We start from the raw sequence: 51,672 nt of genomic DNA, 5'->3' as shown, positions 1-51,672 counted from the left end.
CTATTAAATTAAAGATATCCAAATTCCTAAGAAAAATCTGTTATTTTAACATCAAATACTTAGAATTTAAAATCCAAAGTGTAGTTATATATCATGTACTCCTTAAACACACTTTTGGGAGGAAAAAGGGCCCTTCTAAGAACACTAATGTCAGTTAAATTTAAACTAATAGTGCTCTTCAAATTTGACAGCAGAACCTGTGATTTTGTATACCAGAAACACTACTCAGAATGTAACTAAGAAATGGTCATATTTTAACAGTTGTAGATATAAGGCACAACTGAGTATTGCATCTTAAGTACATGTAGATAAAGAGGGGGAAAAAAATCTATTGCCTTTGTTTAGTGTCAGAACAAAATACTGAATCAGAGGGTAGATAATGTGAAGCAAAATACAGGCATTTTATTGGACAGCAACAAATGAGTTTAGTGGCAAAATAAGACCCAAAATAACACTCTGAGATAAGTATTTCTTTTAAAACTGTATGGTTTGGCTAGGGTTTGGGGATATGGTGGTAAGAACCAAAACTTTAATCACACAAGTTGATTTCCTACCTGCTTCACCAGACTTGGCTCTGAATGAATTTCAGTTATTTCCAAAAACTAAATCTCCCCAAAGGATGAAGAGTTTCATCACTTGAGGATATTTAAACTACTACTGCAGCCTCTAAAGACAATTTAAACGAAGTATTTCCCAAAAATGTTCTGAGCAATGGCAACATTTGCTGGAGTAAGTAGACAGCTTCCCAAGGTGATTATTTTGAATGGGAACAACTTCTCATTTGGATGTAAACGTTCTGAAATGCTTGTTTAGAAAACAACAATAAAAACAATAGTGAATTATTTTGCTACCTCATAGCAAGAAATCAAAATAGGAAAATCAATCAAATGAAAATCATTTAACAGTTGTATTTGTTAATTAACAAAGAAACATGTAACACAATACAGCCCTATCTGACAAGCACTCCACACAGGGGTCAAAATTTGAAGCTCTTAGGAAAACCTGACACATACCAGTTGAGAAATAGTATTTCCCATTTTTGGATTCAGCAATACACTCATATCTAAAACTGCTATGAGGAGGTAAAAAATGATGTCATTTCCAACAAGTATTATAAAATCAGGTGCCCTCTTTGTACAAGTATGACATATTGTTACTCCTATCATATTCTATTAAGTAAAATCTGAAGAATGACTTTCTTCAAAAAATAAGCTGGCTTCATTACTAGAGACAACAACCTACTTGGAGTAAGATTTGCCTTGTAAATCTTATAATACATAAAACTTAGGCTAACCATGGATTCTTACAAGATCAAGTTCTATTATACATATATTTTTATAATATTCAAACAATGCAGCATGCAACATTAATGAAAAATGTTTCAACACACATGAACTTACTTTGAGCGCTGAAGACTTCGAGGAGAGACAGGTTCATGACCTTGCTGTTTGTCAGCAGTTACAGGCTGCTGTGTGGCCGATTGTGAAACCGGTCCTTGCTTAACTACTGGAGTACTAACCTGAAATGTCAAAATCTGGTGAGACAGGCTTCTATTATATACATAAATACCATGGAAAGTACATAAAACCAAAAGTACTATCAATGTGAAGTCTCTTATTTCTATTCTTTAGTAATTTTTAAGATAACATGAGCTGTCCCCTAATTGTTTCATAATTATTAGTGATATAGACATATTTAATTGTGTAAATCATGGTCATCCAGGTCCCCAAATCCACACACCCCTCCAAATCTAGTTGGATAGTCTTAAACTCTGAAAAATCTAGAGACTTCAAGAATTGCAGTCAGATTAAGTTCCCAAAGTTCACAGTATAGAAGAGCCACGTTCATTTTGAGACTAACATAGAATTTCTTCATAAAATGGCCCAGAAGACTTAAGATTACTTTTTGTAAAGCAGAAGAACACAAACTAGTTCTCTAATGTTGAGCCCAGTTTTTCTTTCTAATACACTAAGATAGCTCCTCTGATTCAGTTATTTTTATATCAGTAAAAATTAATGTTACTATATCATACAAATACAGCTGCTCAATTTAACCACATATGCAGAGCGTATAGATTGGTCTACCAGTGAATGAGTCAACACTGGAGTGGTCTTCAAAGACATGTTACCCTACAGAGGTGGAACAAGAGGACCATGATTGTCAGTGAGGATATGTACACTACACATACTTACATGCCACAGAAAAGAAAACAAGTACTTTTAAACACAAGCCCCGAATTAAGGCACGAAGGCAGACAGCCATTTGTGATTAAGTCACATCCTCCAATAATAGTTTTGTTTTTTTCTTCTTTCTTCCTTTTTTTTTTTTTTTTTTTAATATTCCCCCAAACAAATCTGGATAGCCTGGCTACATAAAAATCATTTTTATAAGCATTTTTATAAGGTCTACTTAATACTGAATTCCCACTTAAAAAAAAATTTGATGGGGATCCCCTGGGTGGCGCAGCGGTTTGGCGCCTGCCTTTGGCCCAGGGCGTGATCCTGGAGACCCGGGATCGAATCCCGCGTCAGGCTCCCGGTGCATGGAGCCTGCTTCTCCCTCTGCCTATGTCTCTGCCTCTCTCTCCTCTCTCTCTGTATGACTATCATAAATAAAATTAAAAAAAATTTTGATGCCCATATACATAAGGGATTTGAAATGCTAATCTTATAACTGATTGTAAAACTTTACAATCACTTTTAGTCATTATTATTGTACTCCTAAGATACTACACCCTGACGAGTTTTAAGCTCTAAGAAGATCTCCTTTGTTGAAACAATTTTTTCCTTCTCTCACAAAGTGCAAACAGTATGAAATTGCAGAATAGACTAATTTCTTTTTAAATTTTGAGTTAAATGTATCAATCCAGACTGACCCTAAAATGAGTTTAGATAAATGACTTAAATAGGGAAGGGATAAGCTAAGGAAGACCTAAAAGCTGTCCTAGCATCAATTTCAAGTTATCTTTCAATACGTTTTTATTTTTAGGCTTCTGTGAAAAAGCCTAAGCTTTAAGCCTTAACTTATTTCAATATAAATTTTGGCAAGACCCCTGGTTGGCTTAGTAGGTAGAGCATTCAACTCTTGGATCTCAGGGTTGTGAGTTCGAGCCCCACGATAAGCGTAGAGACTGCTTAAAATAAAATCTTAGGGATCCCTGGGTGGCGCAGTGGTTTTAGCGCCTGCCTTTGGCCCAGGGCGTGATCCTGGAGACCCCGGATCGAATCCCACGTCGGGCTCCTGGTGCATGGAGCCTGCTTCTCCCTCTGCCTACGTCTCTGCCTCTCTCTCTGTGTGACTATCATAAATAAATAAAAATTAAAATAAAATAAAATAAAATAAAAATCTTAAAAAAAAAAATCTTCAGGGGATTCCTGGGTGGCTCAGCAGTTTGGCACCTGCCTTTGGCCCAGGGCCTGGTTCTGGAGTCCCAGGATCGAGTCCCACGTCGGGCTCCCTACATGGATCCTGCTTGTCTCTCTGCCTGCCTCTCTCTCTCTCTCTCTCTGTGTCTCTCATGAATAAATAAATAAATTCTTAAAAAAAAAAAGTTCCTTCTTAAAAAAAAAAATCTCAGCATAAAGGATTGAAATAGCCTACTTTTTAACTAAAAGAATTTCTTAAATTTACCATTAAGAAAAAAAACTGCAATTTGTGCATATACCAACTTCCAAATCTTTTAATGTTTTGCTGGTAATAGGACTACAAAGCAAAGAATGAGTATGACTAAGATTTGCTTAAGAAATTTTGGGTAAGGGATACCTGGGTAGCTCAGCAGGTAAGCGTCCTGCCTTCCACCTAGGGTGTGATCCCAGAGTACTGGGATCAAGTCCCACATCGGGCTCCCTGCATGGAGCCTGCTTGTCCCTCTGCCTGTGTTTCTGCCTTTCTCTGTGTCTCTCACGAATAAATAAAATCTTAAAAAAAAAAATTTGGGCAAGACTCAAATGATATAGTATAAAATCTGAAGGCAGTGTTGTTAAGGTCTGGTTTATATTCCAATAAGAAGAGACCAGCAATTTTCTAACTGTCTCTGAGGAGCCATTCATGCAAACTTTTGCTTGGAGAAACACAGGTAGTATAAGCTTAGTAAAATGGATTCTGTGTTCAGAAAGACCTAGGCCTTAAATTCTGATTCCACCACAAAAACTGGATTTAACTGAAGGCTTAATTCTCTTATCTATTAAATGAAGCAAATAGTAGTTGATTCTCATGATGTGAAGTTAAATATAATACTATTAAGCTCTTAGCACAGAAATGGATTCATTCTAAAATAAAAGTATGGGAGGAAAGCCACTGGAAAACAGGTTATATCTTTTAAAAAGTTAAAAAACTCTACAAATATTAAGACAATTATTTTATCCTTCTTTATCCCACTCTTCCTCCAGGTCACAAATCTCAGCCAGTAAGAGAAAACAATCAGCGTATAAAAGTAACACATATGATGGGGGTGCCTAGGTGGCTCAGTCAGTTATGTGTCTGACTTCCCGGTACTAGGATCAAGCCGCCAGTGAGCTCCCAGCTCAGCAAGGGGTCTGCTTCTCCCTCTGCCCTCCCCACCCCATGCCCTCTCTGTAAATAAATAAATATAATTTTTAATTAAAAAATGTTTAAAAGTAGCATAGATGCAACTCCCTCTAGAGTCCTCAATTTACTGAGACTAACCTGCATCTAAGCTGACCCATCATTCACTCCACCACTACTACACGTTCTCAAAGAGGGCTTTTCCTACAATAGAGAGTCTAAAACATTAAACTTGTTTTTCCAGAAGTGAGTGCTTTCGTGCTTTCTTTTCCAAATTCCCTCAAAAGCAACATACCTTTGGCTGTGATGAAACAGGAGGAGTACTAATCAAGGTTTGATAGGGACTGTGTTAGTCTGAGGTGTGCTTATTCTTGGAGACACATACGATCTTGGGGATGATGCATCAGAAGTTAAAGACATTGGAGACTGATTAGATGGCTGAGCTGTGAAAAAGTAAAGCAATTAATTAATTCCAAATAAACCAAAACTTCCGTAATATATATGTAGAGGTCTTTCCATCCCTCTACATGCCCCCTGAACACCAGACAGAACACTTAACTGTTTAAAGTCAGAATCTGAAATACTCACTGGAGTCACGGACTAAAACGAGCTGTGAATTAGAGAAGCACATCCAATGTATGCCTCCTCCAACCTGTTTTTTTTAGGCTGAAGCAAGAAGGTAAGCCTGAACTATTCTCACATGGAAGGCATCCTCACCATTCTTATTTGTTCTTTCTTATTCTATATTTAGGCCTGGTTATACCCCTTTATCTCCTGCCTCATGAGGATAACCAGAGAGTTAAGTCTTTGCACTATTATATTTCAATTTCAGAATAAGTGTTTCTGCTCAGTTTATTAGTTTTCAGAATTGGGGCAGGGGGACAAGTCAAAGTGACCAATTCATTTCTTCTTTGTTCCTATATATGCCTCTTTCCATTGGATGTTTCATGGAGAAGAGAAATAGGTAATTTAAGACAGGACTTGAGCATTTCTGTATCCTGTGGTCAGTCAAAAATCATTAAACATCAAATGTGAACCAAACCAACACTTAAAATATATTCAATGTTTCATAAAAATTGAGGACCTATCAGTTTACACTCAGCTTTATATCAGTTTACACTCAGCTTTAGAGTACATTGACAACTTAAAGTCTGAATTAAATATGTATTACAGATTTAATGGCAATACTGGAAGATAAATGTCAATGTTTGCCTCATCTGGAAAAAAAATACTGTATATACTAGTGTTAGAAAAAAAAATCATCAAACATCAGGGGTGTTTGAGTGGCTCAATAGATTGGGCATCTGCCTTCTGCTCAGGTCATGGTCTCAGGGTCCCAGGATTGAGCCCCACATTGGGCTCCCTGCTCAGCAGAAAGTCTGTTTCTCCCCGCCCTCATGTACATTCTCTCAAATAAATAAATAAATAAAATTAAAAACAAATTACAGGATCCTGTAAAACAAACATCAAATTGTTATAGCTAGTCTCTTCAGAAACCAAAAAGTTTTACCATGAACCCCCTGCTCCAAATTAATATACAATTCTCACAATACCTAAGAAAATGAATACCTTGTGTAGAGAGCTGAGCAGCTTGAGAAATCAAAGAAGTTATGTTGAAAGCAGATGGTCCAGCAGTAAGAAACTTATGAATTATAGACTGCAATGAGGCTTGTGTCACAGCTGCTGTAAGAACTAAACACATATCTTAAATTAAAATAAAAACATAGTGGCACAGTATGGTATTAGTAACAACTTGAAAACTAAAAAAACCCCAAAGAAACTGCAGTGTTTCAAACTAGAACTCTCAAAATAAAAATCTGTAAGATGGTAATAAAATGGGTCCAGAGATAGGAAATGATCAGAGGTAGAAGAAATTTAATGGTTTTTTTTTTTGTAAAGGAAACAGTAGTTTTCCTTTGCATTAAAATTTGTGTTCAATTTAAGAAACTCCGGAGACTTTTTAAAAACAGTAAAGAGTGTTCCCTGGAAATTCTGATTATACCAGAAATCTATTCATTAATAGCTAAAGGGCTTTTGTAGGTTACCTGAAATTAAAAGATAAAGGGTAGTTATTTCATGTGAATGCTTTACTAAACAAGGTGACCATTAAAACCCTACATTAGGGCAGCCCAGGTGGCTCAGCTGGTTTAGTGCCTGCCTTCAGCCCAGGGCATGATCCTGGAGACCCGGGATCGAGTCCCATGTCAGGCTCCCTGCATGGAGCCTGCTTCTTCCATCTGCCTGTGTCTTTGCCTCTCTTTCTCTCTGTGCCTCTCATGAGTAAATAAATAAAATCTTTAAAAATAAAATAAAATAAAACCCTACATTAATACCCACTCCAACAATCTTTTAAAGAACAGACATTAAATAAAAGAAGCTAGGTAATTTAGGAACATCATTTATTTTCAAAGCACAAGATCCTTTATTATTGACATTTTCTTATGCTATCATCTCTTCAAACTGCTTAAAGTCCTACTTTCCCTAGTAAAACATGTACCTATCAAATAGAATGGCACAGTTATCTTAAGAGAATAAAATCAAAATGCAAGAAAGTACAGTAAGAACAAAATTATTGACCAACTAGCGTGAAATAGCTCCATTTTTAAGATAAAGGAAGAACTTAACCATTTAGCACTACTGTTAAATATATTATGTAACAATGTACACATACTGAAATGGACTATTCTAAACAGAAAATTTTAAAATGCTCTTAAGACTGTTTGAATTTGAATAGCTTGTCAATTAAAACTATATCCACTTTTATTCAGACTTCTTTGATGTTGCTAGCTAAACAGCATACTGAAAAGCAAAGTTGGAATTAACAATATGCTAGAATTTAAGTGTTTTTATATCAGTTTTTAGAAATTCAAAAAATTTAATTTTAATTAAAAAAAAAGAGATTTATTATACACATTAAGCAGACAGAATAGCTTTATCTCCGGTAAATACCGTACACAGCAAGTCTTGAAAAATATACAGAGAGAAAAAAAAAAGAAAAATATACAGGAAAAATCCAAGTACTACTAACTCAATTACAATACCAAAGGCTTTCAACAACCATGAGGTTACGATATGAATTTCAAAGAATGACGCTCAAATGTGAATTTCAAAATGAAACAAAAGACCACTCCTAAATTGGGGAATTTACTAACGACACGAAGCAAATAATAATAATAAAACTGTTACCAATTTACCTTCATTTATTTTGGATATGTCCACATTAGAATTATTAAGTTGCAGTGTGGCTTGCAAAGCAGGAAGCAGCTGTCTGAGAAGGTTGGGGTCCTGAAGTAATGGAGGTATCGGTGACTGTGGAACAGGAGAAACAGGGATTGCTGACGCAGATGTTGGAGGTGCAGATGTGGGATTCAGTCCAGAGGCAGAGGATGTGGAAGGAGTTGTGCAAGAATGTGATACAGATTTGTCTCCTGGTGTAGACTCTAAGTAAAAAGGAGATAACAAGGCTGAAAAAAAACTACTTGGAGAAAACTAGAACCAACATCGAAAGAGCAACTTTCATGTGCCAAACACCAAAAAAAACTACTTGGAGAAGAAAACTAGAACCAACATCGAAAGAGCAACTTTCATGTGCCAAACACCCAACTCAAGTAATTTCATTCCATCTTCCCAAGGTGACACAGGGAGGGGGCTCAGTAAAGATCTACCTACTTAGAATAATAGGGTTAAGTATTTTTATATCCCGATTTCACAGGTGAGAAAACTAAACAAGAAAGATTATGTAACTTGCTTGAAATCACAAAACTTGGTAAAGCAGTGATTCTGCTATATTCATGTCTGATTCTAAAAGTCTCATGTTCTGTTTACTGGTAATGCTGTTTCAAACACAGTTATGTATTAACTACACGTTCAAATAAGCTTCTATTAAGATAAAGGTACAATACAATTCTCCTGGACTTAATTTAAGGTGAAAATGTTTATGACCACAGTAAGAGCCCTCCAAAACATGACAATGACCAGAAAACAAATCAGGATTTAACACCATGGCGAGCACCTCCAATATAGGCTACAGATCAGAAGAATGAAACTCCAACTTTGAACTTTCATACTTAACAATTGAGTTTCCAGATTACATACTTTCCTTCTATAAATATATCTATTTGTCACATTTAAAACTTATTAGCACTAGAAATGATGCTTTTTTAATAGCAACCCATCCACAATACATATATTCAGTATTTTAAATAGACCAAAAATAAATAAATAAATAAAACATGCACGGAAAATGGTCATTATCTGAAAGCTATAATTGCAAATTACATATATAGAGTCAATGCAATCGCAATCAAAACTCCAAAAGCATTTTTGGCAGTATTTGAGAAGTTGATTCTATTAACTTATTTGAAAAAGGTAAGGGCTAGTACGGCCATGAAGTTCATGAAAAAAAAAAGAACACAGCTAGTGAAATGTGTCTTGCCAGTATAAAAACTCACAATTGAAAGAAAACCAATATAAGGTCGATTAAACTTCTGTTATGTGTCTTTAGAACTAGAAGATGAAAACAAGAAGGTATCTTTGACATCTAGATGCAGAAAACTACAAAAAGCAAACCAATTACATTCAAAGCACAGATAAGTATTCTAAGGAACTCCTATAATCAGAAAAGACAAACTACACGAAAGAAAAATGAACAAAAGATGAAATAAAGACATTTCCCAGAAGAAACTGGAATGGCTTTACAATTTTTATAATAATACAATGCTTGTTTCTATTTTAGCACAAAACTAGAAACAAACTAAATGTTCACCAACAGAAAGATGAACACTGTACTTTCATACCATGGAATATTACTAATATAATAACTTTAAAGAAAGAAAAAAAGAGGAACAGAGGACCTCTGGATAAAAATATTAAAACAACTAATCAAGATGTTCATGCATATGCTTACAATACTGGCCTAAATATGAAGATTTGCTAAAAATCTTTAATTTTCCATACACACCTATTTCTTGAAGATTTTCAAGTTTGTGTGTATATATATATATATATCTCCCAAATTAAGACTATTATATGACGTATAAAAGTTGCAGGAATACTGCATCTGAATATTACACTGCTACCTAGTAACTGCAAATCCTCATTTCCAATTCTAAGAACTAAACATTTATTAATCTTCATGTCCCCACAGAAGCTGGGAATTACTAGTAAACCTGTCAGTTCTTACATTTATGATGACAGTTTTCTCCAGATCATACTCCTTAAGGGTCAGCTTAGGGGCATTCCTGATTAATGTTTAAAATGAAAACAAGTTCTGCATTTTTACTTTCTGCATGAACCATCAAATTAGTGCTTACATACCTCTGAAATGATCCTTACTCTTTTGTTACTTTTATTGTGGCTTTCTTCTGTTTTTTAACGTATTCTGATGCTGCTCAATCTATCCACACATTTTTAAAATAAGCACAGCCTTAAAAAACTCTTGAGTGCTGCCCTTTAATCCAAAAAAGGAAACACCCCAGAAAAGAAAACTATACATATTACCATAAAGAAATAAAGTAACAAAAACTAAATATCCTTAACTCTTAGTTTTAGTAAGTTTGTTACTCTAAGATAAATTTCTTTTGAAGTTCTGTCAAAGAAGATCACTGAAGAGTAGTATGGAAACCAGGTGATCCTGCTTAATATCTAGGAGACCCTTGAACAGGCAACATCTTTAAAGGCCAGAATTTTTCTATTAAAAGGTTTTGAGTATCAGTTTTCAGCAGAAAGCTTATCAGAATTATCTATAAAGCTAAAAAACAAACCAAAACAAAACAGATACCTGGGCTCCACTCTAATGAACCTGGGGAGGCCCAGGCATATGTTGAAGTTGTAAGAATTCTATAGGTGATTCTGACACCCTAGTTGATTCTGAAAAAACAGGTTAGAGCTTTCAAGGTTGCTTTTCACCTTAAAAACCAAAGGAAACAAAACCAAAACAAAGCAGCATAGCACAAAGGTACAGGAGTGAGTGGAATTAAGGATAAGATGCAAGACAGAAAAGCTAAATCATTTTTCCCAGGTAGGTCTCCTATTTTTTCCATTGAGGTATAACAGACATACAACATTCTAGTAGTGTCAGGTGTTCAACATTCTTATCTATATATACTGCAAAATGATCTCCAAACAGTTACAAAATTATTTTTCTTGCTATGAGAACTTTCAAGACTTAGTTGAAAATATGCAACAGTATTATTATGCACATTATGTCCCCATTGCTTTATAACTGGAAGTTTGTATCTTCTGACTTCCTTCACTTATTTCGTCCCAGCAACCACCAAGCTGTGTGCTCTGTATCTATACACTTGGCTTTTGGTTTTTTAGACTCTTCACATATATAAGTATTTCCACACTATTTTAATAATAGCTCCACTCACCTTGTCTCCCTATAAAGACACATCCATACAAATGCTCTTCCAAAACATGTTACATGTTAAACATTTTACATATTACTTTCCTCAATCTATATATATAACTGAGAACAATGTACTGAGTTTAATAATATAAATATGGGATCCCTGGGTGGCGCAGCGGTTTGGCGCCTGCCTTTGGCCCAGGGTGCGATCCTGGAGACCCAGGATCGAATCCCACATCAGGCTCCCGGTGCATGGAGCCTGCTTCTCCCTCTGCCTGTGTCTCTGCCTCTCTCTCTCTCTCTCTCTGTGACTATCATACATAAATAAAAATTAAAAAAAAATTTAATAATATAAATATAAAATGCTACTCTGTAAGGTAGTCTTAAAATATTACTAAAGAAAGGTATTGGTTGGGTACCTCTCCTGTGTTTTGAATGCCCTAAAAGAGATCTATTAACGTTACCCAGTATCTTCTATTATATAGTTTATTGTCTTCCTTTCTTGCAGAACTTTAACAACTTCAGTAGGGGGATTTTGTTGTATTTATCTCTATAGCCCTGGTACGAGAGGACATGACACCAAGATGGCATCAACATGTACTTGTTGAATGGGTACCTGATCCTGCAGTAAAGGCCCAGGTCCACGTACATGCATTCTCCCTCTAATCTCTAAGTATAGAATTTATGATAATACGGAGGAAAGTCTAAGATCTCCATCCTAAATAACTGACAATTACAGCTTTATGCTACTTTCATAAAAGTAAGGAACTATATGTAGTCTTAGAGATAAATTTAACTTATTAAGCTTATTTTAAATAACCCTATAAAATACTCAACCTTTCTTTTTAAAAACACAGAGAGGAATGGAACTATTTGGAATAAACAGTAATGTCATCAAATATATATTTTTATCAAACTAAACAAATAAAAACTTGGGTCTTTCAAAATAAAGACCAAGAAGTAAATGTAGGTAAAAGAACAGTTTTTGCATTACAAAGCCATTCTATAGGCTCTTCCACTTTTAAAGAATATCATCCTCCAGTCTCATTCCTTAAATGTAAACCTCTCCCAAGCAAATCTAGGTTCCTTTGAGCATTTTTTTCAATCTCTTACACACCTATTTTAAACTTAAACTAAGTCACTTTCCCTTCTGATTATTTCTAAGACTTACAGATCTCTAACCAACTCTTTACTATAAACTTTAAATTTTATCCTCTCATTTTTGGTATATATGCTTTGACAAAATTTTTCTTTCCCCTTATACTTGTATGAATTATTCACTTACATTTCCAATGCTTACCAGTAGGGGGCATAATCTACTAAAGACTAAACTTCAGAGTCACCTAAAAATCTGTTACTATACCCTAATTCTTTTATGGTTTAAAGTTAATATTCACCTCTTCTAAATCTAGGCCCCCATCCCAAAATATCCAAGAGCATAAACCAAAGTCAAAATCTATTTTTGACCTACATTTTTCTGGCACGCCAAATAATTCCTTCTAGATCTACAATAAGATCTAAAGACACTGCACTTAAAAAGGGTAAAAGGTACCATACTACATTTCTAATCATTAATTTCCTCTGATGCTTGGAGAGTTGCTGTAATAATATTCAGGGGAACATGTGAACAAAGCTCAAACTACTGTTGCAAGAAGGGCAGTTTGTTTTGTTCTGTTTTGTAGTAATGGTGTTACACTGAAGATTACAACATGGGGAAGTTACAAAGGAAACAAAGTATTCAAAAGTAGTAGGAAAAAAATGTAATAATAAGGTACCTAGGTGGCAGTAACCTGGTATATAATCTGTGATTTTTCACTTATTTTTAATTTGATAATTCATGAATATGTTAAATCACATATCCACCCAGAACCTTTTCTATGCATTTTACAAACGTACAGAAATATGGTGATGTAAAATATGTTAAGATATATTTTTGCACCTTGCTTTTTTATTCAACTGAGGAAATCTTTATGCTATACATGTAAAGGATAAACATACTCTGAAATTTATTCATGAGAGACACAGAAAGAGAGGCAGAGACACAGGCAGAGGGAGAAGCAGGCTCCTCGCAGGGAGCCTGATGTGGGACTTGATCCCAGATCCCGGGGTCACGATCTGAGCCGAAGCAGGTGCCCAACCATGAGCCACCCAGCATCCCCGTATTGAAACTTTTAACAGATTTTATTAAAGGGATTCCTCTAATAACTGACATACACATTCCCACCAATTGTGCTTCCCCACATCCAGCTGTTAACTGTCACTAATCTTAAACGGTGAAAAATCTTATTTTAATCTTAATTTCCAATATGCACTGATAATCTTTCTCTTGAAATTTTTTAGCCTGCTAAAATATATATAACATAAAACTTACTACTTTAACTACTTTCTAGGTTTACAACTCAGGGCCATTAAGTATTTACAAACTGTTGTGCAAACATCACATAGCACTATCCATCTCCAAACCTTTTCATCTCTCCAAACAGAAATTCTGTCACCAATTAAACAAGGGCTCATCATCCCACTCCTTAGTAGCCACTATACTACCTCCTTTCAGCATAAGGTCTTCAATTTCATCTATGTCACAGCAGCATGCGTCAGAATTTCCTTCCTTTTTAAGGCTGTATGTCTAGCTAATATATATTTTTTAAAACCTGTAACAGCTGATGGACACCTGAACCATTTTCCATCTTTTGGCTATTTAAATAACAATGGTACAAATATCAGTGTATAACCACCGGTTTGATTCCCTGGCTTTCAATTCTTCTGGTTATATATCCAAGCACAGAATGGTTTGATCCTATGGTAATTCTAGGTTTCATTTTTTGAGGAACTGCTAAACTGTATTCCACAGGAGCTGCATCATTTTGCATTCCTAGAAGCAATGTACAAGAGGTCTTAAAAAATAAAATAAAAAAAAGAGGTCTAATTTTTCCCCACATCCTCAAAAACATTTATTTTCATTGCTGTTTGTTTTCATAATAATCATCCTATGGGTGTGAAATGTTTTTTTTACTGTAGTTTTGATTGCTTTCCCTGATGCTGAATGCCTTATGTGCTTACTGGCTGGCCTTGGAGAACACGTCTATTCAAGTCCTTTGCCCATTTTTGAGCTAGCTTGTTTCATTTAATTGCTCAGTTATAGGATTTCATATATTCTAGATATTAATCCTTTACTGGATATAGGATTTACAATTTATTTCCTCCTACTGTATGGGTTGCCTTTTGACTCTAGAGTGCCCTCTGATGCACAAAAGCTTTTAATACTGATGAAGTCCGTTTTATCTTTTCCTTCGTTGCCTGTGCTTTTTGTGTCACATCTAAGAAATCACTACCAAATCCAACGTCACACAAATTTTCACCCGTTTCCTTCTTAGAGTTTTTATAGTTTCAGCTCCTAACTTTAGGTATTTGATCCATTTTGAGTTAACTTTTATAGCTGTAAGCAAGGCTGGCAATTTTAATTTCCTCTTCTATAACTGCTTGTTCATATCTACTGCTTATTTTTTCTATTAGATTGTCTTTTTTCCTACTGTTTTGACGTATTTCTTAATGAATCCTTAACATATTGCTATACGTGTTGCAAGTATTTCTACCAATTTGAGATATGTCTTGTGTTTAAATTATCAACATTTTTTTTAAAAGGCAAAGGCATACTGGATCTGATTTAAAAAGCCCTTCCCCACCCCTCAAATTATAAATAGTATATTCTTTCAATCACAGCTATTCCCCCTGTCCCATTGTTAAAAGTGCCATCTTAGATTAACTAGCATAATTTTAAAGTTATAGACTAATACAGACTAAATTCTTCTACTAACGTATTCAGTTATTCAACAAAATTTGAATCATGGGGGGCCTGCATGGCTCAGTTAGTTGAATGCCTGCCTTTGGCTTAGGTCATGATCCCAGAGCCCTGGGATCCAGCCCTGCATCCCTGCATCAGGCTCCCTGCTTGGTGGGGGGGTGTTTCTCCCCTGCTTGTGCTCTTTTACTCCGTCAAATAAATTTTTTAAAATCTTAAAAAAAATTTGAGTCACTAACACATCTGTAACCAGTTTTCCTAATTTCATGAAGAGTTTAGTAATCCTAAAAATTATTATAAAGTAAAGCAAAGGAGTGAGGGCTGAACATGGCCCACTCAAGTTAGTTAATGACCTACTACACTAGCTTATAAAAGGCTAGTACTGCCTTAATGCATACTGAAATCTTCAGGTTCATTTAAATTTCACTCAGTCTACATACCATCAAGACACAAAAGCAAAGTTTATTCCAAGTGACTCACACCTCACATTAATGACTAATCCCCCCTCCCGTTAGATTGAGTGCGGAATTAAGTAACCACATTAAGGATTTAGATGCAACTAGCCCTCAGTAGATTAGCATTACTCAATGAATAGGTCTGCTTCTTTGGTTATTTTGCCTTACTTTTCAAGTTTGTTTATGCTAATAAATCATAACTCTAAAATTACTAAGTAAGAAACTTATTAATTAAGGTCATTAAACTCCTCTCACTCTGGCAGTTATTTGGCCAAAGCAATGGTTTCCTGCCTATTTTGTCATTTCATGAATCTGGAAGAAAGGGTAGAGTTAGATACAATTTAGAACAGTCTATGGGCGACTGAAGAGGCTCCTGGATGACTTCTCATCCAGGTTCCAGTTTCCAACTCCTGGTTTTGGCTCAAGCTCCTTGTCAGGCTCTGCACTATGCTCTGTAGGAAGTCTGCTAGAGATTCTTTCTCCCTCTCCCCGTTAGTCCCCCCAGTTCATATTCTCTCTCTTGCACTGTATAATAAATAATAATATATATATACATATATATATATGAGGAATGGTTAATGGGATACCAACTGATAAAAACCAAGTTTTAGGTGTTTAAGTATATCATTGTCTCTATCACTCTGTTAATGGTTGTCCAATAAAGTAATATGCCAAGAGATGTTCAAATGTTATCCTAACAACAAATACAGATCTAAAAGAAGATGCCTGACCTTGTTTCTACCCTACCTAACACCAGGATTGTTTCCTACAAAACCAGAGCTTCAGATTTTCCACACTCTGTCTCTCAAGCAAGCACAGACTTTGAATTTATCCTTTAAATTAATTAATTTAGTTGCTTCTTCTCAAAAGGCACACTGGCATTAAACAGATCTAAATCTTTAGGTTTACAACAATTATAATACTCTTCTTTTTCTCCAAATACATTTCTTAAACCATGAACTACTGTAAGTGCTTTCCAAGCCCTTAACACACACACCATTACCATTCTCTGTTACTTATCCATCTACAAGTATTGATGGTCTATTATTTTTTTCCAGAACTAGGGATAGAGCAGTGGGTCATAATGACAAAGATCTTGCTATTATTTAACACAGCATCTTACCATGGACACCCCCAGATAGAGCCTAGCCATACTATTAGCACTTACAACCAAGAGTCCAAAAGTCTGATATACCCAATCATCAGCCTTTTAATATAAATTATTTGTTAAGGAAAACTCAAACAAGGAAATCAGTATATTGATAACAGTCAATAAAAAGGCTTAACTTAAAGAACATGGATGTGCCTGAGAGAAAATAAATATTTCAAATTAATGGACACTTCACAAATTTAGACCAACTAATGAACAGTTTGAAAATAGTAGTCTTCATTATACACAAGGAATACTTGGGAAAATTATACAATTTTTCCTATTTCAATAGTCAACTGCAAGGTAACCAAGTTTCTTCCTGTAAGTTTAAAATTACCATATGTAAAGTTTTAGAAAAAGTTTGTGATTAGCAAATATACTTTGTAGTATTAAATGGAATCATCTAGGATTTGTTACCAATTTTTAATTACTGGGGTTCAAATTAATATAGATTTGTGTCTTTCGTTACCCTAGGGTTTTATGGAAATAACATGAATTTTGGAGAAGCTGCCTCTAACATCATGTACTTAAACAGTGGCAATGTTCAGGTTCTTCTTATCTAAAAGATACACCATCTTTGCAATACTGTCTTAAAAATAAACTAAAATATGTAGTAAACACTTAGCACCAAGCCTGGTACACAGTTAATTTTTAATGGTATTTGGACAGCCCTGGTGGCTCAGTGGTTTAGCGCAGAATTCAGCCCAGAGCGTGGTCCTGGAGACCCCGGATTGAGTCCCACGTCGGGCTCCCTGCATGGAGCTGCTTCTCCTCTGCCTGTGTCTGTGCACCCCCCACCCTCTCTCGCTCTCTCATGAATAAATAAATATTTAGAAGAAATTTTTTAATGATATTTTAAAAATTTGTCAGGAATGGTGAAAGCATGGAGGGAGAAGGTAGTATAGGTTGAACCAAGTTCAACATGTAATTAATACCTAACTCTAAACAGTTTAATTAAGTCAAACTAAAATTACAATATGATAGGTGCTATAATAATAAATAAATATAACAGGGAGAGGTTTGGGAAACACAGACTGAGAGAGCATAACTGACGCTGAGAACCCAAGGGCATTGGAGCTGCCTCTTAAAGAGCTCGACAGGATGGAATGTTAGAGCATGTCCTTTTTCAGCGAAAGCTCACAACAAGAATGGATATAACATGCCCAGGATATAACAGGCTGCAAGCAGACTGTCAGGCACTAAGAAAGTATGGACGTATCCTGTGGAATAATGGAAAAGTATTAGAAGTAACACAATCCAATCTAAATTTTATAATGAAACAACTGTCAGTGAATAGTGTGGATGGAAGGATGCAGAACAGTTATTAGAAAGGCTTTTTCAATGAGAGATGCCTGGAGTTTTCCATAGTAGTGGCGACAACCAGAGAAAGGATAGAGAGGCGGATCCAAGATCTGCTGACAGGTCAGTAGACAGAGATGAGGACAATTCTAAAGAACAAGAAACAGTTGGGAGGACAGTGTAGTTACTTACCAAGAATCTGAGAATAAGCTGTTGGGGAAAGGGAGGCATTTGGGACACAACAAGTCCTTAGTGAAATAAAGCAGATAAAGGTAGGAGTCAGAAATAAAGATTTGGGAGTCACTTTTGTAGATAAGACTGCCTGGCAAAAGAGAACATACTGAGCAAGAGAAAAAAAGAAAACAGTAAAAGGATGAACAATACTGGTTATTTAGGGGGCAAGAAGAGAACTAGATATTGAAAAATAGCATTATTCCAGAAGCCAGTGATGGAAAGAATTTCAAAAAAGGAGGTAAGAGCTAGAATTAAATTAACAAGAGAGAAATGACATAAAGATATTTTTTTTAAAAAAAGATTCTATTTATTTGAGATTTAAAAAGTTGTGAGAGAAAAAAAAAAAAGGTGTGAGAGACAGAGGGAGAGCACAAGTAGGGAGGGAGGGGCAGAGGGACAGGGACATGCAGGCTCCCTGCTGAGCAGGGAGATGGTTGCAGGGCTCAATCCCAAAACCCTGGGATCATGACCTGAACCAAAGGCATTTAACTGAGTCACTCAGGCACCCCAAGATAAAGACTTTTAAAAGGCCACAGGATTTAATGATTTTTAAAAGAATTTCTGTGACTAAATAATCAAAATTATAAAAATTGAAAAACCGTTAACATCCTTTAGAAAGTACTACCACATTAACAATTACTGCATTAATTCAGATTTCATCCCTCAAGAATTCTCTTACAAATTTAATTCTGCATCAGGGTAAATATGACTTCAACATATGGATTTTGGTACAAATTATCTTAGGGGAATCTGACAACATTTGGGACGATCTGTTTATGATGCATTAAGCACCAGATGATAAAAGTACGTGGCTTATTTATTTTATTATTTAAAGATTTTATTTATTCATCAGAGAGAGAGAGATAGAGAGAGAGGCAGAGACACAGCAGAGGGAGAAACAGGCTCCATGCTGGGAGTCTGACGTGGGACTCGATCCCGGGTCTCCAGGATCACACCCTGGCCGAAGGCAGCGCTAAACCGCTGAGCCACCCGGGCGGCCCAAAGTACGTGGTTTAAATATGGAATGAGTACTTACAGAAGAAATTCAAATAACATGCATAAAAGAAAACAAGCAGCAAAGAAATCTATGAGAACCCTTTGTAAGCAAATTAAATCAATGTGAAATAATGAATCAAACATAGATTAAAAGCTTAAAGACTCATTAGCTCCCTGTAACATCTCTTAAACCCACAGGACGTTTAAAAGGTTCTCAGAATTTACTCATGCTAATCTGCTAATTAGGCTGCTAATGGGTCTGCCTATAATTTATTTGCCTATTGTCTTTAATTTCCTTCATTTCTTAAAACACATTATAATGTGTTAAGGTTAGAATGGTGAGTGGTCTGTGCAAATAAACTTATTATCTCATCACTCTGCTTCTGTTGTATGTTATCTCCTGAGTAGTTGTAGCCACAATTTTTCTCCTTTAACATGCTACGGTTATCAGCACTGAGCTGGATAAACACAATTGGAGTTCTGAAGTTAACTTCTACCCTTCAGATTTAAGTTCTAATTCAGACTTTAAGACTCTTTGTCTTCTGGCCCAGGACACAGTTTTCTTATTCACAAACTGAAACCAATAGTTGCATGTTGTGCAGAAATAACAGGTTTTAAAGGTCTCTATTCATATCAAATTTTAATTAACAGAAAATTGAGACAATATCTCAACTAAACCATCATGACAATTATCACAAAAAACAAAAATTACTTTTACACAAATATGATGGGACAGTCCTTTTGACTTTAAACCATTACTAACTTATAAATTAATAAGCACTTGACTTCGAAGTGTCAAAGGCAAAACAGCTAAGGCTTAGTAATTAAAAGTAAAAGAAAAGCTAAATATGGCTACTCTAGACCTAAATCTACGCAGTAACATTTAAAAGACTTTAAAAAGAATTTATAATTAAGAGTCTTATTCAAGCTAATGGAGATACTGTAATATAATACAAAAAAACTCAATCTTACAGTTCAACGTGCAGCATCTAGTAATAATGGCATACCTTTTCTTTCTTGTTTCTGTGCAGGGGACAGAAGATGTGGGTTGTAGGCAGTTTTGATAAAGTAGATGCTCCATTAGCATCAAATGATTCTTTCTTTGCTGGTGATCAGACTGTAGCTCGTAAATGGACTAGAAGGAAGAGTGCTTGGGGTAGCAGTGGATGAACCACTGGTTTGATGGGGTGCTGTACTGGCGTAGAACTACTGTGAGTCTCTGCTCTTGGCAGTCTGTAGTCTCTGTCATTGTGTCTGCTTGTTTGAGACAAAATATTCTGTGGGAGCAAACTACTGGCATCACTGGAATGCTTGTCTTCCACTTTAGTTCACCGTTCGAAAAAGAGATGTGTGGAATGACAGAAGGGGGAAGAAAAAGATTACGTTAGAATCCTTGTCTATAACATCAGCTAATTTAGGCGAACATACTTATATCTTGTTATAAAACTGCAAGCCCAGTTAGTATCTGCAGTTTTACCACCAGCAAATATGAAAGAGGATATTTAGCCTCAACTCTAAGTAATCTATAGTCAGATTCAAATGAGCTATGAGGCTTTTTGGGGATTCTTTAGAACCACACCACAATTCAAAACAAAACACTGGAAAAAAAAAAAAAAAAAAACAAACAGTCCATATATGGAGTTTTATAAAAACGTTTCACTCAAATGAAAAATTTTAAAGTATTTAAAAATATAAAAAGCAAATGGTCCATTCTTTTAAATATGGGGCCATGGGTTCTAATATTGAATTATCCACAGTGGTTCAACTGCAAAGGAATATTAGCTTTATTAGCCTGATTTTTCTGAATACTGAAGTAGCTAATTAGTGGTCTCTAAAGTAGTTTGTGCTAGGGCTTTAAATGGGACGGCTGAATTTATGATGAACTGTGCAATCAGTAATTAAATCAGTTCATATTTTTGAAAATGTTAACAATACAAGTTAGTAATAAGCTCAAGTTATAGATAATGCTATCTGAAAACAGAGAAGGCCTACATCCAGCAGCATAGTCAGAAAAATCTACTTGCTATTACCAGTTATATTAAAAACATCCTCTTCCAATTTGGTCACAAAACATTTAAACCTCAGAAATACTTCTGCTTCCACAAAAAAAATAAGGAAAATTCCAATCTTGATAAAATTTATCAAAAAATCTCTAACCAAAATTATAAGTCTAATCAATAACTGAAACTTAAAAACAACTTTCAAGTAGAGAAATATCTTAAGATTCAAGCACATATGTAATAATAATATTACCAAAAGATGCCCTCCCCATTGAGTATTTTAGGTTTTTTTTTTCCCAATTCATGGTTCCTCTGAATCTAGAAACCAAGACAGCACAAAGAAGGAAGTATGCTTAAACTACAAGTCAGTTTCCAAACCTTCATCGTACAACTCCTACATGTTATACTAAACAGAATGTACTGGCTACTGCCAAAAAGCTTTAGTTATATCAAAACACAAAGTCTTTGGACTTAATAAATGAAATTCAGTGTTGTAAGTTACCATATATTAACCTTAACAGAAAAAGGTGAACAGATTGAGCTAATCACAAGCAAAATACAAACATCTGTTGCATGATATTAACTCATCAGTAAACTATCCATTTGCATGCACAAGGAACTTAAATTTTATTCTACAATTTCTTCCTGAAAAGAATACTGCTACAACAGAAACGTTTAGGAATAAAACAGAAATAATACCATACCCAATTCCCACCAATCCTGTCACTTGATTACCAATAACTTTTATTCCTGGACACCAAGAAAAAAATCTCACTTCTGTAAGACTAGAGTCAAAGAGTATCAAGCAAAATGTATTCAGATGAAAATTAAAGTTGATACTTCTTCAGACACTTGTAAGCTTTACAGTGGCAGCAGCATTATAGGAACTAAGGAAGCTGTAGCTACAACAGCTTTCTATGATTTCACAACTCTAGACGAAACAGTTAACATGGTGACTTTACTTGCACACCGCCTCCACAACAAAGACATTTGGCAAATGTAAGGAGAACATTCTTGGTTATCACAACTTGGAAGAGAGGAGGTGTGCTACTGGCATCTAGCATGTAGAGGCCAGGTACAGTACTCTATGTCCTAAGACACAGGACAGCAACCCACAACAAGAATCACCTAACCCAAATGTCATTGGTGCTACAGTTGAGAAACACCAAGTTAAGGTTTCTCTAAGTATAGAGCATAATTCTGTAAGGCACAGATTAAAGACAATGAAAAATAATCTAGTAGCAGTAAAACCAAATAAAAATTTTATCCATAAAGTTTTCAAGGTCAAGTTCTAGATAACATTATTTGCTGTAGTACATAAAATAAATTGATTTTCTACCTTTTTCTCCTTTCATATAAAATCTTTCAATCTGCCCACCCCCACCAACACGCATACCTTGTATTGGCAGTTCAAACTGCAAAGCTTTAGGTCTTACCCAACATGAACACCAATGTGCTGGACACATGGGAAAATTCTGCCAATACTTTTTGGACAGAAAAAGTTAAGCACTTAAATGACTCAATGACTTCATTACTACCACACTTAGGTATAACTCAGTTGACCAATTAAGGAAAAAATAAAAAGAAATATAGCTAAGGTTTTTTTTTTTTTCTAATTATCACTTAAAACTGAAAAAGTGAGACACATGACTGTACTTCACACACACAGAGACCTACTGACTCCTCATTTGCACTTTTAGGAATGTGACTAAGGAAGTAATGGGCAAAGATAGACATCACAGCACTGCTGACAGTAGGAAAAGGATAAAAACCACCCAAGTATCCACAGATGATTACCTATAAATGAGGGCACATCAAAAAAAAAAAAAAAAAAAAAAAAAAGGAAAACCATGTAATTTTAACACACAGGGATTTCTAAAACTGACACAGAAATATTTCCTCAAAATATTAATGAACAAAAAAAGGTTAAAAATAGTAACATATAATGCCATTATGTAAAACACACACATATGTAGTTTTAATACACATTTATATACACGCAGAAAAAAGTGTATGTCCCCAAATGTTCTTGGCTCATGAAATTAAAAAAATCCCCTTTTTATTTTTTAGTAACAAACATGCTTCACTTTTGAAATTACAAAGAAAAAAGAGAAGGAACTCCTTCATTTGTGAAAGAAAAAGATGCACAACAATTTAAAAACACAATTCTGATTTTATTTCCTTAAAGATGGTTTATTAGAAAGACAAAAAAAACACTACTTTCACTTTCATCAATACTTCCATCAGATCTTTATTTACTTCCATTTACTTCAAGAGAGGAGAAGAGACTTAAAATGATAGGGTATTTTGGAAAGAATAAAGCTGACGCACTAGGCTATTTTTTTTTCCCTCTCTGGGAACTATCACCCACTAAGTGAGAGGCCTGGCCCAAAATCTTAAAAAAAAAAAAAAAAAAAAAGTGACTATTTTTTTACAACCATTTGCCACTCCTCCACCATATCTTCTCAATATCCTTCTGCAGTTTGTTCAGACAGAACTACTACAAGCTGGGTGCGGTTTTTTTTTTTTTTTTTTTTTTAAACCTGGAGAGGAAAACCTTTACCTTATTTCTGATTGTTTGCAAGAAGTAACAGTTATTCAAGATATTAAGTAAAATGGAACCAGGACCCAAGTCTTCTGTCTCAAAAATAGTTTAATTTCCTTACTTCAGTACACTAAATCATTGTTTTGTAAGAATTAAATACAATTTCACTAGTACAAAAAAATTAAATGTTCAAAGGAACATATCTTAAAAATTCAGTGAAGAATTATGTTACTTTACTATCTGCTTCATCTTAAAACTTTTCCCATCAAAAAAGCAGTACTGTCTTGCTAAGACCAAATACAACCTTCTATGTAAGTTACAGGAAGAAGATGTCCAAGAATTCCCTGAACACATCTTAAAAAATTCTTCCAAATTTCAAAATCTAATAAAAAAGCCTAAGAAGTCTATGGTGGCATTTAAATTCTATTCTGGGCAAAAGGAAGCCACTGGGAATAGAGGACCTTTACTAAAAGCTTCAAATTCAAATTTAATTTGAATTAAGAAATAAATGCATATTACTCATATTGTCCCACTTAGACAAAATGTGACCCTCAAAAAACCTTTAAGGTATGCTCACAGTATAGAGATGCTATTCACATCTATGATGATGTAATCAGTTCCCAGATAAAAGGTAAAAAAGTTTCTCACTGATAAACACAAAACACCAAGAGACACTTTAATGTTACCATCTGTGTGTGGCTACAATTCAATTGTTAGATTCAAACATTCAATGAGTTTTGGAAGAAGTTTCACTGTCCAGTTTAACAGGACACAATTCAGCAAAGGGGGGAAAAAAAACCCAAACAACTCCTGTTTTAAGAGTCAATCCACAATATGAGATTTTGTTTTCCACCAATTCAACTGCATCATAGCCAGTATGAGTAGTGAAGAATAACATACGTGTACTAATCCTCCATGAACTCTTTTCCTTTTCAGGAACAAAATGGTGGAGGTTAGGAAGACGATCTAACATAAAAGAAACTATACATTTACATTATTTTAGTTTACATATGTAAACAGCTATGCATATGGATATAAACATACAAACTATAGGAGTGAATTAAACATCATGTTGTTTCAAAGAAAAAAAAATTAATACTTACTTCCACTGGCAAACCACTAGTGGCTGTTGCTTGCATCACCTCCCTTCTGTAATCCCTATCTTTTGGGAAGCTGTTAACTGCCATCTTGTTGCTTCTTTTTGTCTCTGTTCTCTAAAATAAAACATAGATAAACTCATAAAAATTACATCAGGTACAATGAGTTTACATATGACACTTCTGACCAAATGCTCAACAGAATGTTATATGGAAAATAAAAGAACTGAACATAGCCATAATATCAACTGGTATGGGAGATGAAACATAGCTAACAGAACATTAATGTTTCTCAGTGATAGCATTATAGCAATTGTTTATAACACCATTAAACCCTACAACCAAAACTCCCCAATATTAATTCTCCACATATGAAGGAAACATTAATATACTTTAAATTATGAAAATGTTCATTATAAATGATAATATAGGTTGATATAAAATCTTAAATATACTGATGGTTTACAAGGTCCTTGTGGACAGTGACTTATCCAAGTTTTTTCTTTCTTTCTTTTTTTTTTTTAAGCAAAGAGAAATTATAGAAAACATAATGGGCCAACTATTGCAATTGAAGGGGGGAATGAGGAGTTTCACTAAGAAACCTAAGCTGAGAAAGTTCTAAGATGTTAAGCCTGTAGTCAAGAATAATAAGTATTTTTAATGAGTAAGAGCAAATACCTTTCAAGCCACTCTTTTGGGAACCATTGTGAAACTTCGGTTCGACAATTGTAGTAGTATTTTTTCCCAGAAGAGCTAATATGCTCAGACCAGTCATCTGCAGAATCATAAAGGCTTAAAAATACATTTTTAAAAAATTAGAAAATATTAATACTATTTAACCACTTATTATGAAACTTCAACAGTCAATGGTTTTCTTTTTTTTTTTTTTTTAATTTATTTATGATAGTCACAGGAGAGAGAGAGAGAGAGAGAGAGAGAGAGAGAGAGGCAGAGACACAGGCAGAGGGAGAAGCAGGCTCCATGCACCGGGAGCCTGACGTGGGATTCGATCCCGGGTCTCCAGGATCGCGCCCTGGGCCAAAGGCAGGCGCTAAACCACTGCGCCACCCAGGGATCCCAGTCAATGGTTTTCAAAGCACATATAAGGGAAAAGACCATAAAAAAAATGTACCCTGATATAAAATGTAATTGTGTGTGTGTGTGTGTGTGTGTGTAGATATCTATCTATGTGTGTGTGTGTGTAGATATCTATCTATATCTCTTAGGAGACTTTAGTCTATGAAAACCTTCAAAAATAACAATGAAAAATCCGGTAAAATACGAAATTAAAACAGATTCATATACATTAGTTTATTAAGCACAGAATGAGAAATGCAAAATTAACATCTTGACTTTGGAAAAGCATTACCAAAGTTCCCCATTACATAATTTTAATTGCTGAAATCCTGTCACATGGGGGGGGGGTGGAGATTAGAAAACCCATACTTAACTGATTTCATGACATGATGGCGTATCAATTTTAAAACTCATGCACAATAATACTCATATATATTAGTAACCAAGAACAATTGGTCTGTATTCACTGTTACTTAGTGAAGAAAAAAAAAACCCACAGAATTTAAAAATAAAACTATAACACAGAGCTAATTAAAAGCCATATATTTGCTTCACCTTCAAAATCCATGAGATTGGGCAAGCTAAACCTTGTCTCACATAATATATGAGGTCAGCAGCATCACTCATATCCCTGTAACAAAACTAGCCTTTCAAAAACTCTCAGATACATTCTCTTTAGGTATTTTACAGGTATAGTAAAATTATAAGAAATTAGAGAAATCTGAAAGGAGGGGCCAATTTCCATGCTACTGATCTAAAAAGTGTAAAATTTAAAGAAGTGCACTGGCCCCAGGAATCTGGAAGAATCCCAAGTTACTTCTAGATGAATTTCTGGACTATTTCCTCAAAGGAGCTTTGAGATTAATGAAATGTTATACGTTGGTAGTCTACAATTCTGGTTCACCAGTGGACAGTGACACAATCTTAAGCTTGAGGAAAAGAATGAACCTTCATGCCCTGCTGACTCAGCTTTAATTTTGCCAAGTAGGCAACAAGCCTAGAGATAGTCGTAAGAGTTATCCATACGCCATAAAACTAATTGGTGACAGAAAAAAGGATAAAAACTTAAGTTTCAGGATGCCCATTATTGCCACCAAATCAATACCAATTCTCAAAATGCTGCAATAATTTTAAGAGATGAAAAAATATTGCAGATTCTGTCACACTTATGCTCTTGGGATTATGCCTCAAAATAATGAAGCTATTGGCAATCAGCCCTGTGCCTCCAAACCTCTCATACAGAAAGTTAATTCTCAATCCTTCTAGTTTCCAAAGGTAGGCTACAACCAAGTTGCAGAAACCCAATCACAGAAGGCCAAGTTCTAAAAGCTTTTTCACCACTTACTACTCCCTGTACCTAAATTATTATACAAACTGAATACTTTTTTTAAAGATTTTATTTACTTATGAGAGAGAGAGAGAGAGAGAGAGGCAGAGACATAGGCAGAAGGAGAAGCAGGCTCCATGCAGGGAGCCAACGTGGAACTCGATCCCGGGTCTCCAGGATCAGGCCCTGGACTGAAAGTGGCGCTAAACCGCTGAGCCACCTGGGCTGCCCCAAACTGAATACTTCTATGCATGTATCTGGAAGATTTGGGTTGCTGGAAGGTGGTTACATGAGATTGATTATGATAACTAGTCTGGTTGGAGAGGTAGATAAGATTTGAGACAGGTGGATGAGAGGACATCAGAGCAGGGCAGAGTGATCTACACCACTGCTCTTCAAAGCGATGGCTTTGTGAATTGTTACCTGTTCTGCAGGGGATAAGGAGCATGCATCAAAAAAAAAAAATTATATCAACATACTTTTTTCCTTGTCAAGTCTCACTTTAAGAAAAAAGGGTATTTTTTTTTCCAGCTCAAGTAAATGGTATATTATTTAATGACAGTTAATTTACACCCAGGTTAACTCCAGGACAGTTAAAAGTTTACAGGCCAGAACCTTGAAGAATAGGAGTCTATGACACTGTGTGGATTCTGCCCACCAAATCTTAGCTCAGTATAACTTAATGTCTTACTTAACAAAATGTGTTCAGCGTACAGCATTACAACAACATACTAATAACTCTAGTTTATCTTCTCCACCCCACTTCCATACTCAAAAAAAAAAAAAGGTTGTGGGGGGGAAACCTTTTAGTAATGGGAAATATTTAAATACTGTTGTGCAATAGGTGTTACAATGCTTTTCTTCATTGTGTATTTTCAACCTTATTGAAGTATGATTGACAAAACTGGAAGATATTTAGTGTATGCTGTGATGATTTGACACTGTGAAAGGATTCCACCCATCTGGTTCATTAACACATCATCACCTAACAGATTTTATGAAAACATTTAAGTCTTCATCTCAGCAAATTTCAATTACACAATATAGTGTTACCAGTTACCATCACCATATTAAACATTAGATCTTAAAGTTGTTAAATTTGATTAAAAAAAAAAAAAGAGTATCTAAAACCAAGAACTAGGGATCCCCTGGGTGGCTCAGCGGTTTAACACCTGCCTTCGGTCCAGGGCGTGATCTTACTTCTCCCTCTGCCTGTGTCTTTGCCCCTCCCCCCCGTGTGTCTCATGAATAAATAAATAAAATTAAAAAATTAAAAAAAAAAACCAACAAGCGAAGAACTAAACTTCAAAAAGGTCTGCAAACACTTCAAATTTGCTGGCTTAGGCTTGATATACTAAGGCAGGAGTTTTCCTTGTGTTGTCCAGGAACCCTTGAGGGACCCCAAAATCATTTCAAAAGATCAAAACTATTTTCATAATAACACTAATATGATGGTCTTTTTCTTCCTCATTCTACCACAAAAACAGTGGAGTTTTCCCAGATGCTGTAGAAAAGTATGTTATCATGGAAGATTGAATGCAGAGCACATCTGAAGTTTCCCTCTTAAGAGAGGCATTAAAGAGATACTCAAGATCTATTTTTTTAATTTATAATTATTTTTCATAAAAACATTACATAAGCTAACATTAAAGGGTTTACAATCAACTGATTTTAGAATTATTTTTCATAGTTATCAAGTTTTTTAAATAAAGATTTTGAGTTGGGGGACATGGCAGGCACTCTTAGGCAAGGGTGAGGAGCGGCGGGAGAAGCAGGCTCCCCACTGAATAGTATGACATTGAGCTCTATGCCAGGACCCTAGGATCCTGACCTGAGCCTACGGCAGATGTTTGATTGAGTCACCCAAGTGACTCATTTATCAAGCTTTAATTTTTAATATGGTAAATATTGGTAGAAGATAAACAACAGCTCTCAGTTTTCATGACTGTAGAGACAGAGGTCTTGAGACCAAAAGGGATGAAAAGGACTGCTCTGAAAGAATGTACTAAACAAATAAAGAGGCACCCATCTGCTCTCCTTCAATTCAAAATGTCTTTTAACCATGTTTTTCTCCTCTTAAAAAAGTGTATATCCCTTTCTGCACTCTCCCTTAAAATACAGAATCCTACTACTTCTTCCCCAAGTGAAAAGATGGAAAAAAAAAATAGTTAATCCTAGAAATTAACTGATGAATTGTTAATAAGGAATGGTTCACTGAATAACATCTACAACATCAAGGAAAGGCATTTACTATAACAAAGAAATTCATGGGGCCTAAGAGTTTTCTGATAAATTTATATATTTTAAAAAATTAAGTAGAATATCTTCAGGCAAAGACTGGTTACAGAAAGTAGATCTTGAGAGCCTCAATTTGAAAAGCTCCAAAAAATGCAGAAGATATTTAAGGGATAACAAGTGGTGCTGGAATATAAATGCAAAGTCATCTGTGATTGAATTTAAAGAACTTCCCAGCAAATCAAAATTGGTAGATATGTAGAAGGGAAGATATCAATTAACTCTTTAAATGTGAATAATTTTTTTTCTAAATGAAGCAATTCGGAGGCGTCTTAAAAATCACAAATATGCATAACTAATCTATAACAAGCTACATGTGATCTGTAAGTCTTATTATGATTTATATTAGGAAGGAAGAGACATTCAAAAAGTTTTTCCTAAATAGTTTATCATAGGCTAGGTTCTATGTTAAATCACAATAAATGTTCATCACAGGACTTAGGGAACTACATGTGAGTATCTTAATCTAATACTGAAAAAATAAGGTTAACTTCTACTAGACCATCATCAACGTTTGATACATATAAATCATTCATACAACCAAATGTCTATGTAGATAACTAGATAATATTGTTACTGATTTTCAAAGTTGGATTTAAAGTCTGAAAACTTCAAAGAGAAAAAAGAACTATTTTTAAAAAAAAGTTATTCCATAACTTCTTAAACCTAGGTTAAAATAATGTCTTGACCTACGTTATTCATCTGTTATTTTATTCTTTCATTATGAAAATATTAGATAAAAACTAATTTTATGTTTTAAAATTTTTACTCAAAAACTTCCATTAAAAGTGATTTAAAGACAAAGTGAGTTTACAGTAACCTGCAGAAAGATTCAAAAGCTAACATCTCAGATAAGATTAAATTTGTAATTTATAAATAATTTAGGTGTTATGCTCACAGCACTGGGTGCATTATAATGAAAAAGACCATTACTCGGAGATTATATACCTATACTTGAAATTTATAGAAAGGGAAATCCTGATTCTGAAAACACGTAACACTTAATCCATTCAGGTAACAGTCTTCAGCTTCCACCCATAAAATGAAATCCCCTGACACCGTTTATGATTTGGGTCCATCAAGCTTACATGCCCATTATTTATTCTTTCTGATTTCACTACATTTAGCCCATGTCTTAGAAATCAAAACAAGCAGAATTAGTTTTCTCTGAATTATGATTTTTTAAAAAGCCAAAACAATGTCCAAGTGGCCTGCCACTGTAACTATCAGCAAAGAACTACCAAATTGAAATTGTAATGATAAATGGCACTTTAGAGTTTGTTACTTTGCAAATTAACAAGGCCACTTTCCACGAAATTAGATTCATTCTAAAATCCTGAATATATACTTTATTGGAAATAACTCATTACAAGTAGTTTGATGACAACAACTATTAAGGTTTACTAAGCTGCTGTCTCAGCCTCAACACCACCCCCTTCTCTACTGTGATGCTACTAGGACTGGGATACTGCAAATAATGCTGTTTAGTCAGCTAGCTTCCTGTTAGATTCTGCCCATAGGAGGCACTGGAATTCACACTGAGAGGCAGGACAAGGAGACACCTAGCAGCCACAGCTCCAGTTTCCAGTTCTCTGTTATCTGACCCAAGCCAGAACCAGCTTCATCACACCGCTTGCAGGTACTATATCACCAGTTCTGCAGGGCCCCTCCTTTAAGCCATTAGGTTCTAATAACTACATCCTCTTCCTACCATACTTCAGCTCTCAGGGTAAATATATATATACTGTATGTGTGTTACCTCAGTGTTCCTTTTTGGTTTCTCCACTCCTCAATAACAGGCAGTATGTGCTTAACCAATCCTGCATGTAAAATTTTCTGTGTTGTCAAATTTTCTGTGCTAAAATAACTAACATGTTTTGTTTTCCTACCTAGACTCTGTTACAGTATTTAAAATTATTCTAAATTTATCTTCATGAAAATGCTATCTATCATTTATGTTTTGAATTTCTTTGGAAATGTACTACCCACAATGTTTCAAGAAGGGGTAAGAAATAATCAGTCTCAAAGACCTTTCAAATCTGATTAAGGTAGGATGATCACCCAAATATCCAAGGCAAAATCTGTTGGATTCAACCTACACTTTTATAGCCTTCTAGTTGTTCTTTCCTTTCTGTATTTTCCACGCTACCATCTGATAGAATTTTTTAAATTCCAAGTACGAGGTTACTTCACCATTTATATTATTCAATAGCTCTAATTAATTAATGTTATTAATTCTTTCAAAGAACCAACTCCTGGTTTTGTTTGATCTGTTCCACAGTTCTTCTGGTCTCGATTTCGTTGAGTTCTGCTCGAATCTTTATTAACTCTCTTCTGCTGGGTGTAGGATCTATTTGCTGTTTTTTTTTTTTTTCTCTAGGTCCTTTAGGTGTAAGGTTAGCTTTTGTATTTGAGTTCTTTCCAGCTTTTGGATGGCTGCTAGTATTGTGATGTATTTCCCCCTCAGGACTGCTTTTGGTGTATCCCAAAGGTTTTAAATGGTAGTATATTCATTCTCATTAGTTTCCATGAATCTTTTTAATTTCTCCTTAATTTCCTGGTTGACCCTTTCATCTTTTAGCAGGATGGTCCTTAACCTCCACGTGTTTGAAGTCTTTCCAAACTTCTTGTTGTGATTTAGTTCTAATTTCAAGGCATCATGGTCTGAGAATATGCAGGGGACGATCCCAATCTTTGGGTATCGGCTCAGATCCAATTTGTGACCCAGTATGTGGTCTATTCTGGAGAAAGTTCCATGTGCACTTGAGAAGAATGTATTTTCAGTTGAGTTTGGATGTAAAGTTCTGTAGATATCTGTGAAATCCATCTGGTCCAGTGTATCATTTAAAGCTCTCGTTTCTTTGGAGATGTTGTGTTTAGGAAACTATCAAGTGTAGAAAGCGCTAGATTGAAGTCACAAAGTATAAGTGTATTATTATCTAAGTACGTCTTCACTTTGGTTATTAATTGATTGATATATTTGGCAGCCTCCACATTCGCGGCATATATATTGAGGATTGTTAAGTCCTCTTGTTGGATAGATCCTTTAATTATGATATAGTGTCCCTCTTCATCTCTCACTGCGGTCTTCGGGGTACGTTTTAGTTTATCGGATATAAGGATGGCTACCCCTGCTTTCTTTTGAGGACCATTCGAATGGTAAATGGTTCTCCAACCTTTTATTTTCAGGCTGTAGGTGTCCTTCTGTCTAAAATGAGTCTCTTGTAGACAGCAAATAGACGGGTCCTGCTTTTTTATCCAGTCTGAAACCCTGCGCCTTTTGATGGGGTCATTAAGCCCGTTCACGTTCAGAGTTACTATTGAAAGATATGAGTTTAGTGTCATCATGATACTTATTCAGTCCCTGTTTTTGTGGATTGTTCCAGTGGACTTCTTCTTAAAGGGGAATTTTGAGAGTCCCCCTTAAAATTTCTTGCAGAGCTGGTTTGGAGGTCACATATTCTTTCAGTTCCTGCCTGTCTTGTAAGCTCTTTCTTTCTCCTTCCATTCTGATTGAGATCCTTGCTGGATAAAGTATTCTCGGTTGCATGTGTTTCTCATTTAGGACCCTGACTATATCCTGCCAGCCCTTTCTGGCTTGCCAGGTCTCTGTGGAGAGGTCTGCAGTTACTCTAATACTCCTCCCCATAAAAGTCAGGGATTTCTTGTCTCTTGCTGCTTTAAGGATCTTCTCTTTATCTTTGGAATTTGCAAGCTTCACCATTAAATGTCGAGGTGTTGAACAGTTTTTATTCATTTCAGGGGGTGGAATCTCTCTATTTCCTGGATATGAATGCCTGTTTCCCTTCCCAGATTAGCAAAGTTTTCAGATATGATTTGTTCAAATACATATTCTGGGCCTCTGTCACATTTGGCGCCCTCTGGAACCCCAATGAAACGTAGGTTTTTCTTCCTCAGGCTGTCATTTATTTCCCTTAATCTATCCTCATGGTCCTTTACTTGTTTGTCTCTTTTTTCCTCATTTCCCTCTTTGCCATCAACTTGTCTTCTATGTCACTCACTCGTTCTTCTACCTTGTTAACCCTCATCATTAGAACTTCTAGTTTGGATTGTGTCTCATTCAATTGATTTTTAATTTCTGCCTGATTAGCTCTAAATTCTGCAGTCATGAAGTCTCTTGAGTCCTTTTTGCTTTTTTCTAGAGCCACCAGTAGCTTTATAATAATGCTTCTGAATTGGCTTTCTGACATTGAATTGTAATCCAGATTTTGTAACTCTATGGGAGAGAGGATGTTTCTGATTCTTTCTTTTGAGGTGAGGTTTTCCTTCTAGTCATTTTGCTCAGTGCAGAGTGCCCAAAAACATGTTGTATTGGGAAAAGGAGAAAAAGAGAGGAGAGAAAGACAGAAAGAAAGAAAAAAGAAGAAAGAAAAAAAGGAAGAAAAAGAGAAGAAAAAGAAAAAAAGAAAGGAAAAAAGGGGTGGGGGAAGCAAACAGAAATAAAAAATAACAACAACAACAACAACAACAAAACAAGGGGGAATATCGTCTGATTCTGTATCCTGCAAGTCGCTTGTCTTACCCTGGAACTTTCCAGTGCTGCTTGGTCAATAACTTGTTTTTCCCCTGTCCTTCTCGCTGGTCTTCTGGGGGAGGGTCTATTGTGCTGATTTTCAGTTGTTAGCACTTGGGGGAGCTGCTCAACCCCCTGCCTGGTGCAGGGCTCAGTGGGGGTTGTTTACCCCGTGAGGCCCCAGTGCGCAGGCGCCAGCGAGGGGCTCCCAGCGTGCACTGGGCTCGAGCGCGGTCCCCCGGACTGACGGCCAGCCGACCCTGCGGACAGACGGGCCACAAAGCATGTCGCCCTGCGCCTGCTGAACCGCGAGCGCCCGAGGATGTCAGCGCTGAGGAAGGTGCGAGCCGCGGGGGCCGAGCTGCCGGGGCGACCGGTCGCGGGCTGCGCGGCGGCCTCGTCCCTCGCGGCGCCTGGGTGCCTCGCCGGCGGTGCTTCCCGGACCCTGCACTCCCGGGGCGTGGGTGCGGCGCGGACTGTTCCGGGCAGACGGGCGGGCTGGAGGAGCTGCGGGGCCTGAGGAGGGGGCGGCGTCCGGCTCCCGCGGGGCAGCGGCGAGGGCCCAGGGGCCCAGGCGGAAGCGGCTCGTGTTTAGGGCAGCGCGAGCGGCGGACAGACGGTCCCTGGACAGCTCGAGAGCCTCCGTCCACGTCGCACGAGGCAGCAAGTGCCGGGTCTGTCCTCCGGATGCGGGGCACCGCCCCTGGGGGGACGCGCGCTACCTTCCGTGTCGCCCTGGCACCAGGCCGCGCAGGCGCGCTGGGACCGTGGGGCTGCGGGCGAGCTGCACTTGCTGCAGGCTACCGCCGCCTCCAGCGCCAGGGGACCCGCGCCACAGGTGGCATCCGGGGCGGGGCCTGCGCGCCGGCAGGGGCGGGGGAGCGGTGGGGCGGAAGGATCCCCGGACGCCATGCTCGGCGCTGCCTGGGCTCCCCCGCGCTTGCCTGGCCCTTCCCCAGGTGCCTCCTCGCGCGCCGGCCGGCCCCAGCGCGCCAGGCCTCCTGGGCGCCCAGTGCGCAGCGCCGGCGGCGGGCTCCGAGCGTGTGCGGGCTGGAGCGCGGTGGGGCGCGTGGCGGCGGCGGCGGCGGCGGGGGAGCGGTGGGGCGGAAGGACCCCCGGACGGCAGGCGCGGTGCTGCCTGGGCTCCCCGGTGCGGGTGTGGCCCCTCCCCAGGTGCCTCCGCACTCAGGCCGGCCCCCAGGTGCGGGGCCTCCCGGTCGACCAGTGCGCAGGCGCCGGCGGGGGCTCCCAGCGTGCACTGCGCTCGAGCGCGGTCCCCCGGACTGACGGCCAGCCCTGCGGATGGACGGGCCGTGTGCCCTGTCGCCCTGCGCCTGCTGAACTCCGAGCACCCGAGGATGTCTGCGCTGAGGAAGGTACGGGCCGCGGGCGGGGCGGGGCAGGGACCCCGAGCTGCAGGGGTGATCGGTCGTGGGCTGCGCGCGGCGGTCTGGTGCCTCGCCGGCGGTGCTTCCGGACCCTGCACTCCCGCGGCGTGGGTGCGGCGCGGACTGTTCCGGGCAGACGGGCGGGCTGGAGGAGCTGCGGGGCCTGAGGAGGGGGCGGCGTCCGGCTCCCGCGGGGCAGCGGCGAGGGCCCAGGGGCCCAGGCGGAAGCGGCTCGTGTTTAGGGCAGCGCGAGCGGCGGACAGACGGTCCCTGGACAGCTCGAGAGCCTCCGGCCACGCCGCCCGAGGCAGCTAGTGTCCGGTCCGTCCTCCGGGGCGGGGCACCGCCCCTGGGTGGACGCGCGCTACCTTCGCTTCGCCCTGGCACCGGCTGCTCAGCGGCGCTGGGACCTTGTTGCGGCCAGCGAGCAGCACGCGCCCCAGGTGGCATTCGGGGCGGGGACTGCCCGCCGTCTGCGGTGTGGCGGAGGCGCGGCGCTTGCCTGGCTCTCCCGCGCTTGCCTGGCCCTTCCCAGGTGCCTCCGCGCGCCGGCTGGCCCCCAGCGCGCCAGGCCTCCGGGGCGCCCAGTGCGCAGGCGCCGGCGGGGGGCTCCGAGCGTGTGCCAGGCTGGAGCGCGGTGGGACGCGTGGCGGTGGCGGCGGCGGCGGCCCCGCGGATTGTCGGCTGGCGGTGCGGATGGACGGACGGGCCACAAAGCATGTCGCCCTTCGCCTGCTGAACTCAGAGCGCTCGAGGATGTCGGCGCTGAGGAAGGTGCGAGCCGCCGGGGCCGCGGGCGGGGCGCGGGCTGCACGCGGCGCCCTCCTCCCTCGCCCGGGCTGGCTGTCTCGCTGGCGGGGCCTCCCGGACCACGCGCTGCCGGGGCGTGGGTGCGGCGCAGGGTGCGATGGGCTGGTTTTCATGATCTCCTAGTACTTATCTGTTGCTTTTTAAAATTTTTCCTTGTTGATGGTTTTGAAAAGCCATAGTTTAAATATCGGGGCCGTATAATTAAAAAGAAATCGATTATCTTCAGAAGTTGATTTTTTAGATGTGGTTTCTGTTTCATTTGTAAAAGGTTTTACTTATTGATTTGTGAGAGAGACAGAGAGAGGCAGAGACACAGGCAGAGGGAGAAGCAGGCTCCCCATAGGAAGCCCAATGTGGGGCTGGGTCCTGGGCCAGAATCAGCCCTGAGCCAAAGTTAGACACTCAGCTTCTTAATCACCCAGATGTCCCTGTGTTTCCTATTTTAACTTAGATAATAAGGCATATGTCATCAATCTCAAAGTGATTTGCTATTTGGTTACTCCCCCAGACGCCTTTCAGGTTTCATCCAAAGATTAGAAATTATAGGGATCTTTCACTTTATGTGTTTTATGCGGACAGCTTATTCCTCTGCTCCTCTTGGTGGTTCATTCGAGATCCAAACTTTTTGAAGTGGAGTAAAGGTATAGACAGAATTCTAGTAAGGGGCAGTTGCCACTTGAGGAAGTCTTAAGAAATCACTTTATTATTCTTTAAAACTCTTTTTTTTAAGATTTTATTCATTCCTAAGAGAGCCACACAGAGACAGAGAGAGAGTTAGAGACACAGGCAGAGGGAGAAGCAGGCTCCATGCAGGGAGTCCATCAAGCCCTGGCCCAAAGGCAGTGCTAAACTGCTGAGCCACCCGGGCTGCCCAATTTTTAAAATGTTTTTATCAGGGACGCCTGGGTGGCTCAGTGCTGAAGCGTCAGCCTTCAGCCCAGGGTGTGATCCTGGAGTCCCGGGATCGAGTCCCACTTTGGGCTGCCTGCATGGAGCCTGCTTCTCTTTCTGCCTATGTCTCTGCCTCTCTCTCTCTCTCTCTCTCTGTCCGTCTCATGAATAAATAAAATCTTTTAAAAATTCATCAAATGCCTCTTTTGTGCCAACCACAGGACTACGTGCCTTGTTCCCTTGCATTCTTATAACAATGTTAACCACCACTTCTCCTCTTGCTTTAACTGTACTTTGAGATAACTGTGGATTCATGTGTTGGAAGACATAATACAGATCCCGTGTACCCTTGACCCTGCTTCCTCCAGTGGTGACATCTCGCATAGTTATGGTAACCACGTGGGTACATCGTCACTGATGCAGTCCCTTAGGCTTTTTCAGATTTTACCTGTGTTATATGCACACACTTGTGTATCTGCATACGTATGTATATTTTTTCCTGTCCAGTTTACTATAGGTGTAGATTCCGTTTCTTTTGAACATATGGAAAGAAGGCTGAGGTAAGTTGTGGGGGGTAAATGAAGTATAGACCTGGTTTGAATCTAGGTCTGTTTGACTCAGAGTTTTGATTTTTCAATAACAGTAGTGATGGACACTCCTGGGTGGTGCAGTGGGTTTTGTGTCTGACTTTTGGTCTCAGCTCCAGCCATGATCAGGGTCATGATTTGGAGCTTCGTGTCAAGCTCCATGCTGAGCGTGGAGTCTGCTTAAGATTCTGTCTCCCTCTGCCCCTGTCCCCTGCCTCTCTGTAAAATAAATTAATCCTAAAAAAAATAATAGTCCTGATGAATAACAGGAATAACAACAATAGCTGAAGCTCACTAAGTTACATATGAAATAGACTATTTACCATATGCCGGGGCTGTTCTCTAATACATTACCTCAGTTATTGCCCCCCCCCCCCAGAACTATACCTCATAAATTATGTTATAGTTGAACTAGTATTATTAATTAAACTAACCATATTTCCAAGGAACAAGGAATTCCTTTTGTTGCTCCTAAATCAATAATAAAATAGCGAAATTCTACCTCCTTTTTACCTAATTTTCAATTTGAACCTCTGACCTTAATCGCTGATCTTGGCAATTGTCATGTTTTTAAGTTGTGTGTATCTGTGTACGTGTAAAGTGAGACCTGCATTATTATACATCGAATTATGTTGGGACACCTTACAAATAGTTTTATGAAATCATCAATAAGAGCTAGCTTAGGCATGATGCCAGGTTTTTAAGGGAATAAGTGTATATCATCAAGAATACTTAAGAATGTAATAGGGAGACATTTTCTTCCCCCTAAAGTAGAATAGATCTTTTTGGCCACATGCAGTCCCAGGAATGTTTGAGTTTAACGTCTCATGTTACAGATCCAGCTTTCCAAGGCAAAGCGAATACATTTGGTGAATGATCACTGATTATTAGAATATGATAATACTTTAGGAAGATAATAGATAGACTAATCAGCAGGCCATAATTTATGATTCTTTGCTAGTTACATATCTTGTAAAGCTGTCCCTGTGATGAACAGCAGCACTTCAGAGCAGGAATAACAGCACGCTCCTGTGTCGTAGATCCCAGGAGGTTTCGGTGCTCTTGTAGACAGCAGACAGAAATAAAAGGAAGTTTCTCCTTTTTACCTCGTATAATCCCACTGGAAAGTGAAACGTGTGCTGAGAGTTGATACTTCTTCTAGGTCACCTCCCTGAAGAGGCCCCGGGCAGGCACTGTCGTAACAGTTCTTGGACAGGAGTCTGATGGGCCCCAAAGGAGGTGGGAGGGTTTCTGCAACAGGCTACTGGTGGAACAGGGTGCTACTGTCTAGCCCCAGGAAGCTTCTAGTGAGGAGGGCCCCGAGGAACCTGCATCCTTTTCCTTAACTCTTTCAGAGGGTACGGCATACGCCCAGATTGGAGTTAAAGGTAAACTCAGTTCTGTGTAGCTTGTGGTTGTTGCTTTTTGAAAAATGAGCAGCTACAAGAAAGCAACACCACGTATGGCTTAATAGGCCTTAGCTTTTTGGAACTTGAATTTGGATGTAGATAACGCAGATGGTTTTGAAGCTATATATCATTAGGAACTCTTTGGAAACCACAAAACCTTTTTAATGGGCCACTCTATCAATTTTCTGCTCTTCTAAGGAGTTTTTCCTATTCATGACTCCTTTTGATCTTTGGCTAACACTGAGGCAAATGTAGTGACGATTTAGTTTTCTTCTTCCTCTGAAAGCTTGTACACGTTTTCTGCCTCGGGTTGTGTCCGCTTGGATGCCTGGAGAATGTTGACAAAGGAAAGGTTAGGCTAGCCTGTTGATGCTACATATTTGGGCTTTAAAAATCAAAAAGGTTCCTTGGCTTCCGCGGAGAAGCATTCTGCTTGATGGCCCAGATTACTGATCCAGTAAAAACGACATGTTCCAGCCATCCTTCACACACACCTTAAGTGAAATTAATGAGATCACTCTATGGTTACGCTTTGTGTTTTATTTTCACTTTCTAGGTCTGTATGAGCTGTTGGCTGTTGTGCAGGCTGGCTGGGGCCACGTGTGGACAGCCAGGAAGACCTGACCTTCCTCTGGGATATGTTTGGTGAGAAAAGCCTGCATTCACCGGTAAAGGTAAAACCATGCTGATGTCAGATTCTCTTGGTGGGAAAACATATGGAAAAATATTTTGTCATCTCATGCTTTGTTCTGTCCTCCCCTACTCTCTATGCAGAAGTTACTCGTCGAGCACCATTTTCCTTTAGGTTAGTGATTTCTGAATTGTATTCATGAAACATTTCCTTAATGTGTGACCAAAAAGCTATTCCCTTTTTCATTTTCACTTGATTTCGCTACTCTAGATTTTGTTTATTATGTGTGAATCTGGATCTCAAAAGAAATTCTCTCAACATTTCTTCTTTGTCATATTTGCTCTAGATTATTTTTTTCATATTTGCCGTTTACTACTCAATTTAAGAAGTTTCCGTTTATTCTGTGTAAAATGACCTTTTTAAATGACTAGCCATTGGACTTTGTCAAGTGCTTTTTATTTATTTATTGTAATGATCATATGATTTGTTTCCTGTGAGTCTCAACATAGGAAAAGTTTATTGGTTTTTGACATTTTTTTTTTTTTACTGATTTTTGACTGTTCAACTGGCTATCATTGGACTATTATTTGAGATAACCTAATTTGTTCATGATTTGTTCTCCTTTACATATAATCTGCTGGAGTTAGTTGACTCCTAGTTATTTAGAACTTAATGTCTCCTTTATGAGACTTCAGCCCATAATTTTGCTTTCTTATCTCTCTCATCAGATCTTCACAATATCCTGGGTAGCCTTAGGTTGTGAGGTGGAAGTCTCTACTCTTCTGTGGGTAAGTTTATGAAAGACTGAAGTTCGTTTGTCCTTTAGCAGAACTGACTTGTTGGGTTCCTTGGGCCTGGATGTTTTCTTTTTGATAAGGATATTGGTAACTATTTTAAAGATGACAAGAACGTTTAGGCTTTCTATTTCTTCTTGATTAGTTTTAATGATTCATATTTTTCTAAGATTTGGTCCATTTCAACTACATTGTCAAATTTCTGAAAAGGTTGCTTATAATATTTCACATGTGCAGTTTCTATGCTAATTGTTTTTCTTCTTGGTCCTGATATTGGTACTTATTGCCTTTCTTCTCTTTCCTCAATATTGCCAGAGTTTTGGCATTAGTCTTTTTAGATATAAACCTTTGGCCTTATTAATTTTCCTCATTGTATATTAGTTTTTATTTCATTGACTTTTTTAAAAAAATTCTTTTTCTAGTTATGAACGTTTGTTCATAAATTTTCAACCTTCTTCTTTTCCTAACGTTAGCATTTAAGGCCATTTCTCCCAAGGTACTGGTTTTCTTAACTTAGAATCATTTTGTAGTTGCTTACTTAGACTTTTCTTGAATTTACAAATAAGGATTTTTTTAATCTATCTTGTTCCTGATTTCTACCTTAATTGCTTTGAGGTCAGAAAACCTAATTTGCATTATTTCAGTCCTTTGAAATGTGTTTACACTTTAACGGCCAGCTACATATTCAATATCTGTAATGTATCCTGTCTGTGTCTAAAAAGAAGGTATATTCTGCAGTCATTAAGTATAGTTTTCTGTATGTGTCTGTAGATCAAGTTTGTAAACCTATTCAAATATTCTGTGTTTTCACTGATTTTTGTTCGTTTATTCTCTGTTACCAAGAGAAGTATGGTAAAAAAGTTTCCCATTATGACCATGGTTTTCTTCTTGCAGTTCTGTTCAGTTTTTTTTTGTGTTTTTTTTTTTTAATTTAATTCATTTATCGGACACTGAAGAAGCAGGAGGAGTGACAGGCAGAGAGAGAGAGAGAGGGAGAAGCAGGCTCCCCCCTGGAGCAAGGACCCTGATGTGGGCCTTGATTCCAGGACCCTGGAATCTTGTCGGGAGTTGAAGGCAGGTGCTTAACCGGCTGAGCCACCCAGGCTCCCTCTGTTCATTTTTTGTTGTATATAGTTAAATTTGTTATTAAATATAAATTTGTTATTTTGCTGGTGAATTACTACACTTTATACTTTTTAATAGAGTTTATTTTAAAGTAGATATGTTTTTGTTGCCATTTGCAGGATATCTTTTCCTATCCTTTTATTGTCAACTCTTCCATATTCTGCTTTATTACAGCTTTGTGAATTACAGTTGGGAGCTTTCTGAGGTAACAAGTCAGAAGTCTTTACTTTCAGCTAGAATATCTCACTACAGTTCATTATGACGTATGATCTTTATAATTTAAAATCTGACGTATTTTGTGTTTTCTTGTCCTGATTTTTCTTTGTTTCTTTGGATTGGTTAGGGTTTCCCTGCATACAGTTGAGAAGTTAAAACATTCTCTTTCTGTTATTTGAGTGGCTACCTTAGAAATTATGACATGAATCCTTTATTATAAAATCCTATCTTAATCTGTCTATTGTTCATCTGGAAAAGATCCAGAAATCTTAGCGCACTTTTGCCCCATATACTTTCCTGCCAACTTCAGTGCTATGGTGTCCTGTATTTTAATTCTCTCTAGAAAACAAACAGAAAAACAAAAACCCCTCACAACCTTGAAGACATCCTTATTTTGCTTTACATCAACGTCATTATTCATTTAGTATAACCACCATTTTGTTTGTTCTAGTCCAATCTTACAGCTCAGCCTTGTCATCCAGGCTGATTTTTCACCTGTTTAATGTAAAAAGCTCTAGAATCTCCTGTATTGAGGGTTTGTGGCTATCAAACTATGTCTTTCAGTGAATCAGTACATGTTTTTATTTCCTTCCATTTTTTTTTCGTTTTATTAAATTATAATCGATATATGACACACTAGTTTCAGGCGTGCAAACATAAAATTTGGCATTTGTATATCTTGCACAATGAACACCATAAGTAAGTCTAGTTACATCTCTCTGCATGCACAGTCACACCATTTGTTTTCTTGTGCCTAGACTTTTCAGACGTATTTTCTGAAACAACTTTCAAATTTGCAATACGTTATTATTGGACTATAGTCACCATGCTGTGCGTGAATTCATTTTGTAAGAGGATGATGGGACTCTTGATCCCCTTTATCCGTTTTACCCACACAGCCTCACCCCCCTTCCCTTTTGGGCAACCACCCATGTATTCTCTGTATTTCTGACTTTATTTGTTGTTAGTTTCAAGGTATAAGTTAAATCATACCATATCTGTCTTTCTCTTTTCTGACTTTTTTCACTAGCATAATACCCTTCAGATTCATGCCAGTTGCCAAATGGCTAAGTTTATTTTATGGCTGAATAGTATCCTTTTTTTTTTTTTTTTTTTTTGCTGAATAGTATTCGTGTGTGTGTGTGCGTGTGTGTGTAAATCTTTTCCCATTCATCCCTCAAAGGAAGGACACTTTGGTTATTTCCATATCTTGGCTATTGTAAATAATGCTGCAGTGAACATAGAGGTACATGTATCCTTTTGAATCTTCAGATAAATACCCAAAAGTGGAATTGCAGGATCATGTGGGAGTTGTATTTTTAAGTTTTTGACTGTTCTCCAGATTATTTTCTGTGGTGGCCGCACCAATTTACAACCTCACCAACGGTGCACTAGGGTCCCCCTTTGCCCACAGCCTCATCAGTACTTATTTTTTCTTGTCTTTCTGATATTGGCCTTTCTCAGAGGTGTGAAGCGATATCTCACTGTGATTTTGATTTGCATTACTCTGATGATTTGTGATGTTGAGCATCTTCCCGTGTGCCTGTTGGTGATCTGTATGTCGTCTTTGGGAAAACGTCTATTCAGATCCTCTGTCCATTTTTTAATATTGAATTGTTTGTTTCTTGTTGATATTGAGCTATATGAATTTCTGTATATATTTTGGCTGTTAACCCCTTATTGGATAGAATTGGCAGTTCTTCCTTCTATTCGGTAGATTGCCTTTTTTGTTGTTGATGATTTCCTTTGCTGTGCAGAAGCTTTTTAGTTTTATGTTATCTCATTTTTTTTTTGTTTTGTTTTGTTTTATGCCACTGCCTTTGGAATCATAAGATCCAAAAAGGAAAAAAAAAAATCTCCAAGAGCGATGTCAGAGAGCTTACGACCCATGTTTTCTTCTAGGAGTTTAATGATTTCAGGATTTTCATTCCAGTCTTTAATCCATTTTGAGTTAATTTCTTTGTATGGTGTGAGATGATGGCCCAGTTTCAGTCTTTTATATGTAGGTGTCTAGGTTTCCCAGCACCATTTATTGAAGAGATTGTCTTTCTCCATTGTATATTCTTGCCTCTTTTCTTGTAAAGTAATTGGCCTTATATGCTGGGTTTATTTCGGGGCTCTCTTTTCTGTCCCACGAATCTGTGTGTGTGTTTTTATGCCAATACCATACATTTTGATTACTTTAGTTGTTAGATACTACAGCTTGAATTCAAGGAGTGTAATGTCTCAGACTTGTCCTTTCTCAAGATTTGCTTTGGCTGCTTGGGATCTTTTGTGGTTCTATACAAATCTTACGATTGTTGTATTTCTGTGAAAAATGCCACTAGAATTTCAATAGAGATTGCCTTGACTCTGTAGATTGCTCTGGTCAGTATGGACATTTTTGCAATATTCTTCATGAGCATGGAATATCTTTCCACTTATTAGTGTCATTGTCTCTCCTCAGTGTCCTATAGTTTTCAGAGTATAGATCATTCACCTCCTTGGTTAAATTTATTCTTGGGTATTTTTTCATGCAATTTTAAATGGGATTTGTTTTCTTAGTCTCTCTTCCTGATAGTTTGTGTTGGTGTACACAAGTGTGACAGAATTGTGTATATCAGTTTTGTACCTGCAACTTTACTGAATTTATTTAGAAATAAGGTTAGAACTAATGTTCTAACAGTCTTTTTTTTCCACAGAGTCGTTAGGGTTTTCTGTGTATAAAATTGTATCATCTACAAATAGTGATGGTTTTACTTCTTCCTTTACAATTTGGTTCCAATTTCTTTCTTTTTCCTTCCTAGCTGCTGTGGCCAAGACTTCCAATACTGTGTTAGCATCCTCGCCTTGTTCCTGATGTTAAGCAGGAAGCTTTTCCCTGTTGAGCATGATGCTAGCTGTGCACTGGTCATACGTGGCCTTACATTTTGAGGTACATTTGGTCTATACCCACTTTGTTGAGTTTTTCTGGGGTTTAATCCTGGTCTTTCATTGGGAACATGTTTATCTGTTTCCTCATGTTGCCTGACTTTGTATGTATGTATGTCTTTGTGTTAGGTGAAACAGCTATCTCTTCTAGTCCTGAAGGTGTGGCTGTGTGTGGGTGAACATTTTTGTTTATAGTAGCCTTGCTTCAGTGTTTGGTTGTCTCTCATACTGTTTCCCCAATTATTCTAGACCTGTGGGGCTCACAAACACAATCCACCCTGGCCCCAGAGTCTCATATTCAGTAGGCATCCCCTGTGTGGGTTGCATGTACCTGCTGGCTTGGAGGCCTCTGGCAGTGGGAGTGTAACTAGAGGTCAGGGCACTGGCCTCCTGCTTCTGGCAGGGCCGTGGCAGCAGTATGGAGGGGGAAGGAGGTACTAGAAGGTTATGGGAATGCAAAAATAGCTCCTGCCAGCATTGGCAGTAGCAAGGTAGAGAAAGCGTAAATATGGCACCCTCCGGTATCTTTTGTCTTTGGAGGGAATCTGAGTGGGCTTTTGCCCTTCTGGTAGATGCTTTAAGATTAGCAAATGGAACCCCTTCACATCTGGTCTAGGCTCCTTTCAAACTGGTGCTTTTGTACTGGGTCCTGAGGCAAATGAGTCTGATTGTGAGCCCTGTAAAAGCAGAGCCTGCACTCAGTACAGCCCTAGGAGTCTCCTGGACGGAAGCTCCACTGGTTTCCAAAGCCAGGTGCTTTGGGGGCTGTCTGTCTGGTGCATCTCCCATGGGTCATGGTGCCTGATGAGTAGTACAGATTCCCTCCCTCAGGGAGGGGTTCTGTATTTGTGCAACCCCTCCTCCATAGGTCGTTGCATGGGGGGAGGTGAGGTTTTCGGCAAAAATACAACTACATCTGTCTCTCCTCCCTGTCTGTTTAATTCTTCGTTGTGGAGTAGCTGTCCTGCTCAGAGATAATTGTTTTATATGTAGCTGTAGATATATTGTGTCTGTTGAGGGAAAGGATTTCAGAAGTTTTTATGTGACTATCTTGAATGATCTCCCTGTTTGCCTGTGTTCTTTTTTTTTTTTTTTTAGATTTTATTTATTTAGTCGTGAGAGAGGCAGACACACAGGCAGAGGGAGAAGCAGGCTCCAAGCAGGGAGCCCAACAAGGGACTTGATCCCAGGACCTCGACCCAGGCCACCTGCGTCTTCTTGAATGGCATTTTTAGTAAGCAAAGAATGCTAGGTAGGCTCTTGTTATATCTGTGTATCTATCTATCTATCTATCTATCTATCTATCTATCTATCATATATCTATTTATATTTCAGTATAGTGAAAGATGATGAAATGATTATTCCTAAAATTTCTAGTTAGAGGTCAGCTGTCAGGATCTCTGATTTGAAGTAATCTTTCAAAGCATGTTTTTTTCCTCTGGCTCTTTTAAAGACTTCAATACATACATAACTTTTTTTCTTTTAAATAAGTTCTGTTTACTTCTTTTAAAAATGTTCGGCCCAAGTGTGGCAGGATACAAAATCAATGCCCAGAATTCAGTGGCATTTCTGTACACTAACAATGAGACTGAAGAAAGAGAAATTACGGAGTCAATCCCTTTTACAATTGCACCCAAAAGCATAAGATGCCTAGGAATAAACCTAACCAAATAGGTAAAGGATGTATACCCTAAAAACTACAGAACACTTCTGAAAGAAAGTGAGGAAGACACAAAGTGATGGAAAAATACTCCATGCTCAAGGATTGGAAGAATTAATATTGTGAAAATGTCAGTGATCACCCAAGGCAATTTACACGTTTATTTTTATTTATTTTTTAATTTTTATTTACTTATGATAGTCACAGAGAGAGAGAGAGAGGCAAAGACACAGGCAGAGGGAGAAGCAGGCTCCATGCACCGGGAGCCCGATCCCGGGTCTCCAGGATCACGCCCTGGGCCAAAGGCAGGTGCTAAACCGCTGCGCCACCCAGGGATCCCAATTTACACGTTTAATACAATCCCTATCAAAATGCCATGGACTTCTTCAGAGAGTTGGAACAAATTATTATAAGATTTGTGTGGGGGATCCCTGGGTGGCGCAGCGGTTTGGCGCCTATCTTTGGCCCAGGGCGCGATCCTGGAGACCCGGGATCGAATCCCACATCGGGCTCCCGAGGCATGGAGCCTGCTCCTCCCTCTGCCTGTGTCTCCGCCTCTCTCTCTCTCTCTCTGTGACTATCATAAATAATAAATAAAAAATTAAAAAAAAAAAAAGATTTGTGTGGAATCTGAAAAAACCCCAAATAGCCAGGGGAATCTTAAAAAAGAAAACCATAGCCATGGGCATCACAATGCCAGATTTCAGGTTGTACTACAAAGCCGTGGTCATCAAGACAGTGTGGTACTGGCACAAAAACAGACACATAGATCAATGGAACAGAAATGAGAATCCAGAAGTGGACCCTCAACTTTATGGTCAACTAATATTTGACAAAGGAGGAAAGACTATCCACTGGAAAAAAGACAGTCTCTTCAGTAAATGGTGCTGGAAAATTGGACATCCACATGCAGAAGAATGAAACTAGACCACTCTCTTGCACCATATACAAAGATAAAATGATGAAAGATCTAAATGTGAAACAAGAATCCATCAAAATCCTAGAGGAAAACATAGGCAACTCCCTTTTCGAACTTGGCCACAGTAACTTCTTGCAAGATACATCCATGAAGGCAAGAGAAACAAAAGCAAAAATGAACTATGGGGACTTCATCAAGGTAAGAAGCTTTTGCACAGCAAAAGATACAGTCAACAAAACTAAAAGACAACTACAGAATGGCAGAAGATATTGGCAAATGACTTCTCAGTTAAAGGCCTAGTATCCAAGATCTGTAAAGAACTTCTTAAACTCAACAGCAAAGAAACAAACAATCCAATCAAGATACGGGCAAAAGACATGAACAGAAATCTCACAGAGGAAGACACAGACATGGCCAAGAAGCACATGAGAAAATGCTCCGCATCACTGGCCATCAGAGAAATACAAATCAAAACCACAATGAGATACCACCTCACACCAGTGAGAATGGGGAAGATTAACAAGGCAGGAAACCACAAAAGTTGGAGAGGATGCGGAGAAAAGGGAACCCTCTTGCACTGTTGGTAGGAATGTGCAATGGTGCAGCCACCCTGGAAAACTGTGTGGAGGTTCCTCAAAGAGTTAAAAATAGACCTGCCCTAGGACCCAGCAATTGCACTGCTAGGGATTTATCCCAAAGATACAAATGCAATGAAACGCCAGGACACTTGCACCTCGATGTTTCTAGCAGCGGTGTCCACAATAGCTAAACTGTGGAAGGAGCCTCGGTGTCCATCGAAAGATGAATGGGTAAAGAAGATGTGGTTTATGTATACAATGGAATATTACTCAGCCATTAGAAATGACCAATACCCATCATTTGTTTCGACGTGGATGGACCTGGAGGGTATTATGCTGTGTGAAATAAGTCCATCGGAGAAGGACAAACATTTTATGGTCTCATTCATTTGGGGAATATAAAAAATAATGAAAGGGATTAAAGGGGAAAGAAAAAATGAGTGGGAAATATCAGAAAGGGAGACAGAACATGACAGACTCCTAACTCTGGGAAACGAACTAGGGGTAGTTGAAGGGGAGGTGGGTGGCAGGTGGGGGTAACTGGGTGGCGGGCACTGATGGGGGCACTTACTTGATGGGATGAGCACTGAGTGTTATTCTGTATGGTGGCAAATTGAGCACCAATAAAAAATAAATTTATTAAAAAAAAATGTTTGGCCAACATTCAAATTGTTTATACCATAGGCTCATCTTAAGAAACCTGGTTAACCTTTATTTCCAACATCAAAAGCATGAAGTTCCATTCTTAAAGCAGTAGATTCGAAAGAAGAAAGGTTTTGACTATATCACTGCAATATTGCCACTTGCAGAAGCCCTTTGAAGTAACTAGAATGGACTTTATTGGCCTTGCCAATGTCCTACAAATGTTTTGTTTTCATATTTCATTTAAAACATGAATTATTTTTCCCTTTTGATATTGAGTGTATTTCATCATGGAAAATCAGCATCTTCAACTTGCTCTTTTTTCTTCAAATGGCTTCCAAAATGAGGTATACTCTGGAGTTTTGAATGGATCATGTTTTTATTTTTACAGTTCTCTTCCATAGCAAATCAAGCTCATTAGGTATGTGGCTGACCGCAAGCTGTTCTGTGTGAACAGAAAGCAGCGTGTGATTTGGCATTTGGATACAACTTTTGTTGGGGGGAGATCAGTACATAGAGCTTCATTCTTAAATTAAACCAGGACACTTGTTCTTGTCCTTGTTACTGCTCCTCAAGTATTTATGAATGAAGCAAAAAGTCGTCTTCATGTAATAATGGGTTTTCATTTTTATTTAATTTTTATTTAATTTTTAAGATTTTATTTATTCATGAGAGACACACAGAGCGAGAGAGAGGCAGAGACACAGGCAGAGGGTGAAGCAGACTCCAAGCAGGGAGCCAGATGTCGGACTCGATCCCCGGTCCCCAGGATCAGGCCCTGGACTGAAGCTGGCGCTAAACTGCAGAGCCACCCGGGCTGCCCTGGATTTTTCATTTTTAAACAGGAAAATCACTTAGTGGCATTTCTCACAGTAGCTCTTAGAGGTGGGCTTTCACTTCTGTTCTATTAATAGTTTTCTTGTAAGGTAAATATCTGCTAGCATACTTACTACATGTTAGCCAGTGACTCTGCTACATTGCGTACTCTTGCTATTACAAAAAGCCCAACCGTCATTTCTCCTTTTGTTGAGTTTTTCAAATGAATGGCTTTATTTATTACAGTGGGTAATAGCAGTAGACTTTCCTGCAGTGACTGTACTGTACTGTATGTATTCAATAAATACTGTTAATTGGTGACAGAAATTTATACACAAAAGAAGCAGGTGAATCAGACTAGACCAGATCTAGAGGGAGATACAGAAGCAAATTCTCTATTTGTTACCCTGTCGTCTGTTAGATTTAATATATTATTCTGAGTGAAGTAAGTCAGTCGGAGAGGGACAAACATCATATGGTCTCATTCATTCGGGGAATATAAAAACTAGTGAAAGGGATTCAAGGGGACAGGAAAGAAAATGAGTGGGAAATATCAGTGAGGGTGACAGCACATAAGAGACACCTAACTCTGGGAAACGAACAAGGGGTGGTGGAAGGGGAGGTCGGCCGGGGTTGGGGTGACAGGGTGACTGGCACTGAGGGGGGCACTTGACGGGATGAGCATCGGGTGTTGTAGTATATGTTGGCCAATCGAAGCCCAATAACAAATATACAAAAAATAAGGGAAAAGAATTAAAAATAGATAAAAATAAACTTCATTTAAAAAGGTTTAATATATCATCTTATTGTGATTATTATCTTAGTCTTTACAGAAATGCCATGTAAACAAGTTGCTGAATATGTTGTGTCTCATGGCATTGTACAGAACTTTGTATGTGCAACAGTCCTCTCATACAGGAATTCTGCCAATAATTTTCATTCATTATGTAGTTTTTGTCTTTCATTTTGAGACTCATTGTATAATCTTAATGGCAGTGGTGTGATTTCTCTTTTAGCTGTAAGGAGTACAATGTTTCATAATGTACATGTAGTTGGCTTTTATTTTTCAGTTTTTCTTTAAGGTAAGATACATGTATAAAATTTGCCATTTTTACCATGTTAACGTACAATGTAATGGCATTAGGTATATTCAGAATGTCGTGCAAACGTCACCACTCTCTATTTCCAAAACCTTCTCATCACTCTACACAGAAACTCTGTGGCTGTTAAGCGCTACCTTCCCTTGTTGCCCACCCCCAGCTCCCGGCAACCACCATTCTACGCTGCTTTGTCTCTATATTTTAACTGTTTTACATAGTTCACATAAGTGGAACTATACAGTACTTGCCCTTTTGTAACTATACCACTCCATGCAATGCTTTCAAGGTTTGTCCATGTTGTAGCATGTATCAGAATCTCCTTCTCTTTCATGGTTGAATAACATTGCACTATGTGTATACACTGCATGTTGTTTGTCCATTTGTCTGTTGATGGACACTTGCATGTGTCCACCTTTTGGCTATTGTGAATGGTGCTGCAATGGACATTGCTGTACAACTATCTGTTTTGAGTCCCGATTGCGGTTCTTTTGGGTAGACACTTAGCAGCTGAAATGCCTGCTTATATAGTAATTCTGTTTAGGCTTGTGAGAAGGAACCATCAAAGTGTTTTCCGTGGAGTCTGCACCATTTTACATTCCTACCAGCATTATATGAGGGTTCCAATTTCTCCATATCCTCATCACTACCTGTTACACTGAGTAATTTTTGATTATAGCCATTCTCGTGGGCATGAAGTGGTAGTTCATTGTGGTTTTGATTTGCATTTCCCTAATGACTAATGATGTTGAGCATGTTTTCAGGTAGTCTTTGGCGATCTGATTGCCTTTTTGTTGTTGAGTTTGGCATTTTTTATATATTTTAGATATTAAACCCTTATCATATTTTCGCCTTGCAAATATTTTTTCCCCTTGTGTAGGCTATCATTTCACTTGTCTGATAGTATCCTTTGTACAAAAGTTCTAATTTCTATAAAGATCAGTGTCCATTTTATCTTGTGCTGCTTATGCTCTTGGTAGCATATCTAAGAATCTCTTTGCAAACCCAAGGTTATGAGGATTTACCCCTTGATTTAAAATTTGAGCTAATTTTTGTGTATGGTGTGAGATAGGGATCTAAGAATCTACATTCTTGTGCATGTAGGAATCCAGTTGTCCTGTATAGTCTATTTTGTTTTCATCTCTATTTTTAGTGGCTATCAGTTTTTATCCTAGAAAGCGTTAGTTTGTGCTTTCTCTGGAAACAGTTTATTGGCAAAAGGTCGATGTCCTTAATTTAAAAATTATTGGAGAAATTTGGTGGCTTCATGACACTTATAACGGAATTTCTTAAATGACAAAGCCCTGGAGGTGGGGGAAATTAGCTCTCAGGATAAAGAAAACCTAATTCTTATTATTGTACTTTGTATTCTGACACTGTTTGGGTGGCTTATTATTTTTTTTGGTTGTTTTTGTGAGATAAATGCATTTTCAGTTCCACTTCTGGCATAGCTAGATTCACTCTCAGTGAAGGTCGGAACCCTGTTAGCTTTCTCTGTTGATGTTGTTATTCTGT

General features: G+C 38.3%; 1 protein-coding gene and 1 long non-coding RNA gene across 2 annotated transcripts; one reads left to right on the top strand and one right to left on the bottom strand.

The window, feature by feature from the left end:
• Window positions 1–1,391: 1,391 nt before the first annotated feature.
• Window positions 1,392–12,189, bottom strand: LOC119868823 (WW domain-containing adapter protein with coiled-coil-like). The gene is given in 6 exon segments (XM_038589500.1): window positions 1,392–1,519; window positions 4,820–4,854; window positions 4,857–4,967; window positions 6,094–6,216; window positions 7,719–7,964; window positions 12,177–12,189. Coding segments are annotated over 6 exon segments (651 nt in total). The 3' UTR covers window positions 1,392–1,396.
• A 22,738-nt stretch (window positions 12,190–34,927) lies between these two features.
• LOC119878992 lies at window positions 34,928–45,697 on the top strand. Its single transcript, XR_005387283.1, has 6 exons — window positions 34,928–35,060; window positions 39,326–39,443; window positions 39,544–39,574; window positions 40,129–40,188; window positions 44,322–44,449; window positions 45,544–45,697. It is a non-coding gene; the product is annotated as an uncharacterized LOC119878992 (long non-coding RNA).
• Window positions 45,698–51,672: the final 5,975 nt, after the last annotated feature.

Source organism: Canis lupus, unplaced genomic scaffold, assembly GCF_011100685.1.
Source record: "Canis lupus familiaris isolate Mischka breed German Shepherd unplaced genomic scaffold, alternate assembly UU_Cfam_GSD_1.0 chrUn_S2192H2392, whole genome shotgun sequence".
Classification (NCBI taxonomy): Eukaryota; Metazoa; Chordata; class Mammalia; order Carnivora; family Canidae; genus Canis; species Canis lupus.
The sequence above is the reverse complement of the archived record's forward strand: the minus strand, read 5'-3'. Positions and strand labels throughout refer to the sequence as shown.